This window comes from Solea senegalensis, linkage group LG11 (assembly GCF_019176455.1).
Source record: "Solea senegalensis isolate Sse05_10M linkage group LG11, IFAPA_SoseM_1, whole genome shotgun sequence".
NCBI classification, from domain to species: Eukaryota; Metazoa; Chordata; class Actinopteri; order Pleuronectiformes; family Soleidae; genus Solea; species Solea senegalensis.
In genome coordinates, this window is record NC_058031.1 from 9,908,041 (window position 1) to 9,980,129 (window position 72,089).

The 72,089-nt window shown below is 40.1% G+C and overlaps 1 protein-coding gene across 1 annotated transcript; it reads left to right on the forward strand.

The window, feature by feature from the left end:
- Positions 1 to 28,412: 28,412 nt before the first annotated feature.
- Positions 28,413 to 43,329, forward strand: LOC122776827 (chemokine-like protein TAFA-2). The gene is made up of 4 exons (XM_044037569.1): positions 28,413 to 28,431; positions 34,843 to 34,992; positions 38,543 to 38,667; positions 42,668 to 43,329. The coding sequence occupies exons 1-4, from the start codon at positions 28,413 to 28,415 to the stop codon at positions 42,677 to 42,679; spliced, it is 306 nt and encodes a 101-aa protein (XP_043893504.1). The 3' UTR covers positions 42,680 to 43,329.
- The last annotated feature ends 28,760 nt before the right edge of the window (positions 43,330 to 72,089 follow it).

The following is a 72,089-nucleotide window of genomic DNA, read 5'->3' on the forward strand; positions in this document are numbered from 1 at the left end:
ACTTATTTAAAACCCAAATTTTTTTATCGTCATGATATTTAATGTAGTAACCAACCAGTGGGCGAGGATATTCATTTCTAAACTACATGCTATTCAAGTGCTCTCACCTACATTTGTGATCCGGTTTATAGCACCACCTTGCTCTTGTTTCCTTCCCTCGCCTTCGTCCTTGTACTGTGATCGTCTTGCTCTTTACTTCCCCTCTCTGCACTCATCTCATTACCTTTCATCTCTCCTTTCTGTCATCTCGGTGTCCTTTCCATTGCTCTTTGTTGCCTCTTGACAAAATCAGACATCATCCTCAATTTTTCTTGTGTTACTGTGACTTTTATTTTGAAAGTGAGTATCGTCATGACCTTAGGCTTGGTGTCACTCCACAGCAGACGGACACTTTTTTTGTCAAATTCTCACAATGGATAAGGTAAGTTAATTTAACAGGTTTATTAATGTGAAGGGTCGACATAAACACAAGACTATTTTGCCATTATTCTTTGAAGAAGCCTGCCGAGTTTTACATAATACATATAACATATAAGTCAGACACTTATTTGACACACACATTTGAAGAAAAATGATTTACAAGAAAGAAGTGGAACCACTTATTGTTGTTGTTTTGCTTGGGGAAAACATTTATGCACGAAAATTGTAATATTTTTCATTTACTTATTAAAGTTGCATTAGGCGACATTCTGCATCTCAAGCTGTTCTCGAGATGCATATTTGAACCTAAAAGGAAGTTATTTTCTCTCGTGAGAACAGTAGGTGGAAACAATCACAGTCCCCACACCAGTGGTGACTTACCTCACTGTTTTTGTTCTAACGCCATCTGCTTTTGTTTATTGAACCTGAACTTGATCAGGTTCTTTTAAACTTGAACACATTTCTCAGCCTCTGTTCGGTCATTTCACAATTTAAGGTAAGAGGAAATATGAAAAAGTCCAGCTATCTATCTAATATGATAGATAATTGCTTTGTGGTTGCTTTATTTACCCCTCTTTTCTGGCGACGTGGCTGTTCAATCAGCACTGACAAAACACATTTAATGAGCAAATGCATTGAGTTCATTTCAATCTGAACTGTGAAAACACACAAAAGACGTTTCATGGTGTCATGACTCAAGCTGCTCCATGAACACTATTTATTTCCACAAATGAAATTAAACATAACATTTCAATATCAAAAAAGCACCTCTCTGTGCATGATGATGATGATGTGGTGACAATGTCGTATTTTCTGGTGGCAAAATCGCTATTTCCAAGGGATGGATATCTCAGACAAAAAGAACTTCCTGAGTATGAATGTACTGTATTTCCACTACTTTTTCTCTCCACCATTGGGAGCCAAACCAGAGCTCATATGCCCGTGAGACGTCTGTCCGGCTTTGGCTAAGACAAACACACACACACACACACACACACACACACACACACACACACACACACACACACACACACACACACGCCTACGAGCGCACGCACAAATACAGACTGCAGATATAGAGGGGAAGCTGATCAGCTGTGTGGGGTGGGGAGGGCACTCCAGTGGGACTAATTAAAGTTATGGAACAGACTGCAGAACTCATCGGAGACTACCGCTCGTTCTCTAGCTCAATCTCTCTCTCTATCTTTTCACTCGTTGTTTCTCTTGTGTTCTTCTGTGCTTCGCCAATGAAAGCTACATCATCCCCGGTCATGGGATGTACTGCGGCTTTTCTTAAACAGTTTCTATCAGAAGATACGATCAAAGGTGTTGAGGAATGTCTAGGTGAAAAAAAAGAAAAACTTAAAATGACCGAACCTTTTCAGATAGAAACACTGACCTTATAAAAACCAGTGGTCCTCATGGGGAATAAAGCTTGGTCCCGAGGCGGAACCCTCATTTCTGAGGCTGTGGTTTAAGAGGTTTAAGGAATAAGATGTGACTTGTGGTTAGGGCTGGGAATCAACTGGTTATGGTGAAGTAAAGGTAAAATCAAAGTGCTTGGCAGAACACCACAATGTGCATGAGGACGTGGGGACAGGTTGGCTGGGTCAACCAAACCCTATCTCTAACCTTAACCAGGAACATAGTTAGGCTGTGCAAATGAAAGCGAATCAAGATTGTCTGCGCAAATCTCTCTGTGTGTGTACTTGTATTTGCTACCTCTTTAGGACCTTTTCTGGCATCAGCAGTCCTCATGGAGATTAAAACCTGGTCCAAATGAGGACCAGACCCTCATCTCTGACTTTGACTGCCATTCCGTTGGACAGCATAGAACAAAACATTATCACTAACCTTACCATAACCAGCTACTGCAAAGCTTAACCCTAACCTTCAACTATCAACTTAAATCCTAAACAACTTAAACGCACACACACACTAGCCCTTTACCCTAACCTTAACCACTACAACTAAATGCCTAACCCCAATCTGAACATAATTCTATCCCTAACCCTAAAACCAGGTCTTAAGCCTGAAAAAGTCCTTTTACCCCATGGTTAAAGCCCCCCAAACACACACACATTTGCTCTCCTCCTTTCTCTTATTCTCCCTCACTTTTCAGCTCCTTTGTGAATCCTTTTAGACCCCCACACACACACACAGACTGAACCTGCAGCAGACAGACCAAACAACCAGCCATAATGGAGTGGCACAGCGTCATCACAAACAGCCCTTTGTGTCTAAATGCATCTCTGCTTTGTTTCCTAATTATTTACTACAAGCAGAGCACAGATGAGGACAGGAGGAAGTGGGTGGGAGGAGGGAGAGGGACAATGAGATTGGTCCTATATTATAGGAAGAGTCAAGGAGAAGAGAGGCGCTAAATGGGAGAAAACAATAAAGCATATCCATGTTTGACTCCCTCTCCCTATCTCTCTGTGTTGCCCTCCAACTAGAGAAAGCCTTGGCTCAGCCTGTCTGGCTTTGCAGCCTCTCCCAGAAATGCCATGCTTCATGACTCACACACAAGCTTAGGGGGTAAACGCACACAACCAACCTCATAGCAAAAGTGCTCACACACGTGTGCACGTATAGAAGCCAAAATTCAAGTGAACACATCAGCACATACTCGGACCAGATTTAGATTTGGGTGCAATCTCTTCTACGTTCAGCTAAACTGCAGACTCACACAAAAATGGAAAGTTTGGCTGAATGTACACATATGTTGTCAAAAATAATTCACAATAATGTTACATTTCTTTCTGTTGTTTTACCATGTTGGCCTGAAAGTCAATCAACACAACAGAATAATAACGTAGCACAAATTAGAGCTGCACAATCATTCCTTTTCAAATCGAAATCACATTTTGAAACAATGCAATTAGCAAATCACAAAGGCTGCATTGCATATTGTATAGCGACGCTGATGATGAAGACGATGAACCAGGGTTACAAGGTGCTTTACATGTTATGATACGTGCTGTGCAGCACACCTGACCCAGGGTTTGTACAATCCGTCACTTGTGAGTTTCAGAAATGGTCACTGATATTTAAAATATACCATTATGGCATTAAGAAATAGAGTAGTAATAGTTTGATGGTGTCTCACTGAAAAGGCAAACTAAACAATAGCTTCAGTTACTACACAAGTTGCATGAATGTATCGTATATAGACAATCTGACATCTTTTACTTCATGTAAAATGTAGAGGATGGATTTGGATGGACATTTTTGAGGATGTTTTTTATGGCCTGAGGAAAGGAAACAAATTATTGGATTTTGATGGTGATCTGGATTTAGCAGTAAAAAAAATGATAAGATGGGGGAGTACATGGACACTGTGGGAGTTTGGCATCGCCTGTAGTTAGTTGTACTATTCGCTGATCATGTTCCCACTCTGTTCATTGAATCCTTGTGCCTTTTTACAAACTAACTGACTTGCAACTATGAGTCGCAGCAGTGTATTTGGGGGCAAACATCCCTCCTCCCAAACACTCATATAACAGTTATGTTGATGTGGCCACATTATTATAGCCAAGCATTTTTCCTTGATTATGCATCTCAGTGCCATATGTTAATATTTGCATTATTGCTTCCTGCAGTACTCCTTCATATACTCACATCCACAAAACACACACACACACACACACATGTTTATATAATAATCCTTTCCCTTAGACAGCAGTGTCTTCTGTGTCCCCTGAGCTCTGTCCTATACCTGACCTAGCTTCAGCTCCTGACCCTGAAACTGGTCCCGGTGTGTCGATGACAAACAGCGAGGAGTGTTATTTTTGTGGTCATAAGGTTTATGTGCTACACTTAGACTATAGGGGGATGCACCTTTGACCAGCCCACACGTGAGCACTGTCCGTGTGTCAGAAAATGAATAGACTTTCATAATATGCTTTCAGGGTGTGTGTGTGTGTGTGTGTGTGTGTGTGTGTTTGGTTTCATTGCTGGTTGTTTATGATTCATTTTCAGCAGCCTCTTGTTTGCTCATCTTGTTTTCCTTGATTGAAACACTTGTTGCTGTGTTGTTGAGCACAAGTCTCAGGTGCTCCTACTAGGAAAACCCTCTTTTGTGCCCGATATTCGTAGCGATATCGTAGCCTTGAGTATCGATACGATAATAAAACACAGTCTGTCCCGTCAAGAGAGAGAATGCAGTTGGCTGTGGTGGAGGTTTTTGGCGTACTTAGTGCTTTAATCAAATACATTCCTGTGCATCAGTGCAATTTGGACACCGAAGCGCTTGGACACAGAGAGGGAATGAAATCCATCCATTATTAAAAGTGTTTTGCTTACCACTAATAAAACATAACTCTTGCTTTGATTTTTATTAGAAAGTTTTAATTATTGTTTTTATTGCAGGGGTTATTGCCTTGCTTCTATGTGTGTGTGTTTGATTGTTTGTCTGCATGTGTCCAGAACAAACAAATGTCAATTGTGTGTAGGCAGTAAAGGCTTTGTACTGCTTTGGTCTGGACCGCAATACTATTCGCTCAGCATATACCATCATCATTTATAGCTTTCAAAGATACATAGCCGTTAATCTCTGGACGGATGTTGTTTTCCTTTTGGCTGCCAAAACAGAGAATTAAATGCTGTCCCTAAATTTACAAGCCCTGATAATCCTCCATGTCTTTGTCTGTCCCTTTGTTTATTTCTCCTTGTTGTCACTCCGTCTTCGCTCTGTGTGTCTCTCATCATCTCCACTTCTGTTTGACTGTGTTTGCAGCAAACAATAATTTTGCTTGTGCAAATGTATTTTTCTTTGGCAACACAGAAATGCACTGGAAGAGGCCTGTGGATGTCTGTTGTGTCTATATGATTTATAGTTATCTTAGAAAGTTGTCCGGAGTCTATGTTTGTGTCAGTGCAGTGACTTTAATACGAGCGAGCAAGGGGAGCTGCAGACGTACAACCCCGCCCCCCCCCACCACCCGACCAAAGCACCATGTGTGATTCATCTGTTTTCAACACCAACCACGCGATGAGCACATGACTCTGTGAAGTCATGCTCCTGCATATCAAACACACAGTACGGAGGAAACTCACAGTATCATGCAAAGCAAAGCTAACAAACCACACTGTGTTCACTTTGTTCACCCGCTGCTGCGTTATCTCTAAACGCTAACCCTAACACTGGTGATGTTAAGTTTTGTAATGCGAAGAAAAGTGAGAGATTTACTTGAGTCCAGTGAAATCCTGGACAAAGTCTAGCTTCATTCCAACATGAAGATGTTGAGATATTTCATGAAGGAATAAAAACTTTGACCTTCTACTTGAAGAAAAATGCGTGGATCAAAATCACCAAAAATAATCCTCAGGGGGCTATGAATGTCTGAACAAAATGTCACAGCCATCTCTCCTGTAGCTGTTGAAAGATTTCAGTCTGTGCCAAAGTGTTGGATGGGCCAACACGACTGACAATTGCTGAATGTTGAACCTCCAACATCAGTGGAAAACTCAAATCCAATTCAGAGTATAGTAAATGTTATAGTTGCTGTGTTTTTGTGTCTTTTTCCGGCAGAATGCGGGAACGGGGTCCTTGCATTTGTGGAGTAGGTGTGTGGAGTCTACTGCTGTCCCTCTGTCTGGCCTCCCTGACACACGCACACAGGAGCCACATAGGTAGGTAGATGTATGTGTTCATATCCATTATGTGTATATGTGTGTATGTATACAGCGTATTCACAGTACTGGATCTATCTATCTATCTATCCATATATGTTTTTTTTTTTGTTTTTTACATGTTGTGAAGCTGGAGTGAATAGGCCATGTGAGGGAATACAGAGTGAAATATGAGACCACAGGTTGGCAAGAGGAACACACACAAAAATAATTTGAGTAACAGAGAAAGGTCCTCTGAGACTTTCCCGTCCTTGCTGTCCCATCAGGGTGGCAGCGGCTCCAGAAAAATGTCTGTACTTCACAGCTCAGGCGGCGAGCAGTGAGCCTTATGTGGTACAGTGACTCGCTGGATTGAGCCCAGAGGCCTCTTACTACTTTACAGTTCATTTCTCATTGACAGTTGGATGTCTTTGCCTCTCTGGTTAACAATAATCACCTGTGTGCGACACGGAAGTTTGCCTATCTCTGGGAGAAAAGCTTGGAGGGCACCGTGTACCTGCTCCCTGTGCACGAGAGCTATTCCAGACCAGCTGTTCACATATAAACCAACATGAGATGGGAACATGAAAATGTGTTCCTTTGAACTGAACTGCAATGTAGTTGTTCAGTTGTTATTGTTTCTGACCCACTTATCTATCTATCTATCTATCTATCTATCTATCTATCTATCTATCTATCTATCTATCTATCTATCTATCTATCTATCTATCTATCTATCTATCTATCTATCTATCTATCTATCTATCCATCCATCCATCCATCCATCTATCTATATCTATCTATCTATCATCCATCTATCTATCTATCTATCTATCTATCTATCCATCTATCTATCTATCTATCTATCTATCTATCTATCTATCTATCTATCTATCTATCTATCTATCATCTATCTATCTATCTATCCATCCATCCATCCATCCATCCATCCATATCTATCTATCTATCTATCCATCTATCTATCTATCTATCTATCTATCTATCCATCTATCTATCTATGTATCTATCCATCTGTCTGTCAATGGACAATGTAAGGGTGCATCTTAATAAACTACAACACAACAGCGAGTGCAGAACAGAGCAGCAACTAGAGTCGGTCCTCCTGTCACCCTGGACCTAGTCTGACTCGCCAGCCTTCCATTATTTAGCATACTCTCCCACCATGTTTCCTTTTTCATTTACTGTAATAAAAAAACAAAAACAACTCCAAGCTGAAACATTACTGCCCATGTGCTAAAACGTCCCCAGAAACATGTACATGCTGACAGTATTTTGCTGCTGCTTGGGTTTCGTGCCAACCAGGACAATTCTGCTTGATTTAAAAAAAAAAATAGTACAAACAAGCTCAAGTGTTTTTTACCTCCTTATAGCAGAATGATAATTGGTGCAGTTGTTATTGTTGGAGGTTTTTTTGGGGGGTCAAGCAAATGAGTTTGGTGCGAATCTGTCACGGGACATGGAGCCAGGAGAGGTGTCATTAGGTTACACACGGATATTTCAGTTCTTTTGTTCAACCATATCATGTCAGCCGGGGTGCATAAAATCAATGTGCTATTGATTAAAGAAAACAGAGCTCCAAGTGTTGATTGCAATTGCCCTAAATGGCACCTGGTGCAGCACAGTCCTCCTCTAGATCTGCAAAAAAGCTGCACATCATTATTGCACCATAGGATTAAAAATGAGGTAACAGTGCTTGTGTGTATGCTACCATTTAACAAATTTGATTTTTTTATTCACAACTCACTGGAACTTGCTAAAGACTTCTGGAGCCGAGACTATATATGTATATATATGTATATATACATATATATATGTATATATACATATATATATATATACATATATACATATACATGGCAAAAATAAGTCAGGAAGCAAGAAGATATTTAATAAATATGCTAACAAGTGATGGCTTAGAAATATTAATGCCTCCTATATCTATCATTATCTATTACACCGTACATACAGAGGCTATATGAATGTGCAGTATAGAGTGTCTTATATCCTTTCTTTCAGCACAACATATAAGCACTCTGAAATAATATGTTTATATATGATTTCATTTTCACCAACTATACAAACACACCTGAACAAAAAGTACTCAAATCTTTTAAAATCTGATTGAATTTGTAAAATGTGGAAATTATGTCACAGGCCAATGTCCGCCTGGCTGTTTTTAATGAACAGAAATGAAATAAAAACGGTCTATGCTTTGTGACTTCTGTGTAATTATTGCTACTCCCACTTAAAAAAATAAAAAAAAAAAAATAAAGAAAAAGTGATATAAAATGAAGTCAACTTTGACTCAACAGCACATTTTGTAAAGCCTGAAGATGTGACCTATAAACACACGCCCCCAGCGACTTAACAGACTCAACTGGAAACATAACATTGTCCATTATTTCCTGAACAAAAGATGCTTTTAAAAAATAAATAAACATAAAATAATAATAAATAACAACAAGTAAGGATTTTTACAAGATATTTCTGAATATTGCTGCACTTAAAACTTAAAGGTGAATGTGAAGGTTCTCAAATAAATAAATAAATAAATAAAAAGTAAGTATAATAATAAAATAACCACAAATTTAAGTGCAGCATGAACATACCGTAAACATTTTCAACTTCACATTTAGTTACTTTAACAGTCCCAACTTCTACTCACTGTATTTTCAAGGCACATATCTTTCTTTGTTAAATATAAAATCACATTCAACATGTTTTTGAAACTGGGATTTTTGTTTGTAGCCTGGTCTGAATTAGCAGGGAGAGACTGCTTAAATCATGCCAAGGGTGTCTGCATTTGAACTGAACTCAGTTTTTTGCCTTGAACCGGCGATATCAACATTTGGATGATGCTGTTTGAAGCGAGTTATCATTTGAGTTTGTGTATATGTACAGTAAATCACAGCTGTATGTGTGTGTGTGTGTGAGTGAGTGTGAGATTGACTCTGGCCGTCACACATTATCTCCTCCTCTCACAAAGAGGCTCTTGACGAGGCAATGGCAAACATTTTCATAAATGGAAGGATGCTGAAAAGATTCGGAGAGAGGAAATGCGGGCGCTCTCTCATTGTGGCGCATTACTTGGCTCTCAGTGAAGTGCTGAGGTCTGCACAAAGCAACGGAAACCCTCAACTCATCACGCGAGAGAGATAATAGCAAAGTCAAAAGATGCCATTTTTCACTGACTTTTTTTTTAGAATGTTGCATTCTTAAAAAAATAAATGTTTTAACTAATATGTGCTGTCTCTGTAATGAAGACATGTTGGACCCACAGTTCACACTTTACTATGCTGTTTTTATGGTATGTTTGGGCATTGGCATTGTCTCTATCTAACCACAGAGGGAGCTCGGATGTACAGTATCTGGTGACACAGCAAATATCAACTGCTAATAGTGTAAAATGAAAAACTTCCAGCAGTGAGTGCTACTACCACGAGGTAATTGGAAAAGCCAATTTTCACAATTTACAGAGATCGTGAGCAACACTGAAGCTGTGACTCTAATGAACATGTTCGAGACAGACTTGCGTTTTGTGTGGGAGCTTATTTTAAAACATTTGTGGAGTTTTGTGGAGAATTGGGTGTCCACTATAATTGTGGGGCCAACAGCTCGGTGGCAACCACAATTAAAGCCTATGAGTTTAAGTGGCTGTTTTAGCACAAAGACACGGTTAGTCAGCTGTGACTATCAATGATGGGTCCCAAGAAAGATAGGTGTGGAAGAGTGTGTGTGTGTGTGTGTGTGTGTGTGCGTGTGGGTGGACATGTTTAGCAACCGTGTGGCCCTGTTAATGGGTCATTGATTGCAGAGTAAGTTGTAATCAGGGAGTTACAGCGTTATCCAGTTGCAGGCTGTCTGAGTGGAGAAAAACAGACGAGTAATCAGATAATTACTGAATACAATCGCTTAGGTCACTTCAAGGTTGACGGTCTCTCTCTCTCTCTCTCTCTCTCTCACTTTCTTGCATGCACCCACACAGTTAGGTAGAAATCTGATTGTATTGTTAGTGGGCTGAGGAGGTGAAGCCTTTTAGTCTGTCACGATTTAACTTGATCAATTTGTAGCTAAGGTTAAACCAAAGATAATGAGTATGTGCTTTAGCCTCGGGGCAATTCATTTGAACTTTTTCGTAATATGTCTGTGTACATCTTGATTAAGGATTTATCACTATGTGTTTAAGACTTTATTTTTATTAAGAAAGAAAATAGGCACCTGGTGGAACGCTTCCTAAGTTGTGTTGCATGACAAACCTCCAACGGGTAGAATTGGATCAGTGGGTAAAGTGGGCAATTTTCATTGTCACAATTATCGTCTTTAAATGGAAATGTAACCAAATCGAAGCCATGCAGGAGTGAATAAATGGAAAGAAAATTGCCTTTCTTTCACATCTGAAGTCAAATAACATAATGTGTGACGAGTGCATACAGGTGTTCAAACCCAGGACTCTGTATGGCTGCAGACCGTACAAAATCTCACTGCTGCATATGTATGTGCGCGTGACTGTGCATTACAAACTTCTATAAAGACAAGAAAAACCCTACTCTGGATGACCAGTATTTAGCTGGTATATAAGTGCTATATAGACCATGTGTTCATATGGATATGAAGTTAATGACATTCTATTGCAACGGGCGGTAAAAAGACACTGACCTGAGCTCAGTTTTGTTATCACTTGTTACAGGAGATGCCGCCATGCGAGTCACCTGCACTGTGTACACATTGTACTTCAGCTGATGCTAGCCAACAAGCTGTCTGCAGACATCAGCATGAGATCATGTCAAGAAAAACAAACAGCAGGAGCAAATGAATCAGTGCTCAGGCTTGAATGCTCCATCTGTGCCGAGACTAAAGAGAATGCGCTTCACGAGAAACCTTTTTTTAATATGCACAAGAAGTCCAGAAAAAGGGATATGATATTTCAATCATGTTTTAGTTTTTACTGCATGGGGGTGATTCAATTTGTGACACATCCCGAGCCTTAAAAAAAGAAAGAGGTTTTCTTTATCACTTAGTGCCCTAATATGTTTGTTTGTGTGTGTGTGTGTAAATGTGGTGCTTTCAGCAGCATACGCTGACAACTGTGCTGAGGAGTAGCATGAAAATCTCAGCATGTGTGCATGTGAATGTGAACATGTGTGCGTGGCTTCCTCGCTTCTGTTCACCTTTTATTCAACAGATTTTTATCTCTCAGGCCAGAGCAGGAAAAAACTGCCTCTACTTTGCCGCCGGTGCCTCTCCATCTGTTAAACCATCCCCCCATTCACATGCTTTACGATATACATCACTCCAGAACTATGTGAAAATGATTTGCTTTAAACCCAGACCACAGAGCACCAACACTCTAAGTGGACTGCAGATCCCCAGCAATGAAGAGATCTCATTTGCAGGCAAAGTCTGGGCCTTGGTGAAGTGTCTCTGCAGCTTTGCCAATAGTCTCGGAAAAAGAGCTTGGCTTGGATTTTGAAGTTAAGCGGAACAGCGATTATGTTGATCACTTCACCACACACTGTCGACTCATTGATTTTCAGTCTATATGCGGCAATCTCCATGCATTGCCACTGATTAGTGGCTACTAAGAACTTAACTAAATCTGAATGGCGTTCTGCTGGCCAAGAGGTGGAAATAGAGAAGCGAGGACGGGGACATATATGGAGGCTAAGATGCATGCGCTAAACTGCTCTCACACAATCTCGGAGAGACATGTGGATTCAGTCAGGCACACCGACAGGCCTGCAGTGAATGCACACGGAAACACACACAGTCGCATGTACACACACCTACATGCATGCACACTCAAAGAGGCTCTCTAATGTGATGTGTGGAGACAGGCTGTCTGCCCTCCTTAGAGGCTGCTCCGCAGTAAAGCTGCACTCTATGCTTGGTGCACAACACGACTCCATATGGCTTGTGAAAAATTCAAGCTGAAAGTTATGAATGTGAATTTTTTCATCATGAGAAACAAAACAGCGTTCCCCACTGCTTTGAATCCACTGGTCAGTAAATGGAAGGAGGCTGTGGACGTGCATGCATGTGAGGGAAAGAAAGGGAATTGTGATATATCACGGGCAGGAGTTCAATGTTGAACCTCATGATTTACGGTGAATGCCAAGGGTGGCTGGACTGTCGCATGTCTGACTTTCATGCAGGAGCCCGGAGTTCATGTGTAATTAATGGTTTTTCCCGTATTTATTCAAAAATGGAAACATTACAACTATAAAAACCATGGGGATACAGGACAGACTGCAAAAATAGATTTCGGTTATAGCAACTATGGGAAACGATTAGTTTTTTGCCTCAAAAACAGCCTCCCCATGCTGAGGATACAGAGGTAGAAGATGGATGGATGGGTGGATGAAGACGGATGGATTGAAAGTAACAGAGTGGCAAGTCTTGAGGACAGGACAAGGATGCTGCAAGATGTATCATTTACTACTTTAATAGCGTACCACTCATGTTTCACAACATTTACTACTTTCTATGTTACATATAAAACATAACAACAACATATCTAGGCAAGAACTGGGAAAAAGGTCCTGTGAAAAGCCCAATTACTATATATATGCAAACCACAGCGCCCCTTCCACCATGGTTTGATATACTGTAGGTTGGTAGCACTGAGGTATATTTTTACAGCAATTCACAACGATGCCACAGATATCAGCATGTAACGTGAAAAACGAGTTTTCAGCTTTGTTTTCAGGCAAAGCTGCTCGTGGCGTGTGTGAAAGTTGCCATTAAGCCCATTTGGGAAATGTAGCTTCTTATAAAAAACACATGGAAACGTTTCTATACTAATCTCCACTAAAGAGGGAATTTGCCCTATAGCAATTTGTTCCTCATTGTTGGAGTTGTATCGCCCCTGGCTCTCTCTCACTTTCTTTTTTCACCCTTGCTCTACTTCGGTTGGTGCTGTTGACAAATTCCAATGGACTACATTTGCATATACTCACCTTCACCAATCAGTGTGTCCTTGGTAACGCACATGTTTAAACCATGATGTATTCGCTTATTAAGGTGCCAGGCATGTATCTGTTAACTGGCAGCAAACAATCTGGCCTTTTGTAGTCTACTGCAAGATAATCTTATGTGACGTCTAATGGCAGCGAATGTTGTATATACTAAAGCCATATTGTGCAGCTATAATTGTTTTTGGTAAATACAAAAATGTAATGGAAATGTGTATTTCCTCATCCTGGATAAAGCCGCATTGCCACCTGCAGAGCCAGAACACTAATGTGGATAAAGGTCTTTAAAACAAAACACTTTTCAATGGCTATGTGCAATATTATATATAATAATGCAATGTGTTTTAGTATGAAAGTCTTGGGGGACAAATATTTCTGTGTAACAACCTCCAACTAGTGCTTTTATTAAAAAAAAACAACCCATTATGAAACCTGCTGATATGAGAAACCAGAGACAAACAGTTGAAGGTAAAAGAAAAAAATAAAGTTTACAGTTAGTGTCTGGGTGCTGTGGTCACTGATTATGTGGTTGCACTAATTGTTGTAAATGGAGAGTTTCCTCTGTCTGCACAGTGAGATTACCTCAATGGGCCCCTCTCATTGCATTCATTAGTCCTAATCGTTACCTGTTAGCTCACCAGCCAACCCAGCATTGACCCAGCCTGGTACATCTTTATGGTTTCCTACACAAAACTGAAGCATCTATTGACATTCTGCCCTTGGATAAGCCTCTGTGTAGACCTATGATGGTGACAGCAGTGGTGTGGATTACTGTGTGTCAAGAAGGCTACAGGGTGATGTTATTACAACAGTAATGACATATTATCCTTGATTACAGTTTTTACAAGTCATAAAATTCACTTTGATGATATTCATCTGTTTTGTGGCGATTCCAAGTCTCCCCCCCCTCCCTCCTCCGTCGTTCCACTACTACTGCTGCCATTCCTCTCGTTTGCTCCGTTTCATTTCCATTCTTTCTTCCTCTTCTCAACTTTTACTTTATTTCACAGTTATTAAACCAGGAAATTTCAATCAGGTAGCACAGCAGGAATTTCTGCAGGGCCAAGAGAGAAAGAGTGAACTTTTATTTAATGTAGCCGTTCTTTCTTTTGTCCTCTCCACCTCCATCTAGTTTCTCTCGTCTACCACAGCTGAACTCAACCTTGGCTCTTTATAGTTTATGATTCAATTTCCAATTTGTCCTCCAGAGGTATTTGCCTGGTGGGTGGCGCAGTGGTTTCGTTCTTGTGTTTGTACAATTTTCACTTTGGTATTCATAGGAAAACAGTCTTACGGATACATGCATTTGAATTTCCAATTTTGTGTCGGCAATTTTTTTCCTGGCTTTATTTACATGAAAATCACTGAGATAGAAATCACCCTTTCAAGTAAATGCTTGGCAAGTGAGTGGAGATGTGCTGAAATATGTATAACTAATACATACTATTTCCTTTCATTAGAGGCTAGGATGACCGTAGTAAATCACTTTGGGACCCGAAGGTTGTTGGTTAATCTCATGGTCTCAGACAAAAAAAACAAAACAATGCAGCGCACCAATAGTGTTGTCCTAATTCTATTTCCTTGCTGTAGACTGTTAATTACAAGCAGCTTGAAGCTCCCAAAAAGGAGTCCCATAATATAAGCAAACAAAACAATCATTTAAATAATTATAGTGGCAATGGGCTTGTGACAGCTAACAACTTTCAATTATTGTGGGTGCCGATCAGATTCAGATTTAGATAATTATATTTGTGTACCTCACAGATCAGACATCGAAAAAACCCATTAGAATGAGGCAACACTTCCTGTGGTAATCAGATGGCTACAAGGGTAAAGGTGTTGGTCGTGCATTGGCAGACACGTTCTCCTTATCCGCTTAGGTTTCTTTCCGCCAAATTATGTGCACACTGGCAGACATCATCTCCTCCTCCCACTCCATCTTAGTCTCAAATAAATGATCTGTCATCTGTTAAAAGTGCAGAAATGAGAAGCAACGTTGACATTTGTTATCTAGACGGAAAAAAGAATATGAAATAAATGGAAAATAAGTTTTGAAACAGTTTGTTTTGCCATCAAGATGTCTGATTTAGAGTCTAACGTCCTTTTAGACTTTAGACCTTCCCAGAGACTTGGGACCCTGAAATGTGATGCGGGAGATACATTGTGGGTCGTCAATTTTTTCAAGCCTTTTAACCAAGATTTATGAAACAACAAAATGCATAGCAAGTTGGGATTTACTTGTCAAACAGATATCTCTTGCAAATAGCTGGTGTTATGAGAATCAGAATGATACTGCGGAAATAGCAGTGAAAACAGCTGGAAACATATTATGCACAAATTTGCTCTCATCACAATGTAGGATTATACCCACAAAGATTAGTCACACCATTAAAACTGATGAATGGTTTTAATGTTTTGTTGAAACTTTATTGTCCCCACAGGGGGAACTATTTTTCAGTGAGTAAAACGTGTCAACTCAAGATATATGAAAACAGATATATGAAACATGCAACGTACAGTAGGGATTTTGAATGAATATCTAATTGCGATATGATCCGGTATATCTGAGAGAATGGTCATTTTTCACATCATTATTCTTATTTTCATAAAAAAACCAAAAACATAGTTCAAATAACTACTGTGTGTTATTTGTGCAGATCTGTGAGATATTTTAACAAATATTGTGCCTCCTGCAATTTGTACAAAAAATACAATACAATGTGTTTTTAATAAAAAAATAAAAAAATAAATAAATATAATATTGTGCATTGGTCACAGAACTGGACTATGAAAGAAAACTATAGCACCAAGTGTCACTGAGAACTTACACACTGTAAACACAGAGATGTTGTTCTTTGTACAGTTAAGAATTAACATATAGAAAAACATGACTCCATGCATCCTTTAGTATCCTCTCAGCATATCAAAGTATTTAGCTCTGCCTCCCTGGGGTCCATTTGCCCTTGTTTCCCTCGCCTTTCATTCTCCGTGTACACTATATATGATCCACACTCTCCGGAGATTCTGCAAATGACCAGATGTTTGGAAAGAAAACAAACGACTGGATTGTTATACCGTTTGGGCCTTTTAGATGTTTCAGAGACGCTTGGCAGCGATCCATTGTTTTCACTGCAGTGTGTATCAAGAATTTGAATAATGCTTTAATACTGAGGATTAAAACCCAGCAACAACATTAATTACCTGCAGCCTGTTTAGTTACATGTCTCAGGTCCCTGAACGTTGTCTGCCTTCTCGTTGCTGGATTTAAGGTAGAATAGCCTCGTTCTAGAGTTTTCCCTGTAGAGGTAGCATGCTTGAAGAAATGTGACTAATGAATGCATCATACTTTTCCTAAATGAGGGCTTCACATCTAGTATGTTGTTGAATATACCGATCCATTAAATGCAGACCTTCAGTCGTGTTTCCATTAGGTTCATGCAGAGATAATGGACCACCTGTTACAGTCTTCAGATGACAGCCTGTTATATTTTGATTTGTATTTTCACTATGGGTGTCACCATTCTCTAAATTCGATTTTAAGCTCACAATTCACAACTTTTTAGTCTAGGATCATTGGTTTTATGTCACGATAACTCATTTAATGTTTTAATTCCCATTTCAATTGTCTACATGGTGGCATGAGTGACAGAATGTCCATCATTTGTTTTCAGTATACCACACTTAAGACCTTATTGTTAAATTTAAATAATTTATGAACAATATAAATATAAATAACAAGAACCAGTCAAGTGGAAACTAAGTGTAAAAAGAAGAGCAGTCATAGAGAGTCAAGTAGTTCTCAGTAATCTGTTGTCAGGGCTACTAAATCTGACCTCTGACCTCCAATAACATTAGGATGGAAGGAAACACCTTTGTAGCAAGATGCTACCTGCTTGGCATTTCATAGCATGGTTCCAGTACGCTAATTAAATGCTTAAATCCAGGGTTTTCCACCACTGAATATGGTTGCATGTCTGTTGCTACGCTAGCTATTGCTTTAGCATGAGTTGAATTTGGTGGAAGTTTTGCTCCAAATTGACGATGGAAGAGTTGCCCGAGTTGCACCACAACCAAGGCAAACTGATGATATAAACACACCTGAGCAAAAATAACTCAATTTTTTAAAAAATGGTTTGAATGTGTCAAAAAATGAAAAGAAAAAAAAAGGTCCATTCTGTCACTTCTTCACAATTATTGCTACTTCATATCACTACTAAAAATATAAATGATATAAAATGAATCGTAACTTTGACTCAACAAAACAGAAGAACACGACATAAGATGACATTTTTTTAAAGTCTGAATATGTGACCTATAAACACACACACCCAGGATGTCCAAGGAGTTGTGTATTATTCCCATGGCAAATTACCATGGGTGCACTAAGGGTTAAATCCTCGATCTCGACCTTTGCTTTCAGAGGTCGAGATCATGACACCCCTACTCCTCACAGTCCACTAGTCTCACTGATCTTTGACCAATCCTCCTCCCCCTCTGCTTTTTCTCCACTGCTTTCAGCCACCAATCACAAGCCTAAGTCTATCCATAAATGTTGATGGACACTTACACTACAGACTCTTTGGCTGCCAGGCCACAGTGGCAGTTGGTGCTCCTTTACATTTGGACACAAACAAGGTTGTGACCAGCATCACTGTTGTTATAGCGACACATTTTGAAGAAACCTTTCTAATAGGAAAGGTTAATCCTGGACAAACCAGAGTCACTCTGCATAATAAGTAGAACCAAAAAAAAAGAAGTGTAGATGGTAAAGTTGGTCCTCGTGGTGACTGCTATGATAGAAATGTGCAACAGACTCTGGTCTCCTGCATTAACAGTGCCTCTGGTGTGGTCTGCTTTCTACTAATTTTACACTTTGCATAACTGTTTGTGTGTGTGTGTGCGCACACACTTTGGAGAGGAGAGCATCTTTAGTATTCATAACAGAAGCTCCAGAGCCATGTGCTGATAGATGGGATGCTCTTTACTGATGTACTGTGATCAATGCTGATACAAGCAAACAGTGTATTGGAGAGAGAGAGAGAGAAACAGATAAACATAGAGTGGTATTGTGCTTCCTCTGCAGATCTCTCATTCTCTCCTTTTCACTGTCTCACTCCTTGTCTCTGTCCTTTTTCATTAATCCTCTCCTCTCATGGTAATTTTCCCTCTCTGTTGATTCTGCCAGTATCTGCATATGCTGCACTCTCTCTCTCTCTCTCTCTTCTCTCTCCTCTCTCTCTCTCTCTCTCTCGTCTCGCACCAACATCATGGCCTTCACTAATATGACACTGTTTCCATGTGGAGCATATGCTGCACAGGACAACTTTCAGCAGATGACTGGATTATAGATTTATTACAGAGAGTAAGTTAAGTGTGTGGGAAAGTGTTGGTGTGTTTGTGTGTTTGTGTACAAAAAAAAAGAAATGTAAAAAAGAACACAAACATCATGTTTGTCTTAATGTCCGACCTGGCCTCTCATGTTGCCCAAATGTGGTTAAGAGGCTTTTATTTTTAGTCTTTTGCTGTTGTCAGTTAAATAAAACAGCAGTAACGCAGCTTCACTAATCCTCTCAGACAACTAATCCTTGCAGAACACCACTGTAAATACTCTGTGGGCTGCATTAAGGCACAAATCACTCAATCCCTCACTCAGTGTTTTAAGCTTATTTTGGTTCAGATTAATAGAAATTCTTGCATTTTTCATCTGCAACAGAAAACAAAAACTAGGTCTCCTCTTAGACTCTTGGTGTGTTCCTCCTAGCATTTACGTATATGTATTCTTTTAAAGCATCTCTGTAAGAGAAGTGTACAGTATTAGCCAGTATACAGAGCAATTAGTGCATCAATGCTTTCTTGCGGTACACACTGAAGTACACCAGAGATTACCAATGTAATATTAGCTCTTAACACGACAGTTATTATATGGCAAATGCTACTGACGCCACTGTGACTATGATTCATTTTATTCTTGCCTTTTTCTTTCTTTCTTTTCAAAACACCATCAACAGGTGCTCTACATCATTATCTCATGGTGCAAAGAATGCTGCACACAGAGGGAATTTCCCTTTGACATTTGCGCTCAACTTGTAAAATGCAATTACTCGGACATGTGAAGTCCTGCAATTAATCAGGAAATGCCTCCATGATAATTAGTTAACTGATTGCTGTGGTGGAATTTCAATTAGGTACAACTTCAGATTGTAGAAAAGGATTTTTTTGTATTAGTTTTTGCTTTTAAATGTGTAAATAAGACGGGAAATTACGTTCCAGTTAATGGCATGTGCAGAGATAACACATATCTCTGTGAGAGAGCTTTGTGTTTTGTAGAGTTTATGCAGACTATTCTATTACTGGGAATTAATATATAACTCTGTTTCTAAGAAAACATTGCATCACATAAATAAGTGTTATTATATTTTATTTTCTTTTTTCTTTTCAAAATGAAACTGACAAAGGGTTCTTTTATATCTCTCAAGGTCTAAATTGAATCATACAAGTTTGCTGCAACAACTTATTTTTGTTTTGTTAAGTGTGACTGTGAGAGACAGTGTGCGAGATGAACACAGGTGTTTGTCTGCTCAGGTTGGTACTGTCATTCCACTGTGGCCTTTAAAGGTCTTGTGCAGCCACATGGGTGTTTTCAAGTATCCTGACTAATTAGACCTCTAGACTCTAACAAGAATGATCATGGTGTAATTTGATGTCCCCTAACGGGTGCAACGAGCTGGCTGAAAGTGACAGAGATGTTAGTGCAGAGCTGTGTGAACATGCATACTTTAAGTCAAATAAACCCCAGTGTGTAACTGTTACTGACGTCAAATGGGGTCATGTTTGCTTTGTCCAAGGTAATGAGTTGTGACATGTTTTATTTTCAGCCAGGGAGGAGGCCATCGTCATACAGTTTTACATCTTGAGATAGGAAAAGGTTGAGCTCATAGGCCTTGATTCGCATTTCCACATGCCTTGTGAACATAAGTAGAAATGTACACAACTCCCACACAATTTTCTGCAGTTCCATTTAGAAGCGTCACGTGACAGTCGAAAATCCCTGATGTTTGCGATAATATTAGCAATGACTGTGTTCTATTCAGTAGACCCAGTAATTCGGTTCACAACTTAACACCTGTGATGTTAATGCCTGTTAACACCTGTTAAAATGTCACAGTCTATGGAAAATGACAACCCAATCGTGCAGCGGCCCAAAAATGGCAAGAGCACTAAACCTTGGTCACCATGGAAACAGCGATTTACGTCTGGAAGTTTTGGCCCAACAACCACGTGGCTAAATTTGGCTCCATTCGTGGCTGCATTTGTCTTGTAATTGAAGATGACATTTTGGCTGCTGGGCCTTTTTTCCCGAACCACATTACATGCATAGGTTTTTGAAAAGATCATGATTTGGATTCAAACACATTTTTATTGTCATGTTACAATAATAAAAAAACATCTCCCCTAATGACCAACCTGTTGTTCTTTAGACTGTGCCACCTGTCCTCTTCCTGTGATAATTAGCTGCTACAGGTTGAGAACCATAATGAGCAGCTACACAGGTGACCGATGAGTTTGCTTTCTTTCTTTAATGAGACTGTTTTAGGAAGGAAATGAGGGAATCACTGAATAATGAAAGGCACTTGCTTTTGGAGCAGTGAAAATAGCATAAACACTGATAAACGTTTCCAATATTCAGAACATGAGGGACGATTTTGCTATATGTAATTATGTCTATGTAATAATAGAAATGCGTTTCCCAAACCTTATAATGAAGATGGATATTCCATTTTAATTTTCTTTGTATATGGAGCAAAGAAACTAGAAAATGTTGACATTTATATTAAAAATCACTATATTAAAAATCAAATGTTGTGTAAAAATCACAACATTTTTTTCTTAAATAAAACTGACAAGAGCAATGACAAGTGGTTCTTTAGCACAATGTTTTCAATGTGGTTTTAAAAGTAGCAGCGAATTGTCTCACAGCTTAAGTTTATCCTGCTGTGTACTAATAGCTCAACTATGGTGGTTCTTCACTTTCCTTCCCACAGAGTCCCAACAGAGATTAATCATCCCTCCAAAAACAAACTCTCCTCTCCTTTAACAGCATTTACAGTCAGAACAGGCTGCATCTTTTCTCTTCTTCTCCATTCCTCTTCTCTCTGCCTTCAACTCCCATCCCCTTCCCCTCTTATCTTTTCACCTCTGGCTTTGCTACCAGCAGATTTCAGAAACACCAGGGTTTCCCTTTTATTTGGTAGTGATGGATGGGATGAGAGACAGGGAGGCGAGAGAGGAGATGATTGGAAGGATGTAATGTTCTGTCCTGATGAATTCTGTGTGAGAGAAAGTGCTGACACAAATGCAAGCAAGGCTTAAAGAAGAGATTAGCCCGGCACACCGATCACAAAGCTCATCAGATCCCCGTCTGTGCTCAATGGCCACTGACCTTTGAATTACGCGTCATCATCTTTATTAAAGTAATTACGTTCCAACATAGGAACCTACTCCAATTTTACTATTCACTTGTGCAAAGCATCAGTATAGGACTGATAAACACACTGTAATGGTAAATGCATCAGTGTGTAAACAAAAGAACTGTACATGACAATGGGCAAAGTAATTGGAGCAGTGGCGTGTTTTCAGTAGTGGGTGAGATAAAGCCCGCAGCTCTTAAGTTCAAAACACACTCCATTCCAAATACACCATTCATCCCCTGAAGGGAAATGTGTGTGTGCAAACAAAAACAGAAACACAAAAACAACTTATTATTAACACTGCTCGTGTATAAACAGTCTAAAAATATAAATTTTACAATTAAATTAAATACACAAGAAGGTTGGGTTTTTTTTTTAAGATAATGTGAGTCCCATATTTTTTATTATTATTTCTTTTTTAAAAACAAGTGCGTTTGTAATTTCTGTCCTCCATCTATACATATCTATATCTACACAATGCCCACGGACGCCTGCATATTTCATATTAATTAACGTACATTTTCTGCTTTTGACAAAGGGACGCAAAAATTAAAATAGTTTGTGATCCATGTTTACACGAGCAGAACAGATGCCGCCAGGCCTTTTTTTTTTCTCCCCACAATCACATCTGTGCATCGCTGAATCTCTATCACTGTTCCCAAGGATTTGCAGATCTGTATCTAACCGCTTCATTGCAGCCTCTGATTCTTTTCCTATTCTAAAGAGAGAAAAACTCATCCTTGCGGGTAAAGTGTCCAAACAGAAAACTGCACTGCTAAAACCATCCATGCATCACTGTCTTCAACGGCTAAAAATTCACTGTATAATATCGTAACATCTCTGTGCCTTTGCTTAAGAAAACAAACAATTGAATCTTCTCTTTCAGCGCCACATAATGTACATTGTTTTACTCGTTAAAGGTCCAGGGAGTAACATTTACAAGTGGAATATACTACCTACCCACGAGTATGTTTGTATAAGTGTATAATCACTTTAAAATAAAAACGATTTGGTTTTTGTAGTCACTTAGAATAAGTCTTTAATCTACTGCCTGCGGTTCCATTCAAATTAAAATGAGGGTCCACGTCAGTCTTACATTCCATTTTAGTAGTGGATTTGGTCAATTCTTGTATTCTTGATGATTACTGTCTTCTTTGTTGTCTCTTTTTTACCAAAACAAGAATGTGTGGCTTGGATAGTGTCGAGCTACGATTAACTCCGAAGCCTCAAAATGTCCGTCTGGACTTTTTTATTTGCTTATTTTAGCCATAAAAGGGCCAGAAAAGTCCTGTGAGTAAATGTTTTTGCACATTTCCTGGATAACTTTCAATATCTGGCAGTTATTCACATGTTAAAATAGCTTCATGTTAAAATAATTTATTAACAATTTAAAATGAATTCTTTTTGTTTAAAAAAAGTACTGTAGTTGTACACGAACACCTTTGCACTTTGAATTTGAAATGTGAACAGTATAAAACATATTTAAAGTAACATTTGTTTGATTGTTTTTACTCAATGTCATTTTCTCCAACTCCCTCCTCTCTGGTGACAAAGTGAAATTACCGTAATAACCACATGCTGGCTTTGACTTTGAATGATGAATGAAACTTAAAATGAAACAAAACATTTTTGTAACTAAAGGGCTTGTCTTTCTCAGAATAAAGCAGGTTGGTATATGACAGCAGCTGCGTGTTGACTGGTGTTGTGTGGTGTAACATATGAGACTGTCTGGTCCTTCACAGAGAGTAAACAGGGTGATAGCACACCATTTATCTGGATCTATGAAACGACACCTCTACAACACAGTGATATACATAACAACCATAACTCACACACACAAACCGGTGCATACACAAACACACAGCAACCTGTTCGAGTGAAATACGCAGAGCTTGACATTTACGATAGTGCGTCCTTATTCTTTTGACAGGGAAAGAATTCAGACAGAATGAAATCCTTATCAACATGGCTGCCGTGCTATAGATCTCCTCTCAGTGCAGACTGACAAAGGTGGTGGTGGTGGCTATTTGGACTGAGCCCAATCATTGTTTTGACTCTATACAGTATATATTCACCAGAATGACACAGGGGGAGGGAGAAAAAGGAACAGAAAGAAAGAAAGAACGAAAGAAAGAAAGAAAGAAAGAAAGTGTTGTATAGATGGAGGACAAAGGGCACTGGGCAGGTTTTAACTTCAGGAGCGAGCGTGAGGCTGAAACAGACGACAAAAGAGCATGTGCACATTCCCAGAGGGCTTGCAAAAAGTCGCATCCAGTCAGCGGTTATCATGGCTTTAAAGCGCGGGGGTATCATGCACACGTTGCCATGGGTTAAAGGCTGAGTAGTAATGCTTTGTTAATACATCTGAGCATATTAACAATTTATATCCAATTCACCATACTAATATCGCACCTGCAGCACAAATTAGTACAAATTGTCTTCTGTGAGGTGGCAGCGACAATAACGCCGGAGTTATTAATATGGCAGCACACACACCATGTGTCACCGGGCCCAAACTGTCACATTTGCTAATATCCAGTATGATATAGCCAATTGGGGACGGTGGCGTGGGGATATGATTTCCTTGTCGGTGCTGTATTAGGAATGCTTGGAGGCTAGTGATCGAGAACCAGCGGCAGGGTTAATGGGCCTGAGACAAAGTCTGGCACAGGCTGGGTGGATAGGTGGTTAATGGTTAGGAGGTGAAAGGAGGGAGGGTGTTACCTCCTTATTGACTATTGATGAAGTGTCATTTTTAAATTGAATGGGAGCCAGTTGCACAACTGAGCTGAAGGGAAGAGTGAATGCAATCAAAAAAAGTATTTGGAGTATTTGACGAGGTTGAGGCCGTTTGTGTTTTTTGGTGCAGCCTGAATGAATGAATGTATCCGAGTGATTTTTGGCGAGGTGTATTTTCATCTCTGTGGATGCCCACAGCATTTTGTTTTTCCCTTTCAAATCCACAGTCTGATGCACTAGTTCCCATTGTTCCTAAACCCTTTTTCCCCCCCCCCCATCATTATTTATTCATGTCACATCATGAACTGAAACTGCTGCAGAAAAAACAAAACACTCTCCATTTGTGGTCAGTCACTTATTCAGTCATTCAGAGACACTGAGCCGAGGGAGCGCGAGTGATAGGACAGACCACAGTCTGCTCCTTAACTACGGCTGTGGAATATTATGTTTTAATCATGATGCTTTCACAATTTAGAACAATTTTTTTTGGTCAATCATTTAAAACCTTTACATTATTTGAGCAACATTGTCCTTAACAGCGAAAGAAAAAGTCCAGTTAGTAGAAAATCATGTTTCAATTAGATGTTTTTTTGTAAAGCAGTTTTACAGAAAGAACTTAATGAGATGTATATCTTTTGAACAAGCACACAAACGGTGCAAATGCAATGCCTTTTCCTCTTAAACCTCTCTCGCCTCTCTCTAAGGTTATAAAACAGAGAGGGACTTTAGTGTATAAGAGGAGACAAGCTTCTCTGGTTGATCAACACAAAATGAGTGTAGAAACACATTTCCACAGTGCAGCAATGAAGTCAGTCCATTCTCTTAAGAACTTGAAATTGAAACATATTCCCCTCCTGTCGCGCAGCACTTTTAACCTTCCACTAACCATGGTGTGGCAGTAGATGAGGAGAAAGTTGTAGACGTGCAGAAAGCATTCAGGCGTGGCAGAGAATAGAAAACAGGGCCGAGAACAGAGGAGACAGTCGTGTGTTTGAGTGTGCTTGCTCTCCATGCTAATTTTCTCGGCGGGCTCTTAAGCAGAATTTTAATTTGCCCCGCGTTTACGAATCGTAACAAATGGTGCCATCTCAGAGGCCAATGTAATCTAATTATTAACACAAATGCATGGACGTACATGCACTGATGGGCACAGCACACACATATGCATCATACATTGCGATCTAATTAACTTGGCAAACTCATTTTCCATTTCACTATATGGTCTCTGTGAATAAAACACTTAGGGCCTCGTGGAAATAAATATTTATACATCCTAAATATGTGATTTATAAAATGTGCCATGGATACAGGTGTGTTCCTTGTTATTATTATGTCACACTTGGTCAAAATGCATAAAGACATACAGTAAAATACCGTGATAAAAGTATATAACACATTAGTTTGAGATGCAGCCTTCAACATGAAAGTACAAATGTAGTTTTTCTTGTGTGTGTGTGTAACCAGCAAATACAAACACAGAGGGATTGTCACTTGTTGTAGCACTGCCAACAGATTCTCTCTTGACAAAATGATTGTTTTTGTTTTATCTTGAAACTGTTGCTGCTCAGAAACTGTCAACAACCCGTGCAACGAGAACAGAATTAATCCATCGCTCGCGATCCATGACACTGTCACAGTGACAACAGCTGCTTTTGCTTCTGGAGCAGTCATTCTAGGCTCTGGCTGCTTTATTGGCTCAGCATAACTCAGGGATGTATCAAACGATGAGAGCGTTCATTCTCATGGAAGCAGCTTACATAACACATGTGGGGAAAAAAAAAAGATTATCCACCTGCTTTATGCGTGTCCACACACATTCACATTACCATCTGTCTGTGGTGCCATCTCAAGTTAAACGCCCACACACACACACACACACACACACACACACACACACACACACACACACACACACACACACACAGGATTATGGCAAAGACTCTTCATGGTGTCACATGATCTGAGTTGTTGCTGTGCACACCTGCCATGCAAACATGCTGTTTTGGTATATTTTGTTTTAGTCTATGTCGTGCCGAATGACATAGTGCCTCCATGCGTGATCTCTGCTGAAGCTCTCTATCGGACACATCATGGTTACAGTGAACGGTGAACTCTGATCTTGATGATTTGCAGTCCGTCAACAGCTTAAAGTCTTGGGTTAAAACTGTGACACATAACTTAAATATGAACACGTGTGTTACATGCCGACTAACCCTGTCAGTTTCTCCGTGTATCTGTGTTTCCATCCCATGTCGTCCGGTGACATTCTCATGCGGCACACAGGAAGTGAGCCGTGTGCACAGTGTTGCACTTGATTGGTTTTCACACTGCAGTCTAGACTCGACATGTCCTCAACGCTACGTGCTTGTTAACAGTTTTGTGACTGGTCAGTATTTTGTGGGGAATTTTGCCGTTCTCTGGATGATGATAACCCAGTGTTTCCGATATGAGCGAGCAACTAGGCTACACCGAGAAAACAATGCCATATATCTGATGATGATAAGGAGACGCACTGTTGCTGCATCCAGACACCACCGATGACAAGACGTGTTCTGGAGGAATATAATAACCTACTCACCGGACAGTTTGAAGACAGGGTTAGCTGCTATAGTCCATTTATAAGCCGAGACTCTTTCCATCGTGTAGCCTTGTAAACTTTGTTTACCAAAGTTGTGTCTGGCAGAGGCACTGTTGGTCGTACCAGTTTGTGGGTAAATGCAGCAGGATACTACTCGTATACACTCATGTACGTACACACTGCAAACACTGGAAGCACTCCGTGGAGCGATTGCAACCGAGCTGAGAACACCCTCCTAAGCGGTCTCAGCCCGGTTGAGTTGTGCCAGAATATTCACACGAGCCCATTAGAACCAATCTATGGGGATAAAAGCCCCCAGTTTCGGAACAAAAAGCTAGGTATGAAAGCACCCTGAGACAGCTTTAGTTGGAGTATGACTCATAACAGAAAGACGTGCCCATCAAAAGTTTGAAGTGTACATTATCAATCCCAAACTGGGAAATTAGAGTGTAGCAGCAGCAAGACACAATATACAAAATACAAAAATAGAATGAAAGGGTATGTACATAACGTAAAGACGAGGAGTGTAATGAATAATAAATATGTGGTAAGCTGTGAACTGTAAAACGGTGAGCTATAAAGTACATACAATAAACGCATAATATGTTTTTTGTCTCTTGTACACCACAAGAGACAAAAAACACATCAGGCGTTTACATGGCTACTGTAGACAGATATGGCATGTGGGCAGGATAGACTTCCTATATCTGCTCGTTCGAACAGCCTGTTGGAGTAGGAGCTCTGCTGTCTGTCCAGTGTGTGGTGTCCATCTCTGTATTCAGTCAGTGTCCAGTCCATTTTGTCTGCCACTTGCTACGCAGAATGTTCTGATTAAATAGCAGTGTCCCCTTTTTGTATCGGCCTTACAGTCCTCCTTTCCACAGTGTCCTCAAAAGAGTGTCCAGCCTGTGACAGATTAGAACTGGTTTATAGTGGCTCCGTTACATTGCTGCAAGTCCTGATTAATGTATGTGCTATAATTGTGTGTGTATCCGAGAGGGAGAGAGGGAGAGAGAGGGAGGGAGAAGGAGAGAGGGAGAGAGAGAGCATCCCCAATGGTTGGATTGACATTTGAAAGAAGCTCCCTGCTGGGACCAAAAAGGTATCTCAGTGTTTCATGTGCAGCGCATTGGTAATGTATGTGTGTTCAGTTTGAAGCAACAAGCACACACACTACACACACACACACACACATGCTCCCATGTCCATTTGTTTGTCAGTAAGTAGAACATCATCCTCACTAAATGGGGTTAAGAGCCACTGCTGTGTTAAGAGAGGTGGTGGGAACAAGTCCTCATACCATGAAGGGAGACGGGTTGGAGGTCTTAGAGAGCGAGAGAATAGGTGTGAGAGGAGAACACAATAGATGGTGTAAAAATGTTCCGCTTTAGAGCCTGTGATTGAGGATAATGGTCCGCCACCCTGCTGAGTTTGCTGTGCAGAGCTAAGAGAACGAGTGGGCACGAGAAAAATGAGGCGCTGCAGAGGCCAAGACTGATTGAGAAAGGAGGGGTCATTTATGAAACAGTGGTGGGACGCTGTGAACTGGAGGGAGGAGATGAGGAGGGGGACAAACACAAGGGAGAAATGGACGGATGAAGCATGAAAAAGAGAGCACGAGGTACGCAGCAGTGATTAAATGGAGGGAGGTGCGGTCTCACAGAACAAAAGACTTTCTTAAGTGTAGCCTAGTTTTATTAATCTTCACACACACCCAAACATACGCCGTGAGGAAGTCCATCGCAAGGGTTTATACTGTATGTCTGGAGGTTGTAACATTTCTGTGTTGTTTGTTGTTGTAGCAGTGTACACACTTATGCACAGAGAGAGAAAATCTCTGTGTTTTGTGTGTTACAAATGCTTAATTTACCATAGTATTTATTATTTTCTTAGTCATTAAATCCTGCTCCTGAAATCCTGAAGACGGTAGCCTCCTGCTTGATTCACCATAATTAACATATCAGCACCACACAGCTTATCTCACTCTCTCTCATATGGAGTGTGTATTAGACTTTATATATCTAGATATATATGAATTCATGGATTACAATAACAATTATATTTTAGCATAACAAATATAATGTCGGCTCAAGAGCTTCTGCATGCTGGTGTAGTAACCATTACAGAAACATGAAAAATGATTTTGATAATTACCAGTGCTGTTCATTTAGGGCAGGTGTGGCTTTTGCTGAGGGTCTAATAAATGTAATAAGCACTGTATACCCCTTCACACCTCCTGTACAGATGTGTGAAGGACCCTAGTGAAACAGTTTATTCAGTTTATTCCGTGTTGTATTTGTATTATTTCTGCCTCGTAAAAAAGAGCTTTCTATCTCAAGGGACTTCCTAGTTGAATAAAAACAAATACAAAACAAATGAATTGTACACATGCACAGATGTATGTGGAAAGTGTACTTTCCTCCCAGGCACTGAGAGGCATCATAGCGTGTAAACTCCACTATATTAATTACACTGTGATTTATCATTTATGTGCAGTAAGTTTGAGACATTATGTAACGCTGCATTATATGTCGTGTAGTAAGGAAATGTCTGACGGTATACGGCTGCTGTCAACAGCATTTGAAGACGCAGTTTAAGTGTGAATTAACTTTGCAGGAGTCTATAAATATAAATGTAAGATCATAATGTGCAGGGATCGTGAGATACTCTATGTCCTCAGTATTTCATTTGTATTATTCAGATTGTAAAACCCTGTTTTATAAAATGATGTTCTGTTATCCCTCTTGTCCATGCTACATAATGTGGCTCTGTATTTCCAGATATCAACGGATTGAAACAACTGACCCTGCTTAAGAGCAGGTTAGCTGTGAAGCATAGATTACCATGCTTAATTGGTTGGGCCGATATTTGCATTGGCAGATTCTTACTTAATTAATTGGACAGTTACTACATATTATACTTGATGAAGTGACTAAAACTCACAGACTGCATTGCCTTTTTTATTTAATGTGCTTAATATTTAGTTGAACACGTTTTACTTACAATATATAACTGCACTGCAGTGGGTACACAACATTTACACTGTAGACAGACAAATATATTTTGTTTTTATCATAAAAGCTGCACATTTATCAGATGGAGGACAGAAAAAAGGAAATTGGTCGACATATTGGGCAAAAAAAAAAAAAAGAGAAATCATATCATATCTGCTGCCCTGATTTCTAAAGATAAGCAAAGGCCGTAGAAAAACACAAAGTGATGGACCTCTGGTGAATTACAGCTGTTTCCATCACGCCCCACATTCTGTCACTGAAAGAAAGACTCTCCAGAATGCTCTCAAAATAATGTGCAATATCCACTCTCTACCCACTTCAAACACAATTGTTTTGAAGAGCATATTGAAGTTAATATTGAGCGGGAGGCCATCTACATGAGGATTTCATACTGCGAAACCAAAGAGAGTGAGTGTAGCCATGTAGTTCTTATCTTATTTAAGATAATTAAGATAATTAACATGATTCAAGATCAATAAATCAGATCAATCAGATAATAAGTCTGAACCACAGCCAAACATCAGGCACAATGACTGCCATGGTCTGAATTTTCTAATAATAACAAAAAATAAAAAATAAATGAATACCACCAACTATGATAAGCAGACAATTTTGTTCTATGGGGCCTCAGTTTCACATAAATTCTGCTGTCTGAGCAGCTGATTTTGAAACATTACGACCAACACTTACTGTCTGGCAGCTGCAGCAGCAGCAGTGCTTTTAAAGTTGTCAAATTAACTTTTCAAGGAACAAGCTTTAATAGGCAACAATCCCGCTGCAAATTAGTGTGCGCATAAAATGAAGCAAGGCGGCCTGCTGTCGATACTTTATCCACAATATGAAGCAACACCGAAATGATCAGTCAGCCGTAGTGTCGCATGGATCCAGCTCATATTTATCTTACCATGTGGTGCATTCTGAGAAAATGTACTGCCACCTATCAACATTAATATGTGTAATCAAGCCTTAATGAACTCTTACATTCCTCCAGTACAAATCTCACCCCTGCCTCCTCATTACCCGTCTGCTCCTGCTCAGCTTACTGCACTGCTGCTGTTACTAATGCTGAGTCAATTACGACTGCAGGTGCTGAGCCTAAATATGGGCCAGGGGGTGTGTGTGTGTGTGTCAGTGGGGGTTGGTATTTTCCACTCTGTCTGTTGATTTTCCTGAGCCGAGTGTCTGCCAAACATGTTGCCACAACAACCAATATTTAAAGAAAGCAAGTCAATTACGCTGGAGCAGGCAAGAGACAGCCTGTTGTTGTGAATAAATAAAGGTAAAGCTCCAAAGGCCATAACATGAATTTTGACCCACTGCAGAAGTTTAGTTTGGCAAATGTTTTTTTTTTTGACAGAAATAATTCACCGTGATCTTTGTTAGTATTAGACCTATTGCCACATTATTATTTCTTGATTAAGATTAACATAAATATTAGTTTTAGTGGATTAATGTTATGCTTGATTAATTTCGATAACAATAACATATAGTTTTATGTTTTTGAAAGATTTCTGTTTTCTCGTTTTTATGACAGATGTTCTAATAAATTGGTTAAGCACTGCAGATATACTAGAGATACTAGATCTAGATAGATACTATCTTTATCTATCGAAAACACCTTAGAGTAAAAACTCAAAATACCTAAATATGAACGTGCTGGATGAAATTCACGAACAATACTCAATACTTTCTTCTCAGCAAATGTCCCATAAAACGTTTATAGAATGTAAAATACGTTTCCGTGTACAGAAAGACCTTGAATATGATAATGGTCACAAAATAATCAATAAGTGATGAAACACAAAAATATTCAAATTTGATGTTCACAAGAACGGAAGGTAGAAGGAAATAGATAATATTCTATTTCACAGATTTATTCCCCCCAAGGACTCTTAATCAAATTATACAAATCCCACAATAATAACAATGATACTAATAATGTGGAGGAAATGTGCGACTGCTCATCATCAGAAAGAAGGAAAAAAAAAGTTTATCTTCTCGTGATGATGGAAAATAGGAAGAAAATTGAGGCAAACTCACATTTAATTTGTTTTCTATAGCAGTGTGATCATGTGGCACACACACACACACACACACCTAAGTAAAGGTCACGTAGCTGTGAGGCATCATATCAACTGGGTGTGTCAACAAGGAAAAGATCAAAGGGTCTTTGCAGTCACTAAGGTGTTTTCTCTGGAGACTATTAATGTCCACAAGTCATTTCACAGCATTCCAGCTAATAATTACACTCCAGTGTATTTGTTCCCCATTGACCCTGAGGCCGGTCCCAGAGGAGAGTCCAAAATGTTTGTTTTTTCTTCTTTTTCTTGCAGCTAAAAATAAAATTCTCAACAATGTCCTCAAATTACAGATGTTTGTCTTGGTGACAAAAGAGACACAGGTTAATTCACACCAACCACAACAACGTGCCCACTTTCAAAAGCATGTCATTTCTCGACTTATTGGTCTGACAAAGTCAAAACCACACAAACAAACTTAATACAATATTAAAGCCAGTGACGTGTGTTATTGTTGTGGTATAATCAGTGTAATATTTTCATCCATCCAAAGCTCTCTGGTGGCCACAAATGTTCATGCCAAATGTGTCGGTGTTGAAATGGACGGCTGTGATATGAAGACAGATCACTTCAGAGGATGTTGAAACTTTCCACTGAGCTATTAATTGACTGGGTTTTGGCTGAGTCAGTGACTTATTGCTTTCCCATTTTCTGAAGTATAGCAACTTAAGAACCTTTCACATCTCTGTTAGTCTTTTGAACATATTCATACTAGGTCTTTCAGTTCGGCTCTCCTCACATTCAAATCTGGTTCAGTCAGAGCAGACTTATTGTTTGCTGCTTTGGTTTTCATTGCCACGCAGTGTGCACCCTTTGTTACATTGTGGGCGTTCTCTTTTGTAATGCAAATGGAAAAACTTTCAATAACAGTGTGAAAAGCCACAACACAACAATTGCTCTCACGAACCAAAGTTATACAGTACACTGACATAAACGGCACACAAAGTAAGGTATATCTGAACACATCCACGATTGAAAATTATAATCTATACGTACGTTGTCGGGTCACACGGCGGAGTAGTGGCTAGCACTGTTGCCTTGCAGCAAAAAGACCTGGGTTCAGTTTTTATGTTCTTCCGGTGCTTGTGTAGGTTTTCTATACGGGTACTTTGGTTTCCACAGAGGTTAATTGGACACTCTAAATTACATTAACATAACCAGTGAATACCTAACCACACTTCAAATCTTAGCCCTAAAGTTAAAGGAATACTTCACAGATTTGCATTTAGCTTTGTCTTCTAAGAATAGGTGTAGTATTTTTGAGAAATTCTGCTTCCCAACCACAGTTTTCCCCTGAGTTGAGAAAATTCCTCCTTTTCTTTGTTACGTGCCCACCAGTGACACTTGTTCCTGTTAGTGTAACTGTTAGCATAACTGTTAGCAAAAGATGGCGGACACTGTTTACATTCTGGGAATGAGGTTCCGTGAAGATATATCTCCACTCAGAGGAAACTGAGATTGGGAAGCACATTTTTTCAAAAATACTACTCCTATTCTAGTAATATAAAAGCTAAATACAAATCGGGGAAGTATTCCTTTAAGTTCTGTCTCATTAGGACCAGGTTTTGGTCCCCTGGTCTTGAGAAGGTTGGTGTTTATGACAGATAAAGTGATAAAGAGGTAACAAATACACACACACACACACAGATCCTGACAAGGGCTTATTGTTTGTCCTTGACATTTTCATGTATTTGATGAAAGACTTGTGTGGAAAGGCCGTGTGTTGACATCACAAATCTTCAAAAGTAGAGCAATTTCTTTGTTCCCTTTCCCTTTGCTCACTCGAGGGACGTCTGTGCTCGGGGTGGACTTGTTAATTAACCACATGGCTGTTTGCTTGAAGCCTGTGTGTGTGTGTATATAAGTACACACAACTTGTCAGCTATAGAAGAAGTGAAATCGCCTCCCGTATCCATCTTCCATTACTATTGCAACCAACTCTCATGTGTAATTGTATACAGTACAGTCAGATCACTGTGTTTTAATCAGGTCCCTATTACGCTTTCAATTAAAACTGTTTAATATTAACAAACATCAGTTATATTCAAACCATTGTCAATTGAGTTCACGCAATGATGATTAAGCTCCACACAACCTTCTCAGTGCTTCTCAGTAGAGCAATGTTTTGTTTTTGTGTCTGTGGTGACAGCGCCACGCTGCACGCAGACCGCCATTTGATTTATGTCAAGCCAGACAGAGGCAACAGCAACATTGCTATTAAAGTGAGACAACTGCCAACAGGTTGGCGTATGACTGAAAACACAAAGAAGCGTCTTAAAAGAGTTTTGAGAGAAGAGAGAAGTGAATTCCACTGCTCTAAATCCCTGTCGTTCAGCAGTTTGATGCAATAAATGCTTCACGCTTTGCTTTCAGATGAAGGATGCTGCATACATCTGTTGCATTTGCAGCAAGAGGACCCGGGTCTGCAACCTAGTTGGAACAGGGGCCTTTCTGCATGGAGTTTGCATGTTCTCCCCATGTGTGCATTGGTTTTTTTCATATTTTTCCTCAAACGGTCCAAAAACATGCAGATAGGTGTGAGTGAATGGTTGTTTGTCTCTATGTGGCCCTGTGATGGACGGGTGACCTGTCCAGGGTGTACCCTGCCTTTCACCCTATGTCAACTGGGATTGGCACCAGCGCCCTGTGACCCTCATGTGGAGGATAAAGCAGTAGAATGAATGAATGAATGAATGATGTGGCGTACAAATAATATTATATCATTTCTGTTGGTGAAGATCATACATAGGCAGAATAATAACATAAAAAAACCTGTCTGTATAAGTCAGAAAATCTGGTGGAAGGTGATATAGAGGTCACAACATGCCTATCTGACAACTAGTGTTGTTTATGTTTGACATCGCATTCCAAGTTGTATTAAAAAAGTAAAAAACAATTCAGCTTGCCTGGTCTATATAAGCCTGTCTCTCTTCTTCACAGTGCATGTGAAGGCAGGGACATGTGAGGTGATCGCCGCCCATCGCTGCTGCAACAAGAACAAGATTGAGGAGAGATCTCAGACTGTCAAATGTTCCTGCTTCCCTGGACAGGTTGCCGGCACCACACGGGCCATGCCCTCCTGCGTGGATGGTACGTGTCACCGTGTCTATGTTTGACTCACTGTGTGAACCCCACCTTGTGTTTTTAAGTGCCTTTTATGGTGCTCAGTGTTTTCACGATAATCCATTATTTCCTGTGAATAATTATAGAAGTGTTGCTTCAGGCAGAATGCGCAGCAGCAGCAGCATCATCGTAAATCATTAGTAGTATCTTAACGTACGATGATACCCCTCACCTCGATACGACCGTATATAGGCCACATGTGCTGGGTAAAAATATGTACAGCAGGCAACAATGGGACAGGATGAGTTAATGATCGAGTTGGTACCCACTGCTGCTTCCAACTCACCCCAACTCCTCCTACTCTTTATTCACAGGGACACGAGACCACACAGTCACTGCAGATACACAATTTATGAGAGAAGACTGGCTAAGTTGTGAATAACTAATCTCACGTTTTGGCAGCGTTCCGTTGGGGTACAGAGCACAGTGACCTGCCACCTGCAGTCCACTGATTGGCCGATAGTCACTTCCTGGCCACAAGAGGAAAAGAATGGGACAAGGGCATTTTTAAACATGCCATGTATTTGGCTATTTGTGTTTAATTTTAAAGGGATCATGGTAGCACTGGTGGAACAATGTTGTGTTATTCTTTAATTTTATTGGCAAGGTATGATTTACACAGCTTAAGACTAATTTCCACCAAGCCGTACAATGCAGTTTTAGATACAATGCAGTTTGGAACGGTTCTCCCAGATATGGCTTGTGTTTCCATATGGATATGTAAATGGCATCGTCATTTACATATCTGCCTCAGCTACAAAACAGTAAATAACGTGATGTCACCAACGCGGTGCCAATAATTCCTACAAAGAAGTAGGAGAACGCAAACACAGTCATCAAAGGGCAACAGTGGAGAACATCAAGCATCGTTTTTTCTTGGCACTGTACGGCTTGGTGTAAACACAGCTAAAGTGAACTAGTCTCTCACTGCCTGTGTTTGGTGTTAGTGTAGATAAATATATGTACTTTTTCTGGGGGTTGTCTGTGAAGTATAAATATCCAGTCCTCATTGGTTTCAGATTGGCTTTACTTCACACAGGTATGTGTAAAGTGTATTGTATTGCTCAAAATGTATCATTCCATATTTTTTGCAATGGATCATGGATAATTTGATATTTTGTCTCATTGTCTGCAGCGAGAGAAAAACACCCTTACTCATGCTTACATATCTGCCAGTTCAATTTTAATGTTGTCTTGGGTCACTAAGAAAAGTAATCTCACTGGGACATACCTAGGTAAATAAAGGATGAATAAAAAAGGAGAAGTTGTTTAACTACCAGCTGACTCATAAAGTGAGATCACATCGCATTCCAACAGATGCAATAACTGCAGCGATATAACTAGGTTGTGTGCACGGGTGATATGCTCCCTCCACCACTTCTCCTGTGTACTGAAGATTTATATAAAACTTATGAATAACAGGGCAGACATGGGTATCAATACTCCTGTGGTAGCACTTCTGAGTGCTTGGAGCCGACATACTGTAGATGTCCTTGTAGCCACTGATTAGAAATGCATGAAACAAAATCAGACAAACTGAATCCGCACTCCGTCTGCCGCTGTGTTTGTGTCCAACACTGTTTCCTGCTGGTAACTTCAGGAGCCTGATGAATTATAAACGCAGCCTCTGTCCATTATGTTTTTGTGATGAATTCAGGGGAATTACAAAGATGATGAATGGCATAAAATTTTATTGCGCCCACAAGCAATTTTATAAAGTAATGAAATGCATACTCTGGCCTATTCTGACCCAAATAAAGTGTAAAGATAGAGGAAACAGAAAGCTGAACTGCTATGAACAGTGATACACGGCCGAATAACTCCAGTCATAAAAGTATAACAGCTTTTTAATTTAGAGGCAGAATAAGTAAAATACTCCACGAGGAAATGCTCAGCTGTTGTTTAGTATTTCAGTCAAACAAAAAACTTTAACAAATATAATTTGCAGACAGACTTATCTTTGTGGAGCTGCTTTGTTGACATTGAATAACAGGATGATTCAGTGGACCCAGATGTTTACTGATTTTTTTCCACATAAACAAGCTTTGATTTGCAGTAGTTCTTACAAAATGTACCCATGCACCCAGAAAATCCCCCCGGGATCCTGTTCCTGTGTCCAAAAAAATAAAAGAATCTGTGTTATTCTCCCCCCCGCAGCTATGATCAGTGGCACTTGATGAAATCACAGACTGCCGTGTCTGCAGCGCTGTTGTTTACAGTGGTTTTGCATTGGTTTTTATCAAACATTTATGAGAGAGACACACACACACTTACAGCATTGTCTACCGCATTATCCTCCACATGAGGGTCACAGGTCACAGGGTCAACACACAGAGCTGAACAAGCATTCACTCTCACGCTCACAGCTATTGGCATTTTAGAGTGTTCGATTAACCTCTGCATGTTTGTGGACAGCGGAAGGAAACTGGAGAACCCAGAGAAAATACATTTCGGATAAATCAAAGGACGAATTAGAAAGTACAACGTTGACTGAATAGATATTTAAAAGTAATAAGTATTTTATCTATAGCCATGGTTCTCAAACTGTGGTACGTAAACAAGCAGCCTCTGGTGGTACTTGGTGGACCAGAGTGAGTAGAAAATGAAACAAATAGTGATCATGGTGTTACTTCGAGGGCTCAATATTTCAATATAAGGTGGTACTTGGTATAAAATATTTGAGAACCACTGATCGATAGCGTTGTTTTTCCCAGATTTTTTAGACGGGGACCCACTTTATAAGATCGCTCATTTCACAATATAAATTGTGGCAGGAGCAAATTTGCACACACATAATGTTTCGGACTATTTTTTACTGCTTCTTCTTTCTCCGGATCTTTGGAGTATAACCCAGTCTCTGGAAATAACTGATACAATATTTCAAAGCAATGGATTTCTTAAATTGCCAGGTGGCATTAACACACACACACACACACACACACACATACACAGACATATGTATAAATATATATATATATATATATATATATATATAGATATAGATATAGATATATATATATATATGTATATATATATATATATACTGTGTATATTCTTGAGAACATTTTTCATATTCACATATTTTTTCATTCACTGTGGTGGGTGTTCTTTATTGTTTTTCTTTTGATGATATTTAATCTCTCGGTGATGTTTGCTTAAGGCAATTCATTTTTTTTTTATCTGATCTGATGAGCTTCACACAAACATACTCTAAACTCTGTAAGATCACAACATATCCCAGCTGTCTCGTGCAAATCGTCCCTCCGGTTCTGTAGTTCCCTTCTTTCTTTCTTTTTCTGTTGAACTGAAAAATTAATGATTCTTTCTGCACTAACTGAATTCACAACTATATTGCCTATGAAACACAGGCATACAGTAATATTTTCCTTAGAGAGCATAATGTTGTTGTTTTTTTTATTGCTGTAAGAGTCACAAATTTACAGTTGGATTGAAAAAAAAAATGTCTTCAGTAAACATCTGCTGGCCTAACTCTGTCTATCTCTCTCTCCTCCTTCAGCCTCCATTGTAGCCCAGAAGTGGTGGTGTCAGATGCAGCCATGTATGGAAGGTGAGGAGTGCAAGGTTCTCCCAGATCTCACAGGATGGAGCTGCAGCACAGGCAACAAAGTCAAGACCACAAAGGTTGGTGTGCTCATTACCCTTCTATGTTTGTTTTTCTTATTTCCCTCTTTCTTGCACAAAGTCCTTCTAACCCTCTTATAAATGTGAAAACACGCATACAATCAGAAACCGCCGGATAACCCACTTCCACCTCCACAGTGTTACATCTTCTAGCTCCTCATCTTCTCCTCTCTGTCATAGCCTCGGCTCCACAATTCCTCTCTTTACTTTGTATTCCCGCCCCATCTTGGATCTAATATCAAACATTGTCAGAAGAACAAACACAGACAGGAACAGGAACAAGCGCAAAAAGCACACACACACACATACAGAGGGAGAGAGAGCGAGAACATCGCCCTTGCCTTCACTCCCACTTGCCCTGCTTCCCTGCATTTGACTGGCATGGCATCTGACTCGATGCAAAAACAACTCACCACACTGGAAACACTTCAGTGAAAATTGTCCTTGGATAGTGTTTATGCTTCGATTACTCCGTAATACACTATGTGCAGTTTGTGCATGTCCTTTTTTTTTTACTCCCTCAGTTTTCCTGCATCTCTGTGTCTTTGTGTTTGTGTGTGGATGTACGTTATATATCTTTTTGCTCAGTCCTCATCAGCACTTGTTGGTTTTCCTTCAGCGGCTTGACCTGAGCACACTCTGAACTGTCTGTCATAGGAGGGAATATTTGTGCGAGACTCAACTCTTGTCACTCTACGCTTCTGTTTCAAACCTCCATCCTTCTCTCTGCCTTCTCACCTTCCATTATTCATGGCTGGGTGCAGACCTTTGTTTTCTGGCTAAATAATTAATTGAAGGCGTGGTTAGAGGAGGGAGAGTGCTTTTTCTTGGTTAAAAGAGAGGGATAAGAAAAGCTTAGGACACACGTTCTCTCTTCTCTGAAAACACACAGAGACACATCATGGCTGATTCCTTGCCTACTTTTTTCCTCTGCTCACCTAGCAAAATAGATCTCGCCCCCTCCAGTTACACTCTTCCTTCTTTTTTCCACAACAGCAGCACCTCCTCCTTATCGCCTCCTCGCTCAAATTGGGTTAAGCCCCTTATGAGTGTAAACAAACTTCCTCAAGTCATTGCACTTACAATTACAGAGAAATAAAAGACAAGTGAGACAAGCAGGAAATGACAGAGTGGTCGTAATGAGCAGAACTAGAAAGTGACTTTTAGAATTTTATGATTTCTATAATTTCTAAATAATAAAATTAAGCTGCTGGTTCAGATATCAAGCATTTTAAAAGTTCCTGGACAACATCAAAGCAAACACTTAGATGTTAGATGATAAAGCCAGTCATCACTTTATCATCGACTCATAGCTTGAAAGAGCATAAATATTTGCTGTCTCTTGCATTCAGGGCTTTGATCAATGATCTGTGTGTGTCCGTTGTGTGTGTGCGCGTGCGAAATTTGGACGTGTTTGCCTGATGATGAAAAGAGTGATGATTTTTCTTCTCCTCTGATGTGGTACACTGAGGTCAAGATGCACAGGCATCCAGATCGATATCATCGAACGTTCTGTTATAGTCCCATTAGGACCCGGTCGTAAATTGAAATTGACGATGAGGTGAGAGAGAAAGAGGATGAGAGAGAGAGAGAGAGAGACACACACACACATATATGGAGAACATCAAATACCAAGAAACAGGAAGGTGGGGATGGATAAGATGGAATACAACTAACAAGCAGAAGGTGAAACGGAGAGGCTGATGGCAGTGTTGATACAAGATTAATGCTTTGAAACAAAAATACTGACGCAGGTCAGCTGATGTGTGAGGCTTATTGTTATGCGTGAGTACACAGAGCAGGCAAAAACACAAAGAGAGTTTGGCACACGATGTCCTCTCTATTCTTGGCTGGGAGCAAAGCAAAGGAGGAGAGGAGGAGGTGCAGAGGGAGGAGAGAGGGAAGGGATAGGAGACGGCTCGATCAATGCCAAATAATATCATATGGATGAGCAGACAGACACGGCTGGGCTGCCAAGCCACTGAGCTGTCATAGACGGCAAAACAAGTATACGTGTGTGTGTGTGTGTGTGTGTGTGTGTGTGCGAGTGCACTTGTTCCGCTCGTGCACGTAGCAGCCCGTGCAGTTTTATACTCATATTAACAAACAAATGACAAGACGTGTCAGTAGCGCATGTATAATTTACATCGTGTATGGCGAGCTCCCGTCAACACTAAACAGATGTGGCAGTCAGCAAGTACCATAAACCTCTCAAGGCAAGATACTCGGAAAAGCACTTTCCCCTTGATAGAAAACCCCCCCACAAACAATACAAAATCTTTATATGTAAGATCGTTCATGCATTAACCGTTTTTTTAATTAATGAAAAGATCATTACAAGACAATCCGCAACTTCCCCTATTGCCTACAATGGCCTGTGGACTGACTTATACGACATGTACATGTAGTTGGGTTGGATTTGCTCCCGTGTGCCTCAGATCAGCGTCAGTGGCTGACTTCTGAGTGAGTAGTGGGTGAGTTATTGAAGTTTGCGTAGGTAAAGATCTGTTAATATGATCAAACGACTGGCTCCCACCACAACACAGACTCCAACAAAATGTCACAAAAACATCAAAAACTAAAGAAACTTTTACCAGTCAGGCCAAACAGGAACGTGACCAAAGCTAGGTGAAAACTCAACACTGTGCATCTTGTCCGTGAGTAAAATACTGCTCCTCTGTCACTGTTTTGCCTGGAGCCCAGGGATCTTGCTTGCAGCTGTTGTTAGCCCCCGTGAGCACAGCATTAAGGCTACACGTGTTTACTGTCCATTTTGTAGCTCGCAGATTAGCAATCTTAAAACACCAACTAGGATCCAACCATTTAATTAATGACTTGCCATCGTTTTCGCTTGTGCGAGTAAATGACTCGTAAAGATTATGTGTGTAATGTTTGAGTGAAGAGGACATCTGCCTTGTGGCCATCAGAGTAGCCATTAGGGCATATTGTAAAAACTTGTGGAATAAGCAAGAGAAAATGGGCACCGGTGGGCTCATAGAGAAGACACTCAAGCACTGCTTATGTGCTTTTACAAAGTGAGATCTAAATACCCAAATCCACTAACTAATTGGCAAAAAACCACTACTTACAGGCATACCGGCAAGCTGATGAACACCTAAAAGAACTTCGACTTTGCACCTTTAAGCATAGCTGGCACAGTGAAGCAGCAGCAGTGTGCGTGCATAGTGAACTGGCACGACAATAAACGCCTGCAGGCTCTTTGATCAGGCACAGGAGTAGAAGCCTGAAGGCAATGGGAACAGGCCCAGGAAGGGTGGCCTGGAGCCTCTGAGAGTTAGATACAGTAGAGCTGTCTCAGCTGCCAGCTTAGAGGAAACACTCCTCTGAGCTTCCTCGGTGACGCCTGGCCTTCACACCGTGTTAGCTGGCACCTGGTTTGGACAAAAGACCCGACTCCCTCAAGAGGAAATACAGACAGGACGGCATGTTTTGGGGGAAATCAGTGAGACACACAATACGAGAAAAGCATACAGAGAAACTGTCTTGTAGAGTCTGGTCTATTGCATGCCAAAGCACTGGCAGTTAGACAGCAATTTGAGTCTGTTTGGTTGCTGGCTGGTAGAAAAAGTCTCATAATAGTTTGATACAAACCAAAAGTGAATGCTTTCATAAAGAAAATGGAAGGGGAGCTCGATGAGATAAAGAGACAATGCGATTGGAGTGTCTTGACAAACAGAGGAAATTACATGGCAGCAGGCCAGTCGCGGAGGGTGAGACATTGTGGGATGACTTCCACCATTCAAGCTGTGTCTTGTTTAGTCTCTGACCAGATGAGACAGAGACTGTGCAAGCCATGCTATCTGTGCTCCACCAGCAAGAATCACTTCCGATTACTTCCATACACGGGGCCATGCAGCGCCGCAGTGCATTATTTAGAAGCAAAGTTGACACTGGTGCTGCTCTGTGACCTTTACATTTCAGGCTACATCCTCACTTTTTGTGGACTATTTTCAGTGACCTACTTCTCTCACTGTTTCAGGTGACCCGATAGTCCTCCCCCTCTCAAAAGAGAAGAACTGGGGGGGAATGGTGGTGGAGATACTGACACAGCACAATGGACCTGTTAGTGGTAAGGAAATGCACACGACGGCTTCAGTGAGGAACCACTTCTGTTTCATTTTTCTGAGGATATCCAAGAAATGGAGGCTGAAGAGACAGGACTATATTACTGCCGGCCATCACCATTGAGCGTCCTTGGTCTTTCAGTGCAGACGTCTGCATCACCCACAATCCTTTACTGCTACTACAAACTTCAACAAAGTGAACTATGACCTTAACAACACTGGATAAGATGATTAAAAAAAAGACAACAACTTTCTTTACAATACTCTGTAGTCCTCATCTCTCTTCTATGGCTTAGTTGTGTTCCATATGCATACTGGGAATAAAGGGGATGTGGATGTTTGACAAATATCCTGTACGACAAACATGGTGACAAAAAAAATCCAGAATGGCTGCCTCATTTATTAGTCTGGTTGACATACACACATTTTACTGTGCCACATGTGACACACTTGCTGCTGTCAAATTGTTTCTCAGACCTGAACCTTTTCTTTTCTCTGATTTCACCTCCATACTGATATTTTACCTTGAACCTTATGAACACACACCATTTCTTTTTTTTTTTTCTTTTCAAATGAGGAGACAGTTTGTTTGTCATCTGTTTTCTTTTGTTCTGTTTTTTTAACAAAGGGAAAAAAAATCCAGGTTGAGGTTAGACTAATACCAAGTAGATGTTATGGTATATTGAAACATGTAAACGTGTAAAAAATGGTTCATGGAATCAACGGGGCTAAAAATACATTGACGCTCTAATGGTTTTAATATCTGTGTTTTTAAACGCCTGTTAACCGCTATTGAGTACATGTGTCAGTATTATATGAAATGAATAAAACCTTTCAAAAGAAAACATACATCTCTGCATTTGTTTCCAAGACTCTAAGAATACCATGTGCTATGTACTATGGAGGTTAATGATAAACCATTAGTTGGTTAATTGCCGTTAAGAATTTAACTGATTAAAATGCATTCATTCATTAACTGATGATGTCTGTTTGATTTCATTGGGCTTCACATGGTGTGTAATAGTCACAGAGGGCGTACATCGACCGCAGCATTGATGTAGTTGGTCAATATCTGTGTGTAAATGGACACAGTGCCAACAGGGGGCGCTCTAATGGCTATGACATGAGCTGCTTTTGTTTTAAAAAAAAAGAGCTCTTTTGTTTTATGAGGCTATTATTTTTGTTAATGACTCGTTATACTACTACGACGGTAATGTGCAGAAAATGTAATGTAAACAACAGTTCATTTATTTCTGTTCCTTTCCATATGTTGAGACCTAAATGTTTTTATTTCATGCTTCAGATAAACAGCTTTGTCAATGACAGAGAAATATCCAAATATGAAAAATCTTAAATGAGACACGTCATTAATTGGCTGGTTGCATTGCTCAGATAGCATTGAATGGCGTCTGTGTAGTTCTGAACAATGCAAATAGTATTACAGAGGAAACATGAACATTTGGCCGGTTTCATATGTGGAAAGAAAAGGGACATTTGTTTATCCGGGACTCAGAAAACAAACTGGGCTGCTAAACAAAATTGACTGAAGGAGGTTGAGGCTGCATGCTGGGTGAGTTTTTCCATAGTGAGTGTAAAACAGCAGCGATACCAAACAACTCATCAGCTTTAACACATTTTGTTATGGATGAAGCATCTGTCTATCACTGTCTATCATGGTTGCAGAATCCTGTTGGGAGAAGAGTAAATAAAACCCCCAAAAACTTCATATTTAGAAAAGCATTCAATGTGATTCTTTCCTCTTATTTTACACGACACAAACACAAACTAGTGACTAGTGAAAGCAGGTGTTTTCGGTGTACAGAATCATTAGAATCAGTTAATTAAAAAGATTAGTTCAGTATTACCTGCATGACTCCATCTGACACAGTCACTGAATTACAATACGGTGGAAGAGGTCGTGATGCAGCTCACAATCCATGGCTTTAGGCAGTGCTGTCGTTAAATACGCCAGACTCCTCTGTTAAATATTGGAGATTAATATAGGATTTTTAAGTCTTTTTAACTGATCTACAGCTCAGCATTGTTTGGTTTTATTCCTGTGTTGGACTTCAAGCTCATGACTCCAGTGACAACACTCTCTGACCGATCAGACATCACTTTTAGGCTCACTTCAGCAGAGCAGGTACTAAAAAAAGTACCAGGTATCAAGTACTAACTCACTAATGGAAAAGCAAAAAAACCACAGTAGAGTTGTGCCGTGCCATGCAAGGCTACAACTATGTAGAGGAAAAGCGCCAAAACAGTTGTCTTTCACTGTCCTTCCACCACATGACCAAAGCTGGCAGCAGTTCCTCCTTCATGTGACACAAATCAGTCTAAACTACTGTGATTTCATCAGAAGTGAATGTTCTGGAGTCTCCTCACAAGGTTAATGCTTGTTACACAGTGTTTCCCACTAATTCCCTTTGACTGTGGCAGCCTGCCATAGTCTTATTTGTTGGAAACACTTCTCGTTACAACATTGAAGACGTCAAACTTAACAGTTTTGCCCCATTGTAGAGCTCTCGCTCTCTTTCCCTCTGTCCTATCAACACTCTCTTTGTCACTGACCCACTGTTGTGAATGGCTCATTTCTAGCTGCTGTCTGTCAGCCAGCAGAACATAGTTCTTACTGTCCTCAGTAGGTGGACAGGACTTTTCACAACACTGGCAGTTTCCATTATAGTTGTGTGCATTCCTGTGATAGGCAATACGTTTTCAGCAGACCTCAGTTAAATGCTCTCTCAGTGTGGTAAATGGTAAATTGTCCGTATTTATATAGTGTTTTTGTAGTCTTGGAGACTTGACTCTTAGCTGCTGCAGACTATAATTTTGAGGTTCACCCATTTTTACTTACTTACTCACACATTCAAACAGCTTTATTAATGTGCAGTTCCTTGTTTTTCAATCTCCAGTTTCCTCCCACAGACCAAAAAGGTGAAGGGATTAGGCAAATTGGACAGTCTAATTGGCCGCAGGTGTGAGTGTGAGAATGGATAGTTGTTTGTCTCAATCACATGTGGCATTGTCCAGGTTGTACCCTGCCTTTCGGCTCATTGTCAGCTGGGATTGGCACCAGCACCCCCCTCATGTGGAGGACAAAGTGGTAGATGGACGGATGGATGGACATCTTTCATACCCATTCATACCCTGCCAGCACAGGAGCGTCTTGCCCAGGGACAAATCAGCATGTAGACTAGTGGAGCCAGGAATCAACCTGACTCGCTATACCACTGATCCACCACGTAAGTAGCATGGGGTATTTAATTTCCCAAGCACGATGGATCGAATAAAACTGTCCTGGACTGTGTTTGAGTTAAACAGCTGTTGCCATGGTTATTTTAGGGTCAGGTCATACTTTCCTCGTCTGTGTGTTCACCGTTTTTTTGTTTTGTTTTCGACCTGGGCGAATCCATGCACACCTCCAGTGCCAACTTAGCATTATCACCGTTGCACAACATCTTTCTGGTCCAGTTGGTGGCATGCTCTTGTTTTGGTCAAAAGAGACCATGAAGATTCTACAAGGAAGTTGGCCAGTACCCATTCAATGTACATGTACAAGTCAGTACCAGTATGAACAAACTCTCCGTGGACACAATAAGAAATACTTGTTTAACGATTCACACTGCTGTTGCTGCTCTCATGTCCCAAGTGTGCTGATTCTCTGTCACAATAAACAACTGCTGATCTGCTCTTTACAATTTGCCATTTTTCCCCCAAACTTTATGACTGGGATTGTATATGTCATGGTGCCTTTGTTTCCATGGTAACCTCATAGCACTTTTATTTATTATTCGGTTGTGTTCTGCAACACAAAGACACCATTATTTGATACATGTTACAGAAAACAAGTCAAGCCTATTTGGTATTCATTCATTTACTTGTCTCATTTATGAAGAAAATGCATCAACATTTAATAAAAAAAAAAGAAAACAGCCCGGAGATGTTTTAGTTTCAGAAATGAATGTGATCCTTTAAATGGTAGAAAGCATTTTGTTAAGCCATCTGTTAAAGGAAGTTGAGGAGTGCAATCACCTGTACATTAGAATTGTCTTTTCAAACTAGAGTTGTGCTTAATCATTGACGTATGCAGTATGTAAGTTCAGGGAGGTTATTTTAAACAGAGTTGTCATCACATAGCTTGGCCAAGTGTTTGTGTTGACTGTAAAATTAGTGCTAGCATCCCCAATGATTGTTTTTGTTTTTATAGCTCATCAGTATCATCCTCCAAAATCCACTTCCCCTGTGGCAATGATGCCTATCAATATACTGACAAGGAAAGTTTCCTCCAGCTTTAAAACAAGGAATTACAGCTCCGTGATGTTACATCATATAAATATGCTTCCCTGTCAGAACAATTTCCCTCAAATCTACTTCAACTGCTCCCCAAATAGTGGCGCACAGAAACCTGATGCAAAAGCCACGACTGTTCCACGTCTGTCACTGATAATGGAAACCATACATCACCATAAAATGATCACAGGAACATGACAATGCCTGCTAGACCTTATGTACTATATATCTACTCTATAATCAGATTATGTATATATTACGTATTCTGTGCATATTTTAATCCATGTCAGGCTTTAAGTTTGACAAGCGGATGAGGAATTCTACTCAAGACAGGAGAGGAGAGTGCTGTCATGTTGAGTATAATCGTAAGGCAGCGTCGATGTAGCTTTACGTTATAGAACCATTCAGTAGAGTATGCTGAGAGACAGAATCCAAACATGGGATTGTTGTTAGTGATGGATGTTGCTACTAAGCGACAGGATCCCTCTGTTTAAAAGTGATGAAGAAGAAGACACACGCAACCTCATATGGAAAAAGTTGCCAACGAAAATGGGAAACATCTTTTCTCAGTAGTGCACAGAGTATTGGAATACATGTAACAGTTACACGTGAGTAACTGAACATGTGTTTTTTAATTGTTAAAAGTGCATCAAACAGAGGGATTACTTAAAAATATCTGTATGTAAGATGCACGGCCTGCTATATTCATGGCTAATGTCCTTGTCCTGTGCTGTGTTGATTTATGTTTTATCATTCTTCACAAATCTGTGCAGAAACAGAAGATGAGTTTGCTGTTGTTTTCTGTTGCTGTTTGTGTTTTAAGAGGGTTAGTTAGAAGGGAAAAAAGTGACAACACACTGTTCTGTGGATCTGGAAATGTTAGTCTCTTATTTACTGATTTTTCTTTCAACTTTACACTGTGGAAAACAACGCTTTGCGCCATAAACATAGCCATTGCCACTCCTGGGTTCAGTCTATTTCATGTAGCCGTATTGTGTGAATGTCATATTCATATTATGCAATAATATTTTAAGTCATGATCCAATTTAAACCGGGTCACTTTGAGTCCAACAGAATACTTTACGAATTACATTTGAGGGCATGTATTCTGTAATCTGCAGCAAAACACATACAACTAAACCTCCCAACATGACAAACACACACAAACACACGCTATAACCAACTCAGTGGCTGTGGCCTGCGAGGAGATTAGCTGAATCAGAAAAGCGTTTCAGAGAAAGGCAGCTTTAATGCAACACAACACACATGTGTGTGTGTGTGTGTGTGTGTGTGTGTGTGTCATGGGCTATGCTGTTCCTGAGCCTCAACGCATCGTTAGTGCATGTCATTAAAAGATTACTGAGAATAAACCCACATACTTCTCACACATTTACTCACAGGAGGCTCCAAAGAGGGACTGAGCGCGGAGCAGACTGCTATAATTACAGAGAGAAAAATGTGTAAAAGGGTTTTGACATCAGGATATGACAGCCTCAATTTTTGAGTGCTCTTGTTAACAGCGCACTGGGTTTTTTTCCTCAAGCTGCATGTGAATCAAATCACAAGTCAACCATGTGAGGCACCCCTGTACTAACTCACTCTCGTGTAGTTACACAAAACATTTAACACACCAGTGCTAGTGCAGGATATCAGGTGTAGATCCTCATATCTGTCTGACAGTGCTGATCTCCAGCAGTGTTGCTAAGCATTAATCTTTTCATCTGTGACTATGCTCTGAATAAGCAGATGATGCCGAGATTACTCTCCGGGCTCTCTGCTCAGCAATGGTGAGGAAGTGGTGGATGCTAAAAACAGATGTTAGAGCACATGTTACACAGGGATAAAGGAAGACATAGGCTGCTCTGAATGGATGCTGACGCATCAAGGACAGTGATCGGATGAAGGAGGGTTGAATGACTGCACATTATAATGACACTGATAAAAATCCAGTCTGGCTTCATATGCTTAGGCAAGGACAGATCTTTTTTTATAACAGTATAATTTTGGTTATTTAAAACTGCAGCTTTAAAACATGAACATTTAATATCAACTGTTTTCAGTTGTCGGAAGCAGAGAACAAATCAACTGTTCACAAAGACCAAACAGAGGCAGAATAATAACATACACAACAACAAATAAAACTCACCAGAAGTTATGCATAGCAGCTCTAATAGCTTACTTTTTTTTTTTTTTCATCTAACCATGAGCCCAGTGCCATTGTGGGCTAAATGTTGTAAAGAAGTTATGACACAAAAGTTCAGAGGAAGTTTTAAGTTCACAACATAGAAGTTTAATGAACTTTAATGGAGAAATGGGGACGTAGGTGTACAGGTGAAAGAGGTCAGTGGAGGAAAGCATTAGGACATTAGGAAGAGGAAAAAACACGGGTTAGACTTCGAAGACTATCAGGATAGTGACACTATAGGGAGCAAGCCATGCTATCAGCACCATGAGAAGGACTGGACAAGAACCCGGGTTTATATACTCCTGAGCCTTAAAGGATTGATTGAAGCCAGAAGGTAAACAAGCAGCAGCAGGAGACCTGGAAGCTACACCTATACAGACATAGGTTGTTTTCACACGCCAGACTTCGACCCTTGAAGCAAACTGAGACCTCCCCAAATGAACCGGACTTTCTGAGCAAACAAACTAGGATTCGATGTCTGTGAGGTCAGCAAATGCTTTAAAAGTAGTGAAAAATTCATGCTCATATGAATATGGTTTAATATTCAGAAAACCCTCTGTATCCCTGGTTTGACTCCTCGGAGATTATGTTTGCTATTAGGACAGGTACTGCCCCAGTGACTCGGAACAGCATGCGTCCCTTCATTCAGTGTCCTCTAAATATTAAACGATTCTCCATTCTGGCTATTATTTGCTCAACTTCAGCTCAAGCAGTCTTTTTCACTCTTTTCAGTACTAGATTTATAGTTGAGTTCAATCTGAAGTCCTTTTGAATACCGTTCAAACAAGTCTGATCCCATTTTTTTTTCTCCAAATATCCTGAACCTCCCGTCACACCAGTACTGCTTCATGCATCCATATAAATCCAACACATTCCAACCACGTTTTCTTTGACTCATTAAATTCACTGGCTATACACTATGTATTTAAGGCTTACATTATGTTGGAGGGACTAAGTCAATATTGAACTCAACACTAAAATCCTGTTGAAATGTATACATTAAGACAACAGTTTGACCTGTCAAACACATGTGAGTCTACTGTGATAGAGTGTCACAGTTAGGTGTACCAACCAAGAGCCAGGATATTTAATAGCTAATTACAGCAGATAGGCAGGTATTATATGTTTTGGTAGCAAAATATTATTTTGTAATTTGCATTTTATTGAGATGATGAAAATGACTTTATATTTTGTGTCAAAATACTTCAATGTAATGTAGTATTTTTATTTTTTTTAAAACACTGTGAAATACATACGATGCATACAAATAAATAAATATGTGAGGTGCTTGGTGCCTACTTAAACTTGCCTGCTGTCCATTTAGTAAGTGGACTTATAATAACTGATGTCTTCGATATATTTTGAATTTTTACATTACATTACATTACATGTCATTTAGCAGACGCTTTTATCCAAAGCGACTTACAATGGAATCAAGTACAATTAGCCAGGGGTGGAATCGAACTTGCGACCATGATGTCTTTGGTACACAAGGTAGGGTCTTAACCACTGAGCCACTCCAGTGTTCTGTATGTTCTCAGTCCTTCGAGGTTGTGCACACACACTAATGACAGTTTCAGCTGTAGACTAAATTATGCAACTGTACTGTGATGGAACACACCATCAGTGTAGTCAGATCATCCATTTGGATTGTTTGCTGATTCACTGTGGGCCATCTGTTACTGCACACCAAGAGAGTAAATAAAGATACTGATGAAGAGTTCCTTGAATCTGAGTATATTTACTATTTTGATTATTTTGATACATTTATTAGTTGGGTATTTGGTATTTTATTTTGAATTTTTTTTCCAATGCCTGTGCACCTCCCTAAACGTTGTTTCTGAGAGTTTGTGGAACTTGTAAAGAATTTGAGGGAGATTTTCAAAGGTTTTTTTGGAAACTGCTGCAGGCCCAAGAAACTAGTTCACACAAATCCTCCTTTTTGCAAATGATGTTATAATTAATTAAATGAATTGTATTGTTGTATAGTAAAACAACTTGTATAAGTATACTATATAAGATTCTTTTTGAAAGAATCTAAAGGATGGGCATGTTTCTAAACAAAAACATTCTAATAATGTGATGTGGTTGACAAGCATGAACATTAACTCGTATGATTTATTTCAAGTGTGATGCATCATGTGGTAACAGTGTTGTCGTACATGGTGTACAGCACAGTGCCAGTTGATACAGATGAGAAAATGAACAGCTGTATGTCGTAATTGTACCCTTGTGAAACATAAATCATAGAGTGTTTGTCAAATGGTCGCTTATGCATTACTTCCAAGACAACGTTCAACAAAAAGTATGGGAGTTGCTGTTTGTTCAGCACAGTGCCAGCTTTCACATGTGACCTTGGCAGGGACGTTTGGAAATGGGGGAAATGAGAATTAAAAGTTTCCCTACAAAGAAGATTGGCATTGCCAATGACTTTGGTTATGTAGCACAGAGATTTCAGGATTTTACAGAGGAAACCTGTTCCGACCGGGTTTACGGCCCGGTCGGAACAGGTTTCCTCCAACAGTCCAAAGACATTCAGATTTGGGGATTAGGCAAATTGGACACTCTAACTTGACCGTGAGAGTGGATGGTTGTTTGTCTCTATGTGGCCCTGTGATGGACTGCAACCCTCATGTGGAGGAGAAAGCGGTAGAAGATGGATGAAAACTATGTTCTTTTCTTGTACTTCCTGCAATCATTCTCAGATGTGCCGGTGGAGTGACAGTGCAACCCCCTGGCAGTGAGAAGGTCTTCCAGCCACCAGGGGGTGCCAGTCCCAGTTGTGGGTCAGCTCTTTGCTGTATAAAGCCACTGAGTGCATTTTCAAGTCACAAGGAAGTTAAAATAAGAGTGCGCTTCGTTTCCACCAAGTGTTCCTACCGTGGGGTGTGTGGGCCGGCTATGTATTGTTATGTTATGTAGCCATTTGGTTTCACCATTTATGTAAAAAGCATGACCAGCATGACAGTGTAGCTCACCACTAAAATCCACAAAAAAAGAATAATGCAGTGGCATGTGGCTGTTTATCACAAGAGGAGGACCAGCTTTGTCTGAGACAAGGCTGTCGGCTGCATACACACAGTCGCATTGCAAGTGATGATTCTCTATCAACAAATCAACAGACTGCCACGTGTTTAGCTCCCTCCTGTAGGAGCTGGGCCACTGAGCCAGAAACTGTGACAGTATCCTCATCAGTGTTTGACAATGGGACGCACATAACTGCATGACATAGTGAAATGAATTAAACTGCACCACTCTGTGGAAATGGACTTTTGATTGATGGATACAGTGGGGGTCAGTGTTCGATGTTATGGTGGACAGGTTGTCCACAGTACACCCACAGATGTCTGAGTAAGTGGCACTAAGACAAACCACTTTCATTCACCCATTACATATACATGGTCTATTTACGCACACAAACAGAGACAGCGAATGAGAATTTGTCCCATGACCAACAGAGAAATCCTGAAACACTTTCATAACTCTTTTCTTGTCAGATTCCTTTGATCCTGACACTTAGATGAAGACACGAGAGGATTGCCGTGAAAGAGAAAGTGAAGTGGCAAGGAAAATAATCAAGGGGGAAGTGCTGTGATGCTGGTAGTGTGAAGTGCCGGCCTAAAAATAATAAGAGTTCTGTCGTGAGACTTGGAGTACAGAGCCCGATCTGAGCAGGATACAAATGAACTCCGTAGATCAGCATGACATATAATTCAGCTGGGTATGTCTGTCGCTGTGTGTGCAGGGTGGATAGCATGCAAAAAAAGAAAGAGTGTGTGAGAGACTGATGTGGTAGATGCTCGAGGAGTTGGCTGCACAGCCATCTTAACCTCTCTCTCTCACACACACACACGGTGTCATTCACTTCAAGAGAAGCATGAAAGGAGGTGTAGACTTCCCTTTCTATTCCCTATGATTGGCTCCTGAATGAGCATTAAACGAAAGTCACAGTGATTAAGGTTGCGCTGATGACTCACACAGATAACATGACCTCTCCTCTATACCTGCTGCATAATGCGTGTCTCTCTGGGTGTTGTGGTATTCCCATCCATGATTTCACACCTCTCGAGCAGGATGTTGACACATGTCCACAGAGACGAAAACAACCAACACATTTTGTTTATTGTCGTCAAGCTCAAAAGGCATTTCAGGCAGAGGCATCTGACACCTGGCTGTACAACAGATGACTGGAAGGGCTCTGTTTCAGGCAAGACATCAATATGCAACAGCTGCAGAGCACACCTCACTGTGTCAGTGCGGAGACTGCCGTCCTCATTTTGTCAACCCAAACTGTTTCTGAATCATTTTGAAATGACTTGTAACTGATTTATTTGACTCGATTCTATGCTTAAGTGCAAATGTTTAATTCTATTTTTAAATACTCAACACAGATATACATTATATACAGCCAAAACACCAGTAACACAACACCAGCGATGTCTCAAATTTGGCGACCATTGGCACTGGTGATGATGTGACTCAAAGTCAGTCTTACATATTAAACTGTCAACTATGTTAACTCATACAACATGTGTATGTAGCGCTCAAAGCAACATTTCCCTGCAAATATAGTTTTCATGCTTTAATCACTTACAGGCTCATACATGGTTTAACTGGAGTGTGATTTTCAGTGCTTTATTTATTTATTTTACTTGGAAAGAGTATTTTAAAAGTGTCAGTACTAGTATGTAGATACCTCCTTACTGTCGGCTGCTCACCAGATGGCATTCAGATTCGTCTGCTTCCACCTGCAGAGCTCATCTGACTCTGAGTCAATACATTCTTGATCAATGTTCGCATTATTAGGCAATGAACTCATTGTTACGTATACAGTATCATCTATGCCTCAACATTTCATAGACTCAAAATAGATGCACAATATAGTCTGGGGACTTTATAAGTAATGCAGCCATTTGCTTGCTTGACATCAATAAGATATTATGAACTCCCTTCATCAGTTAATAGCAATTATCATTAGAGTTGTGTTGTAGAACAGACTTAAAATCCAAGTGAGTGTGAATGCTACTTCAGTACATTTCCTGACATCCTTTTTCTCTCTTCAAAGAGTGACAAATAAAACACACAGTGGCATTTAACAAAAACAATATATTGCTAGTGCAATGTCATTTATATGGGAATGAAAAGGTGTCATTGGTAAATAGAATAGAGAACTCCTTTAGGGTTTATGACGCCCAACAGTCAAACGTGTAACTACATTTATAAAGTCGTTTGAAAGTGGAAAACCCAGAGGTTTCAATAAGGACACTGGGCCACAGATGGCCTGTCTGCTATGGTTTGGTCACCTCAGGTTCTGTGGTTGCTCTCTCAGACTGAGCTGGCAGAAGGTCTCTGTCCTTTTATACTTTAGGGCGACTCAATAGTGAATTTCCTGCTGGGTGTTTGTTTGCTATGTAAGCGTACGGGGTAAATCGTTATGTTATCACCACAATGGGCTTAATACAGATGCATATTTCCTCGCCATTTAATCTTTGCAATGACTCTGCCATTATAAACTTTCAAAGAACTTTATTTGTTACATTGTTTACATTAGCTTTGCCTTTTAAAACTTTTAAAAGTAACAACGGATTGTAAAACACTGCAAACCTTTTTGTCTTTAAAGTTGCACACAAACACTCTTTTATTATAAATATTACTGCGGCAAATTACTTATCTAATGTTCTAATAGTGGTAATTGGTAATATTCAAATCTGCTGCTAATCAGTTAATGGAGGGAGCGTGCCAAAAAAAAAAAACTCCAGAGGGGAGGGATGTCAGTGGTGTGATGAATATTCATTTGTTGACATTTAGTGTGGAGCAGTGAGGATGTGAGAATGGGATGATGCCAAGTCAGAGTATGAGCATTAGAGAACATGGAGGAGAAGTAGAGGAGATTAGGAGGAGACGGGAACAACGATTGGGAGTGATATCCAACACACGCTCACGCTCACACTCTCACTCTCACACACTGGGGAGTTTGGGTCAATTTTGAGAATGAAGATCACAACTGTCACCTCTGTAATTAATGAGACTTGTTGCTGATGATTGTTATTGTCAGTTTGGTTTTCGGAGGCAGCGTAGTGACTGTCTGGAAACTATATCTGGGTCACACTGTCAGAGGCAACTCATTAATCCCATTCGGCTCCCTTGCAGTGCCATCAGCTGTTTATTCAGCTATTGAGATAGTGCGGATGTTTTCTTCTGTCGACTCCAGGCGCTCAAAATCAGTCACTCTTCACCAAGACTGAAAAAAACCAAGTGTTAAATTTGGAGACGGATAAAGGGACAGATGTAATAGACACAGAGAGAGAGAGAGAATGAGAGTAGAAGAAAGGAATGAAGAGAATAAACTGTGTCTTTGTGTTGTTGTTTACAGACACTGTTTATTAAGTTAATGACTTTTTCTTTTGCATAGAGTCACATGCAGTTCTGAATCCAAAACTCCAGAGACTTTGTTCTAAACATAGACTCAGTGTCTGCGTCAGACACTGAGTCTGTTTGTCACCGACTGAGTAAAATACACAAACAGATGCTCAATGCTGAATTTAGGAGGTCATGGAATTACACCACTGCCTAAGCATAGATCCACTGGAATTACGCTGTAGGTTACAAGACATAAAAGTTATGTATGGACAATCAAGCTGTTGGAAGGTTTTGCAAAGATAAAACAAGATAAAAAAGAAGGGTATTTATATTCCAGATTACTAATTCCAACTGCAAAAATGTACATCTGTTAATCTGTCTTTTATTGTCCTGTTCTATCCCGATCTATGGTAGTAGTTAAATGTATTTTCTCTTTAAATAACAGGGAAAGTGTTTGGGGGATGACACAAAGCAAAGGGATGAGGGTATGACTCAATCCTGGCTGCTGTAGAAACAGGCCTATAAGGCCGCCTCCGTAAAGCCTCCGTAAAGCAAGGCCTATAAGAATGTAGTAAGGTTTATTTTAAGTCTACGAAAACCAAACATACTTATGAGTAGAATATCAGTTTCTGCCTATAAACCTTGTTAGATGTTATTCCTGCCCCACACTAGAGGATTTCCAAGGACATGGGAGACCACAGACACAACAAATTTGATAAGCGATTTTTAATGTTTTAATCCTGAGAAAACGATCCAGTCAAGATACAGGACCACACATTGGCGTTTAATCAAGCAATGTCACATAAATGTGACTTTTAAACAGACATGGAGGTTGGTTATGATACGTCTTGCAGGAAGCAATCATACTGTTGCCATAAATCCACAACATTGTCCTCTTTCTCTACCGTCCGATTATTGGAAGGGCCAGATCGGGACCCAAATCTAACCAATTATCCTCGAGTGTGGGCCAGGCTTTATTCACTCCGTACACCCTCCACACACAGACCTTGTTGAGTATATTGTACTCACAAAATGGTACAGACTTTTCCTTACAAAAAAAAGGGACCATGCAAATTGTACACACTTGAGTAACCCTCAATGAACACTCTACACAAGCAGACTAATGAATACATACCACATAACTCTTTAGAGTCGGTGCAGATAATGAAGTCTATTTGCATAATTAAAGAGGATGAATCAAAAGGTAATTTACAGTACCCTATTGTCCCCTGCTAAAACGTGAGTTGTAAAGGAGGAAGGAAGGAAGGAAGGAAGGATGGCGGGAGGTGTTGCACACACTTACATCCTCATCCTGGGGAGCCTTTTCGAAGTTGGGAACAACTTCAAAACAGTGAACAGTTGTGCATTGCCTGTTGCACATAATAAAAACACACAGCCACACCAGCATGGAAGCATTCTTCTAATGCATGGCCATAAAAACATTGTGGCTTTGGACATTTTTTTTTTCTCATTCAATCAATTCTCTCCACCTTTCCACCTTCCTCTCCTTTCATTTCTCTCTCCATCCATCCCCTCCAAAGCCTCCAGTCAGCAGTCAGCTATAGAATTCCATTACAGCGTAGTGATGCAGCACTTCAAAGGAGGGAGAGCTGCATGTGCATGTTACTATGGGAATCAGCAAGAGACATTTTTTTTTGTGACTTGCAGGGAATCTCATCATCAGTCATACAACAATGATGTCCCCAGCCAGGATTTACCGCACAGTGCATACAAACTGTCTTTTTGCTTTTTTCTTAAACTGGAATGTGCTGTAAGAAACTTTTGGTTTGGCTTAACCGTTAGAACCCAGAGCTTTTTTCCATTACTATGTTTAAACGTACAGCAAGAATGTGCAATATAGAGTGTCTTTTATACTTTTTCCCCAGCACAACCTATAGGTAATCTGAGGAATTATTTTATTTCATTTTCACCAACTATATAAACACGTAATCAAAATGTTTAAAATCGGATTGAATTTGGGAAATTTGGAAAATACGTCACAGTTCAAAGTTCACTTGGCTCGTTTTTATGAACAAAAAGAAAAGAAAATGGTCTAATTTGTGACTAATAAAAAGGAATCATAACTTTGATTCAAAAATGACGAAAAAGAAAACAAAAAAAACAACAACAACAACTTAAAGCCTGAATATGTGACCCATAAACACACACCCCCAGGATGTCCATACAAGGAGTTGTTAACGTTGTAATGTAGTTCATGGCTGCCTCAATTGTAAATTGTGAAGCTAATGCTGCATTTCCTGTATGCTGCATTCTTTCTTTTCAAGGTGTATTTCTTTGTTTCCATTACTTGAGATAGTTGAGGGAGCAGAAATTGGATGTGGTGAACCATTATGCATCAAAAATCCAACACGAGTAACAAGGTGACTTGGGATAAAATAGTAATTTGTGTTTGGCTTGTGTAGTTTCACTGATAAACAATAGCTCAGAGACGTGCAAGTAAACCCTCTTGTGATATTTTCTCACATTATGATTTGCAGAAAAATTTCAAAAAAGGTTTTGACTTCTTTCATAGTATAAATTGAAACCTTCCCTGAAGGACAGTGTGTTTTGGCTACATTCTCTTTTATTACAGCGAGAACAGGGCTTGTTTGAAACCTTCCTGGTAGCACTCTCTCACTCTGACTTCAAAAACCAAGGCTACATTTATACCGGTGTGAGAGTTGAAATCAATACATTTCCTGATTCATCCTTGTGAAGCACGCTGGTGTTAATAGACCAGATGTTAACTATGAGCAACATACATTTCCTTCACACCGAGTTGACATACTGACACCAACAGCCTGTGAAACTTCACAAACTCGCAGCAAATGCAAAAGATAGCACTCCAGTATGCAACTCACACCGGAGCATTCATGAATGCTGTGGTCACAGTGGACAGCTTAAATGCCAAGCTTTGAGGATATAAAATGGCACCGATGACAGCAACGGATTCTGACAATGACTGAAATGCATTTATCATATCAGGTAAAAAAGAAGCAGAGTTTCATCTCCAGTGGAGTTCCCTTCTCTTCAATTAAATTGTTCCAGCATTTCCACCGGTAAATAATTCAAGAACCATCAGCAGACAGGCATGGCTATATAAATGTTTTAGTGTGTGCGTGGGGAGGTCTGTGAGTGACGTTGGAGATGGTGATGTGAGGTCTAATGATGGAAAGAGTTTTTAGTAGTGTTTCCCATGTGGTTTCAAACATTTCCTGCTGTCTGTCTCCCTCTCCCCCACTCTCTTTCTCCCTCTCCATCTGATGGACTAGATGAGGTAGATGAGGTTCTTTCCATGTTTGTCCTGAATGCAAATGGAAGAAGTCGACTTCAATGCATGTCAACTAAAAAGAGCAGAATAAAACAGGCAGTTGAAAATAGCTTCGACGTGGGCTGGACATCTGTAAGACGAGGAAAGATCTGCAATGCACCTCACTTTCCTTTTTTACATTTCTCCTAACCTTGTGAGAGGCAGATGTGTGTGTGAGGTGTGTGCCATTCTAATATTCTTGTGAGGACAAAGACCTGGTTCTAGTCGTACATATGATATTGTACCACGATTGTCAATATAAGGATGACGCATGAGTGGATGTATAATGTTGACAATAATCATTACAACTTACAGTTCAGGAAGATTCTGAGTTTTGCTCTAGACTTGTGAGGCCAGACGGCAGAGCCAGTTAGGTCAGGTCTTGGCTGTCAACAGGGTCTGATTCACGCACTGACAGGAACATTAGCCAACACCATTACTGTGTGATCAGCTGTAGCCATCAGAACCCACACAAGTTTGCAAGAAATGAGAGCAAATGCAGAGAGATTTAACGTTTTGTTTTGCTTTTGCTTTCATTGTCTTCGCTGATAGGACAGATTAACAGATTGATTTAATAGGAAAGGCGTAAAGAGAGACTCGGAAAGATTGTCCTAAAGACAGTCAGGGTCAACGTTTGTTTTAAGAGAATAAACCTACAAGGGGACGATCGTTGAGTTCCCCCACAACTGATATGAGCATCCACAAAAACTGCAAAACAACAAACAAGTGTCTAGACTTTTATTAGATGGACTAAAAGACCTGTCACTGTCTCTGTCAGCAGAGATTACTGAAGGTAAAGGCAAGGGAGTTTAAAATTGGCTCCGTTCCTGTCATATTGAGAGATACACTGATCTACACTGAAAAGCTTCCAAATCACTTTCTTTTAGAGTATCTTTTGGACACGCAACGCAAACATGGCATTCACACAATTGGACACGTCATTAAAAGAGTCAAAATCAACTGATGTGGTCAGCAGCTCCTCAGAGGCAACTCCAGGCTATATCCGCTGCTAATATCACATCTGAATAACAGATACATTTAAACTGCACTACAACAAGGAAAACATGCACGGTTTATTTCCACTGAGAACCTCTGTATCCAATATGATTAAAGCGCTGGTGGAGCATGATATGATCTTACCATATCTAGCTCATGTTAGTCGTGATAGCTCGGTGACTGTGCACACGCCTGAAAATAATACAAAAAAACAAACCTTCCTCTGAAAAGTGAAATTTGAAGTTTTACGAAACAAAAAAGTCAGAGGAGACACTGAATATAAGTCAGAGAGTATTTGTTGGTCAAATAAAGCCTGTGGTCATTCTTATGCAAAATGGCAAAACTGCAACCGTGGTCGAGGGTGAATGAACGGAAAAAAAATGTTGTGTTTTTAAATCGTCGAAGATGAGTGAGAGTGAGCGTGGTTTTAATTTCTCTGCAGCCTGACTGACACCTGCCCAGTGCTGTAGTTGTTTGAGACATGGCTATTTGTTTTAGCTGACGGAAGCTCAGGGCATCAGAGGCAGAAAGAGACAAAGAGAGAGGAAACAGGGAGAGGGTTGAGGAAAGCATCTCGGAAGGTTTTAAGAAAGATTCCAAACACAAAATTCACACATTTGCTCATCATTCATGCAAAGGAAGGCTGACCCAAATATTAGAAGGAAAATTGTGTCAGCATAAAACATAGTGCGTTTTCAATTCTCATTTCTCACACCAGAGCATAACTCGACCCTCAGACAACAGTAAAGTCAGCTTGTGTATCAATGCAGCTAAATTAGAAAAGAGAGTTAATGGGCCCAAGTTAGTCAAATTAGTCGGATGCATAACATGAAGGCAAAGACGGCTGCAATTTTCCATTTCCCTCCCCCCCGCAGACATAAATTCAACATCTTTATGTCTGCTATTAAATGAATAACAATAAAACTGGCTGGGAGAAAAGATTTTACTCCTCCTTAATTGCATTGTCATAAGTTATCATTATAGCCACCTACCGTAGCTCTTCAAGGATCAAAGCAGATGTTTGAGTGAAATCTTCAACCATTAAATGTGACAGATGGTCGATCCAGTTAAAGAGAGGGAGGAGGAAAAAAAACAACAAAAAAATGGTATAAACGTAATCTTTTTTTCTCTCATGTAAAACACACACACACAGTTAATTATGAATGACAGGTCTGTTAGTGTTTGTTAGTAACTGTCAGTGTGTCAATCGAAGACATTGATCAAGGCAGCTATCTAACCCCGCTGCACATCAGCTGCCTGTCAGATGGAGATTAAGGGTATTTGATACAGTGCTGAATAAATAAATGAGAGACCAGTTAAACGCACTGATGACAAGTTGATTGAGCAGCTGCTCTGCTTTACACTGACAAATACAACTACTTTCAAACTCTATTTGGACATTTATTCCCAGATAAACAGCATACAACACAAACAGACATGATCGTCTCTTATTGGACGTTTTGAGTGTTGCGGGACATATTAACTTACTGTACCTCTGAGACTGACCCATGTCGCTGGCCAAACACTCTAAATCAGTGAAGGTTTTTCCCAGTACAGAGCTGTTTTAAACTGTAGTGTGTAAAAAACAAAACAAAAACATGCTGATTAAGCCTATGACTGCCTCTTTGTTTTGACGACTGCAGACAGGTTGGAGTCTGTCTGACTGAAAACACAAAGAAGTGTCTCTGAAAGCTTCAAAAGTGAATTTTACTGCTCAAAAAAAAAACCTTTTTCAGCAGTTTCAACATTTTATAAATGCACATAAATGCCCCTTGCCCCCGAGCTGCCACTGTATACACACACAACGCTCCCTCAGTCAAGGTCTGACAGTACTGCTTCATGGCGTTTTCAGAAGAAGGATGCAGCATACATCATTTGTGTTCAAAGATAAAAAAAAGAAAAAAAAAAGAGTTGCATTCGATTTCACTCGAATCATTTAACTTTCAATTAAGTTTTAGTGTTATCTAAAAAATGTAACAACTTCCAAATCATGCGATCTGCTCATATGAGCAGTCCGTTTGAGCAATGCTTTTAATGCTGCAGTTTTACACCATTAAACAATGACATCACTGAGGTATTCAGGAACTTTTAGCAACATTTTATGACACTGCCGAGTTGGCAACACTAATGCACGGAGAGGTGAACACACTTGTGAACGTGCTCGAGAGACGTCAAGTGTTAACACCTACTTTCAAGTCAGCGCGTGATTATTTTAAACGGAGACTTGGGTAACACCCGACTGTCACAGAGTAATCTATGTATGTATATCTTTGTTCCACATTGGCCTCATCCTCATCATGTTGACATCCAATTTTCACCCGTCACTTTTATTCCCCCCGCTGACTGAACTCGGGTGTCAGATGTGCCGCTCGGCACAAATATTCGTCCTTTATATGTCACCCATGTGAGCGCAGCAACCTTGAGGTGGGCTGAATTTTTCCCTGTTGACAGGTAAAGAAGTTTCTGTTCTGTTTATTTTTTCTACTTTTTACCAACATACTCATGTCACACACACACACACACACACAAACTCAGGGACATCTTTCACTCTCTAAACTTGTGATCTGTGCCAAAGCCCAGGGGGTGGCAGGTGAGCTGTCATCAGTGATCTGATACCACGGAGGTGGTCCAAAGCATGATTCTGCTTAACCCTGATTCTCTCACTGCCTCCACCCTCAATCCTTCCTGCAGCTCTGGAGGATGAGCTTCTCGTCCCCAGGCCGGGGATTGAAATGCACAGATTTTTTTTTTCCCACGGTGATACAGTGGCTAGCATTTTTTGCCTCAAGGCAAGAAGGTCACTGGTTCAGTCCCAGTTCAACCAAGGGCCTTCATGTGTGGAGTTTGCTTGTTCTCCCTGTGAACCTGTGTCTCTCCAGGTACACTGGACACTCTAAATTGACCATAGGTGTGTGAGCGTGAATGGCTGTTCATCTTTGCATGTTGGTCCTGCGATGCGAGGACAGATGAAAAAACTTCTATTATTTCTTATTTTAATTCTACCAGGGAAATGAATGCTGAGGTCGGGCTGGTTCGTCAGACATGCAAGAATACTTAGAGTTGTGAACAGAGACATAGCCTTTCAGATGAGATCTCAGTGCTGCACATTTTAATGAAGTGGTAGTCATGTGGAAATTACAGATGAGCAATCACTGATTAATAACTACATGTTTTACAAGGAGGTCAGGGATTGGTAAGGATCCCTCAGATTAACCACTTTGACTGGTTGGGCAAAGACCCAGCCAGCTGACTATGCAATGACTGGAGTTAGATAAATGTGCTCATATAACTTCCCTAAAGTTCCTTTTTTTTTTTCTCTCCACCTCCAGCCCGTTTTCTTCATTTGTATGCAAAGTCCAATCCCTTAGGCTCCCTTTCCTTCTCTTTAATTTTCAGCCATATTTTTTTAATCAATTTTCTTTTATCTCGGGGAAGTTATTTTAATACTCCTACATCTTATTTCATTCTCAGCAAGACTGTGTGGGGATATCAATTATTCAATGGAGAGGGAGCTGAGGAATATGTTAATATTGATTAAGCTTTCGCCACACCTAAGGAGATTACACTCTTATCACTATTCTAGAGTGCTGCATTAGCCAGGCAAATTAAAGGACACATAGATACACTGTGTTAGATATACAGTGATGCAAGAACATTTGTATGTCCTCCATGTTTGGATCGGAGATTAAACTTAGGCTACATGACTGAAAAGAAGACATGATCTGGGTTCAAAGTGACTCATAAAATACTTAACACCATGTACGTGCATATATATATATACATATATATATATATATATAAATATACATTTATACACATATAAGCTTTGAACCTCAAAGATGTTAAACACATTGTCCCTGTCTATGTCTATTACTATTATAATCTGTTTTATCCCAGCCCTTGTGTGGTGTTGGTTGGTGCCTGAGCTGCTGTTCTACCGCCACAGGCTACAGTACTGGTTTTGGGCAGTGATATCGCAGATACTGTGGCATTTGTATCTCATTTCCCCAGAGAACTGTAGGGCAGCCAGAAGCTGTATATCTGTCAGGCTACAGAGCAGCCCAGTTGGGAGGGGGGGGGGGCCAAGGGAAAAGGGACTAGAACAGAAGTGGGCGTTAAGGGGACAGGATGTCATTGTGTGCTCCAACGAGGTCTGTGAGATATGCAAGTGTTTGAGACACAGAGACTTTGGAAGTTACAAAGGCTGTTTGTAATTCCTGAATGCATGTACACGGGTCGAGCGTATACATTTTCATTCACTAAGCAGATTTGTTCAGGTGACACCATTTTATTTATTAAGCCTATCGTCTGTGTACAGACCACTGTCTCTCATCTGCTCTGTTTCTCTTGACCATCATGCATAGTGGATATTTGACTGCTCTGCTGCAGTGCAGCTCCTCTTCCAGCATCTTCCTCAGTCCATTATTGTGCTTTGTCATTGAATGTGTGCCCATGACCGGATTCATGTTTTATTAAGCAACCTGATTTTTTTTTACTACCGCAGGTGCTTGAAAGTTGACCGCCCCAAAGAAAATCACAATCTAAATCAGAAACCTGTCGCTGAGACCAGCAGTCTGGTGGCCATGTTGCCTCTGCAGACTGCATACAGATTGTTTTGTTGTGCAGCACAAAAAGAAACAAGAGAGAAAAGGCGAGGGAGAAGATGAGAGGAGGAGAAGGACATGAGAGAGACAGATAAGTCAAGATTGAGACAGGAGTGAGAGAGGGGGGTAGCTCTGCGTTAATTCTCTGTTTGTCAGTCAGAGCATGCTCTTTCCTATGAGATTAGACTGATAAAATGCATGTGTGTACAGGCGTGTGCGTGTGTGTGTGTGTGTGTGTGTGTGTGTGCATGGATTCATATGAATGTGTGTGTGTGTGTGTGTGTGCGGATATTCACACCCTCCCCTGTGAGATTAGGCTGATTCGTCATTGATGCAGGAGGTCATCCATGATTAATAGCCCAGCATGTTGGAAACAATGTTATTCTACATTAGCTACCTGTGGGACATAACCGCATGTGGGTTTCAGTGTACAATATGTGTGTGAAACAGCATGAATATCAGCCTCCGATGTGTTGCTGCAGACACCGTGATGTTGTACGTATGTTGGTGCACGAGTTGACTAGTGTCAGACCAGCTGTGTGTTGTGTACAACTCGCTGGTGTGTGCATTATTTATCAGTCGCTCCATGCAGTAGTGGGACACCGACAGGTCTGACAAACCTAGAAGAAACAAACAACTTTGATTTGAATTCAGGGGACGACACCTGGATACCTGATGTGACTTGAGATACCTTTCATATTATTGTTATCACAACAGTGAATAGTGTTCTTAATGGGATAACTGTTAAAGCTGCAGTGCACAACTTTCAAATGTAAATTAAAGTCTGTTATATATATAAACCATACTAAGTCTATCAGCTCCATGTTACGCTGTATAACGTTGTTAGTTTGATGCCCTGCGACATTCCTGCACGGCACAGAGGAAGTGGTTTGTTGTAACATGCAGCTCTATGTCATGTATCGTAGCGGTGTTACGCATAGGAGGTCTAATACTCCTCTAATACTACACACTCCCCATAGAGAAATATTGAAATGTATCCTTAGAAATAATTGAGCGTTACATGAAATTTATAGGCCAATCTTGACAATTGGATGATAAGAATTTAGACATTTACTATGGTCATTCAGTTGCAGGCCCAAGAACAGGCAGATGCACAAAATATTGCAGCAACTCTAAATGTCTTTCCAAAAACGTGTTTATTTTTATCACACATGGACTTTCAAGATCTGTGATTGATTGACAGGATAATATTATGTTTGCCATTGGCCCCAAAATAATTTTCATTTCAGTTGTATTACTGTATGAGTTAATAATCATAAAACTGCTTAAACTAACTATTATAATCAATTACTCTGTCTATAATATTCAGGATTTAGAAATTGCTAATGTATTCAAATATGTATCAGTAAGAGGTTTTAAGGAAACACCCATCTCATTATGGATTTTTAAACTACCAGTACACAATGTTAGAATTTAAATTAGTGTGATGTCAAAAAGGACCTTAAAAACATCACAATAGTTGCTCACTGACATTCGTTTGATGAGCAATTTATGTTTGACTCACGTTTAGAGCTCTGCTTTTTCATAAAGAAACTTAATTTTACAATGAAGTCAGAACCAGGGCTATTTGCAAAAGATGAAGTGATTCAGAAAAACCAAAGACTAAAACAAAAGGAAATACCTACATATCTGTGACAAATTCTGTCCTATTTAATTTCCCAAGGCTCTACTTCATAAAGAGGCACTATTTAAGTGTTTGTGGTCTCCAGGGTGTGTGTGTGTGTGTGTGTGTGCATGGGCCAGCTGATAGAGACACCAGCAGTAGATGTGATAACTATGGGAAACAGAGCCTGTGAAGGAAAGGAGGATCAATACAAAATGTACTTTGTGGAGACAGAGAGCCGAGAAACTCTGCAGCCAATTAAACATAAAGATCACAGAGAGGGGGGATGAGAGGGAGAGCGACTGTAGTAGACTGTAGTCGTTGTGATGACCCTCTTATGAAAGCCCAGTATTTTCACATACACTTCATTGATCCAAACACAGTCAGTCTGCCGCTGTTCTTCTTTTGGTGCATGTGTTAACATGTCACTGTCATTAACCTGTAGATTTCTGCGGTCAAATATGGCAGCGCTCATCGCTCAGTTATTTATGCGGTTGTGATACACCCTCTACAAACCTTCAGCTCCCCTCTCTCTCTTTTACATGCATACATTCCCTCACTTTCTGGAAGGTGAAGACTATAAATCTCCCAATCAGATTTTACTTCCCCCAGCTGCACCTAAAATAGCATAATGTTACCTTGATTTTCTGTCACATCCACGGTACACCATGCGCACACACACACACACACACACAACCATATGCTATATGGTGCCACAGTAAACTGTCAGGCCGTCCATGTTTCCTGACTCACTTTCATGGTGAGAGTATCCATCAACACAACTAACTTCTCCCTCTCAACTTCTGCTCCTTTCGCAGATGCATTCATTTTTCAGAGCCTGACATGAATATTTCAGTGCTGAGTGACAGATACAGTGAAGAATGAAAAGAGAGAACGAGGCGATGGGATGGGGAGGGAGGTCCTGGGAGGTACAGGTAATCACATTTGGTTTTGCAGATCTCATAAATGATCTCATAAATCCATAAGCCCTGCAGATGTCACTCAAAACACTGCACTCTTCATCATCTTCATCGATTTCCATTGGCTATTGCTCTATGTCTGCAATTCCCTCTCTCTTCTTGTCAGCATCTTAGTCTGTGAGGGAAAAAAAGGCTGGACCAGACTGGGTTTTCCATCTCTAAACTTTCCCTGACAATTGAGGACATGTGTAATTAAACTTAATTCAGTGAGCGTTGTCAGTGGATCTGAATTTCCTCCACTTATCTGTCTAAATGCAAATTATACACTGTATTTCTTATAGTCTTGGAAGATTGGGTTCAAAGACAACAATAACCAATCAAGAAAAATGTGGGGACAAGGTTAACAATTAATCTCTTTATTTATTTGTGCAAGCTTCGAGAAACAGGGTGGGTGTGTTCAGGTGTCCTCTGTTTATTCTGCTTTTGCACTTTAACTGAGCCGTATAAGCTCGGCAAACGGGAAAACATGCTCACAAGACAGGCAGGTAGGAAATCTGAGAAGTTGTAACTTCTATCTAGAAGAATTATTCTCTCCACTTTTAATGCTGCAACAGAGGAAGCAGGTCTGTGGTAAGGCGAACTGTCTGTGGGCTTCGTCATGTGTGTGTGTGTGTGTGGGTTTGACCCCAGAGAGTTTTACAGATATTTGGCCCTGGGGATTGTCATAGTAGAAAACCACTGTAGAGCTGATGTACACGTTCAATCACAATCACACACACACACACACACACACACACACACACACACATGTGAATGTATGAACATTTTGAAAAATCCATTAGAAGAGTCTTTTAGGTCTGCCAGTCAAACAGCTTTGCTCTGTGGCATTCAGTCAATGGATCCAAATGACCTTGGCCTCCCCTCTAATGGCAGCAACAATGCTAATTATGCACATGGTAAGTCATGCTGTATTCTGGTCAGCCATTAGCACATGCAGAAAATAATGCTCGAAAACTGCAATACAATCACTTCACTAATTTTGTCAGAAGTGAACAACTCCATCATGTAAAAACACTACCTACTGTAGGATTATCAATTTGATGTGATCTGACGAGAAACACAGCACAAAGCCTGCTGAGCCAACCAAAAGATCCTATTTCCCCTGCAGGAGATATCACATTTGTCCTGAAAGCATCAGAATTCTAATTTTTATTCATCAGTTCCTTTCCCTTTGATAGAAATGAAAGATCCAGGGGGGGAAAACAGCTTACAAATCAAATTAAGTATCAGATGAAAGGTTCGGAGTTTGTCATTTCATAGCTCTAATATCTAAAAGCACTCCTCACTGTGCTTTGAATGCTTCAATTTAGATAAGAAAATATTTTTGGTGATTATGATAACTTTTCCAGTCTGCTCAATTTAAGATTGCTACTTCCACTGTCCACTTTTAATTAGTTTCTTGTCTAGTTAATGTTGGAATATCAGTACTTTTGGTAACAGAATAAAATCATCTAAAATATGAGCCTTCCTCTCTCACACTCTTTCTTGGGGGTTGCATGTATAAATATTAACTTGTGTATTCTTACACAAGTTATATGTACTGTAAGTACACACTTACAGTACATATTAAAGTTATGTTCAGTTAAGTTAAGCAGCTGTAAACACAGTTTTTAAACTAAAACAATCTTGGTCCAAAGGGGTATTTCAGCTTCATATCTGCATTCATGCTAAAACAGCTGATGACGTACATCACATGAGCAGGTAGACTAAGCATGCATGTACCGGTGTAAACAGGAAGAGGATTCTCTGTTTACTTGTTTCAAAAAGTACTAAGTAATAAGAAACAACAGTGGTGGAAAGTAAATGTAAGAAAGTTTTTTTGGGGGACCAAAGACAAAGTGAAACGAAGCATCATCATTTTCAAAGGTCTACATTTCTGCCTGTCTCGACACACATGCTGTCCCAAATGTTCAAAATAAAATATAGACAGAAGCCTGAAAAACAAAACACAACACCAGGCTAGTGTGGATGGCAGGTGTACCCACAGCAGAATGGATGCATTTCAAAAGGAAAACACAGTGGTGTGGACAGAACCTGGACGAGTGTCAGAAAACCCATTCAGTTTTAAAATAGTGAGTCTAAGGCCAAGAATGAGAAAACAAATAATGAAGGTGGAATCAAGAGAAAAAATGAACAGTTATTGTGTTCTTAAGGATTGTAAAACTAATTTTAGAGGTGATGTATGTACACATACAGTTAAGAGAAACATATAAATGCAAAGGAAATGATTGGTCATGGGTTTTCAGACCCCAGGATCTTTCATTTTGTAGTTATTCTAATGAAATAAAATAAAGGTTTTGTTATGTTATCTTTGGTTTTAGTAGTGATTAGGTGCATCTATACTGTGCAGCTCAAAACTCTAAACAGAAGTGACGCGGAGGACTCTTTCATGAACCAGTTACCATCTGACAGGACTTTATTTTCTTCATACACATACAGAGAGTTAAAGTGCAACTCCCCTAACCTTACACAGCACCACTTCCTTTCCACCTGGCTTTCAAAATAAGAGCCACTGGCGTTGGCTTTTTACTACTCTTTCTGCTGTAACTCTTAAAAATAAAAATGGTTTCCTTGTAAAATAAAACACACGCTGTTATCACATCTTTCATTCTACTAGTTAACTATGAACGTTTTCATGTTATTTTTGTGTTAGCAGTCATTTCACAACTGCCATTGGCGGTAACACGAAGTAGTTTTCATTGTGTTAGTTAATATAGAAAATTAAATACACATTTTGATGCCATTTTACAACTGTCACACTTTTGCACATGCACAGTGCAAAATTAAGTTTCCAGAACGAATGGGGTAATGACAGGCAGTTGTACACACTCAAGAACGAGAGCATAAACACGTCAAATGCTGATCTGCACCTGATTCTCGAACGTGTCCAACATGTCGATGAAGATCACTTATCAGCACAAAACAATTAAGATAAGTGACTGTGACTTTTAACTTTAAAATACCTTTCAGTTGAATGCTATTTTGCAAAAAAGGACCAAATCAATATAGATCAAATTGACAACAGTGGCAGAGCTGTTGAGGAACAGTGAAGAATTAGCAGTGCTGTCTCCATGGTAACTGCTGAATGGAGCCAGCAGTGTTTCCACCACCAAAGACCTGCCTTTAACACTGTGCCCTGTGTGGTTAACCCTTGATCTACGAAACACACACACACACACAGAGGCACATTCAGATGTTTAATCACACCCACCCACCTCCCCAACACACACACACACACACACAGTCGGTGCACTTTCACACTGTGGAGGCTAAGTTGAGTTGGAGTTGACAGTGAGCCATCATTAAGCCTCTAACATGTAGCATACAGCACTCTAGTATTCCCCAAGGCCCTGACTGAGGTTAACCAGGCTTTTCACACTTAGACTTCCACTCACAGAGAGGGCTAAAAGAAAACTTCAGTGGTGCTTGAGCAAAATGCTCCTGTTAATGTGACCAAATTCAAGGTGGAATGAAAGGAGGAGCTTCTGGGAGATTTCCAGAGAAGACAGAAGGAGAAACAACAGCTTTATCACTGGGCTCTTTCACGTTAGTCTTGTTTAGTCCGGGTCAACCAAAAACCCTGCAGGATTTATGACTCTGGTGCCAATCCTTTAGGTTGTGTGGTTGCAGTCTGTGACCTCTGATGTCAACCAAGCAATCAGACTCTGGTCTGCTTCAAAGAGATGGTCTCAGACCTCTTGTAAGTGAACTCTGGAGAGGTTCATCACTGGTGTGAACTCCCATCGGCACCAAACACAAGAAGCTCACAATTTAGGGCCAAATGTTCTAAGCCACACTGTCTAATATAGTATTTAATATACTTTATTGCTATGATAAAGATTTAATCATACATATAACTTATACTTCTGTTAATATATGGGGAGGTTGCTTCACTTCTACAAGAATTTCTCTAGTTTGTAGAGAAATTCCTCTTCTAAAAGTTATTTGCTCCATATTTAAGGTTTGTTGTATTGTGACAAACAGTTTTCCTGTCAACTGCTTTAACGTGCAGTATATTAAAAAAATACATATCAGAGGACATGATTGTAGTTTGGGCTAAAAGTGTTTCCCTAAGCTTAATGGACCTTTGATGTCAAGACTACACTTATAAACACGCAGTTAAGGCAGTAGAAAGGGAAAGGTCACGAAAAGCCGCGAAAACAACCAGCAATGATTTATGCGCTCACGGGTGAATTAAACAGCGCTTTTCTTTTTGTCAGCTTCAGCCACGTCTTCAACTACCGTCCTAACAAAAAACGTTGTCACTTTATTCACCACATCATATATGATACAGGTACACTACATCTTAATCTTACAGCATAATTACAGTAGCCTCTGCTCAACACACGGCTGATGAGCGATATGCCTTTGTTGGTCACATTCTTGTGTTAGAGAAAGGCCTTTATTATAATCTCTTTTAGGGGGCAGGACTGCACTATGCTACACTCTCCTTCTCTCTCTGGACCAGCATTATACCTGCAGAGAGTGAATCTGAGGGGGCCAGACGGAGATGAGAGATGTGATGAAGGGCTAATACCGACTCATGTCTGTCATGTCTTTAGAAATGACCCATTGTTTTGATATCAGAAATATTGTTTGTTTTATTGACATTTTAAGGTGCTTTTCCACTGTACTGTACAGTTCTAGCAACTTGATTTGATTGTTGTGCTTTTCCATTAGGGATAACACCTGGAGCTTTTTTTAGTACCTGATTTTTTTAGTTCCAAACGAGCTGAGCCGATACTAAAATGTGACGTCTTTAGATTTGTTTGCAGTTTTTTGAACATTATTGTGGCTGCACTATAAACACTTTTTAGCTGTGACGTGAAATCCTCTACGTCATGTTTTAAAAAAAACTTAATGTTGAATTCCTTGTCCTCCTTTAATGATTTAGACTAATTCCAAATGAAATTCAGTGTATACAATGGAATAGTCCAATTATAATCTGACAGAGCGCTCCAGATTTGGGAAATGGGGCTAAAAAG

What these genes read in the sequence shown, in the direction of transcription:
- LOC122776827 (XM_044037569.1), top strand. An exon ending in CATGCCCTCCTGCGTGGATG is followed by an intron (nt 34,993 to 38,542) that starts GTACGTGTCACC and finishes CTCCTCCTTCAG; the next exon opens with CCTCCATTGTAGCCCAGAAG.